The sequence below is a fragment of the Bufo bufo genome, chromosome 7 (genome assembly GCF_905171765.1).
Source record: "Bufo bufo chromosome 7, aBufBuf1.1, whole genome shotgun sequence".
Lineage (NCBI taxonomy): Eukaryota > Metazoa > Chordata > Amphibia > Anura > Bufonidae > Bufo > Bufo bufo.
Genome location: NC_053395.1, coordinates 17122823 through 17194911, shown reverse-complemented (window position 1 = coordinate 17194911; position 72089 = coordinate 17122823). Strand labels below are relative to the sequence as shown.

Sequence of the window (72089 nt, the reverse complement as noted above, 5' to 3'; positions counted from 1 at the left end):
GATTATGACTAGAGTTGAGCAAACACCTGGATGTTCGGGTTCGAGAAGTTCGGCCGAACTTCCCGGAAATGTTCGGGTTCGGGATCCAAACCCGACCCGAACTTTGTCCCGAACCCGAACCCCATTGAAGTCAATGGGGACCCGAACTTTTGGGCACTAAAAAGGCTGTAAAACAGCCCAGGAAAGAGCTAGAGGGCTGCAAAAGGCAGCAACATGTAGGTAAATCCCCTGCAAACAAATGTGGATAGGGAAATGAATTAAAATTAAAATTAAAAAAATAAAAATGAACCAATATCAATTGGACAGAGGTCCCATAGCAGAGAATCTGGCTTCACGTCAGCAGAGAATCAGTCTCTTCATGCCATAGCAAAGAATCTGGCTTCATGTCAGCAGAGAATCAGTCTCTTCATGCCATAGCAGAGAATCTGGCTTCATGTCAGCGCAGAATCAGTCTTCATGTCATAGCAGAGAATCAGGCTTCACGTCACCCACCACTGGAACAGGCCACTGTCACACATTTAGGCCCCGGCACCCAGACAGAGGAGAGCGGTCCCGTAACAGAGAATCTGGCCTTATGTCAGCGCAGAATCTGTCTTCATGTCATAGCAGAGAATCAAGCTTCACGTCACCCACCACTGGAACAGGCCACTGTCACACATTTAGGTCCAGGCACCCAGGCAGAGGAGAGAGGTCCCGTAACAGAGAATCTGGCCTTATGTCAGCACAGAATCTGTCTTAATGTCATAGCAGAGAATCAGGCTTCACGTCAAACACCACTGGAACAGGCCACTGTCACACATTTAGGCCCAGGCACCCAGGCAGAGGAGAGAGGTCCCGTAACAGAGAATCTGGCCTTATGTCAGCGCAGAATCAGTCTTCATGTCATAGCAGAGAATCAGGCTTCACGTCACCCACCACTGGAACAGGCCACTGTCACACATTTAGGCCCAGGCACCCAGGCAGAGGAGAGAGGTCCCGTAACAGAGAATCTGGCCTTATGTCAGCGCAGAATCAGTCTTCATGTCATAGCAGAGAATCAGGCTTCACGTCACCCACCACTGGAACAGGCCACTGTCACACATTTAGGCCCAGGCACCCAGGCAGAGGAGAGAGGTCCCGTAACAGAGAATCTGGCCTTATGTCAGCGCAGAATCTGTATTCATGTCATAGCAGAGAATCAGGCTTCACGTCACCCACCACTGGAACAGGCCACTGTCACACATTTAGGCCCAGGCACCCAGGCAGAGGAGAGAGGTCCCGTAACAGAGAATCTGGCCTTATGTCAGCGCAGAATCTGTATTCATGTCATAGCAGAGAATCAGGCTTCACGTCACCCACCACTGGAACAGGCCACTGTCACACATTTAGGCCCCGGCACCCAGACAGAGGAGAGGTTCATTCAACTTTGGGTTGCCCCACAATATAATGGTAAAATGAAATTAAAAATAGTATTGAATGAGGAAGTGCCCTGGAGTAGAATAATATATTGTTAAGGGGAGGTAGTTAATATCTAATCTGCACAAGGGATGGACAGGTCCTGCCTGTGGGATCCATGCCTGGTTCATTTTTATGAACGTCAGCTTGTCCACATTGGCTGTAGACAGGCGGCTGCGTTTGTCTGTAATGACGCCCCCTGCCGTGCTGAATACACGTTCAGACAAAACGCTGGCCGCCAGGCAGGCCAGCACCTCCAAGGCATAAAAGGCTAGCTCTGGCCACGTGGACAATTTGGAGACCCAGAAGTTGAATGGGGCCGAACCATCAGTCAGTACGTGGAGGGGTGTGCACAGGTACTGTTCCACCATGTTAGTGAAATGTTGCCTCCTGCTAACACGTTCCGTATCAGGAGGTGGTGCAGTTAGCTGTGGCGTGGTGACAAAACTTTTCCACATCTCTGCCATGCTAACCCTGCCCTCAGAGGAGCTGGCCGTGACACAGCTGCGTTGGCGACCTCTTGCTCCTCCTCTGCCTTCGCCTTGGGCTTCCACTGGTTCCCCTGTGACATTTAGGAATGCTCTCAGTAGCGCGTCTACCAACGTGCGCTTGTACTCGCGCATCTTCCTATCACGCTCCAGTGTAGGAAGTAAGGTGGGCACATTGTCTTTGTACCGGGGATCCAGCAGGGTGGCAACCCAGTAGTCTGCACACGTTAAAATGTGGGCAACTCTGCTGTCGTTGCGCACGCACTGCAGCATGTAGTCGCTCATGTGTGCCAGGCTGCCCAGAGGTAAGGACAAGCTGTCCTCTGTGGGAGGCGTATCGTCATCGTCCTGTGTTTCCCCCCAGCCACGCACCAGTGATGGGCCCGAGCTGCTTTGGGTGCCACCCCGCTGTGAACATGCTTCATCCTCATCCTCCTCCACCTCCTCCTCATCCTCGTCCTCCTCGTCCTCCAGTAGTGGGCCCTGTCTGGCCACATTTGTACCTGGCCTCTGGTGTTGCAAAAAACCTCCCTCCGAGTCACTTTGAAGAGACTGGCCTGAAAGTGCTAAAAATGACCCCTCTTCCTCCTCTTCCTCCTGGGCCACCTCCTCTTCCATCATCGCCCTAAGTGTTTTCTCAAGGAGACATAGAAGTGGTATTGTCACGCTGATAACGGCGTCATCGCCACTGGCCATGTTGGTGGAGTACTCGAAACAGCGCAACAGGCACACAGGTCTCGCATGGAGGCCCAGTCATTGGTGGTGAAGTGGGTCTGATCCGCAGCGCGACTGACCCGTGCGTGCTGCAGCTGAAACTCCACTATGGCCTGCTGCTGCTCGCACAGTCTGTCCAGCATATGCAAGGTGGAGTTCCACCTGGTGGGCACGTCGCATATGAGGCGGTGAGCGGGAAGGCCGAAGTTACGCTGTAGCGCAGACAGGCGAGCAGCGGCACGGTGTGAACGCCGGAAGCGCGAACAGACGGCCCGCACTTTATGCAGCAGCTCTGACATGTCGGGGTAGTTGCGTATGAACTTCTGCACCACCAAATTCAGCACATGCGCCAGGCAAGGGATGTGCGTCAAACCGGCTAGTCCCAGAGCTGCAACGAGATTTCGCCCATTATCGCACACCACCAGGCCGGGCTTGAGGCTCACCGGCAGCAACCACTCGTCGGTCTGTTGTTCTATACCCCGCCACAACTGCTGTGCGGTGTGGGGCCTGTCCCCCAAACATATGAGTTTCAGAATGGCCTGCTGACGTTTACCCCGTGCTGTGCTGAAGTTGGTGGTGAAGGTGTGTGGCTGACTGGATGAGCAGGTGGAAGAAGAGGAGGAGGAAGCTGAGTAGGAGGAGGAAGAGACAGGAGGCAAAGAATGTTGCCCTGCGATCCTTGGCGGCGGAAGGACGTGCGCCAAACAGCTCTCCGCCTGGGGCCCAGCCGCCACTACATTTACCCAGTGTGCAGTTAGGGAGATATAGCGTCCCTGGCCGTGCTTACTGGTCCACGTATCTGTGGTTAGGTGGACCTTGCCACAGATGGCGTTGCGCAGTGCACACTTGATTTTATCGGACACTTGTTTGTGCAGGGAAGGCACGGCTCTCTTAGAGAAGTAGTGGCGGCTGGGAACAACATACTGTGGGACAGCAAGTGACATGAGCTGTTTGAAGCTGTGTGTGTCCACCAGCCTAAATGACAGCATTTCATAGGCCAGTAGTTTAAAAATGCTGGCATTCAGGGCCAGGGATCGAGTGTGGCTAGGTGGGAATTTACGCTTTCTCTCAAATGTTTGTGAGATGGAGAGCTGAACGCTGCCGTGTGACATGGTTGAGATGCTTGGTGACGCAGATGGTGGTGTTGATGGTACATCCCATGTTTGCTGGGCGGCAGGTGCCAACGTTCCTCCAGAGGCGGAGGAAGAGGCCGAGGCGGCGGCAGCAGCAGCAGAAGAGGCCGAGGCGGCAGCAGCAGAAGATGTAGCAGGGGGAGCCTGAGTGACTTCCTTGTTTTTAAGGTGTTTACTCCACTGCAGTTCATGCTTTGCATGCAGGTGCCTGGTCATGCAGGTTGTGCTAAGGTTCAGAACGTTAATGCCTCGCTTCAGGCTCTGATGGCACAGCGTGCAAACCACTCGGGTCTTGTCGTCAGCACATTGTTTGAAGAAGTGCCATGCCAGGGAACTCCTTGAAGCTGCCTTTGGGGTGCTCGGTCCCAGATGGCGGCGGTCAGTAGCAGGCGGAGTCTCTTGGCGGCGGGTGTTCTGATTTTTCCCACTGCTCCCCCTTTTGCTAAGCTTTTGGCTCGGTCTCACCACTGCCTCTTCCTCCGAACTGTGAAAGTCAGTGGCACGACCTTCATTCCATGTGGGGTCTAGGACCTCATCGTCCCCTGCATCGTCTTCCACCCAGTCTTGATCCTTGACCTCCTGTTCAGTCTGCACACTGCAGAAAGACGCAGCAGTTGGCACCTGTGTTTCGTCATCATCAGAGACGTGCTGAGGTGGTATTCCCATGTCCTCATCATCAGGAAAAATAAGTGGTTGTGCGTTAGTGCATTCTATCTCTTCCACCCCTGGGGAAGGGCTAGGTGGATGCCCTTGGGAAACCCTGGCAGCAGAGTCTTCAAACAGCATAAGAGACTGCTGCATAACTTGAGGCTCAGACAGTTTCCCTGATATGCATGGGGGTGATGTGACAGACCGATGGGCTTGGTTTTCATGCGCCATCTGTGCGCTTTCTGCAGAAGACTGGGTGGGAGATAATGTGAACGTGCTGGATCCACTGTCGGCCACCCAATTGACTAATGCCTGTACCTGCTCAGGCCTTACCATCCTTAGAACGGCATTGGGCCCCACCAAATATCGCTGTAAATTCTGCTGGCTACTGGGACCTGAGGTAGTTGGTTCACTAGGACGTGTGGCTGTGGCAGAACGGCCACGTCCTCTCCCAGCACCAGAGGGTCCACTAACACCACCACGACCATGTCCACGTCCGCGTCCCTTATTAGATGTTTTCCTCATTGTTCCCATTCACCACAATTTTGAGAATGGCAAATTTGGGAATGCTTTTTCAACCCAGAACAAAAAGTCTGCTTTTACGGTCACTACAAATAACTTGACCAGCTAAAACTGTGCAGATTTGGTTGAATAGAGATGTGAGACCTGTTTTTTTTTTGCGCTGTGTGACAGTTATAGGTTTAATCACAGAATGACACTTCTATCAGCACGCTAGCGTGTGTCTTAGGTTTTTCTGAATGATACTATCAATAACTTCAATGTAAGATTTTCTTTTTGGGATAGATTTCAAGTAGGCCTGAAATACCACAAACTAGTTATTTTCAGAATGGCAAATTTGGGAATGCTTTTTCAACCCAGAACAAAAAGTCTGCTTTGACGGTCACTACAAATAACTTGACCAGCTAAAACTGTGCAGATTTGGTTGAATAGAGATGTGAGACCTGTTTTTTTTTGCGCTGTGTGACAGTTATAGGTTTAATCACAGAATGACACTTCTATCAGCACGCTAGCGTGTGTCTTAGGTTTTTCTGAATGATACTATCAATAACTTCCATGTAAGATTTTCTTTTTGGGATAGATTTCAAGTAGGCCTGAAATACCACAAACTAATTATTTTCAGAATGGCAAATTTGGGAATGCTTTTTCAACCCAGAACAAAAAGTCTGCTTTGACGGTCACTACAAATAACTTGACCAGCTAAAACTGTGCAGATTTGGTTGAATAGAGATGTGAGACCTGTTTTTTTTTTGCGCTGTGTGACAGTTATAGGTTTAATCACAGAATGACACTTCTATCAGCACGCTAGCGTGTGTCTTAGGTTTTTCTGAATGATACTATCAATAACTTCCATGTAAGATTTTCTTTTTGGGATAGATTTCAAGTAGGCCTGAAATACCACAAACTAATTATTTTCAGAATGGCAAATTTGGGAATGCTTTTTCAACCCAGAACAAAAAGTCTGCTTTGACGGTCACTACAAATAACTTGACCAGCTAAAACTGTGCAGATTTGGTTGAATAGAAATGTCAGGTCTATTTTTTAGGCGCTGGGTGACAGGCTCAACTTGCCCCTGATGTAATATATGGCCAAAAAATAACCAGACTGTTGATGGTTAAATGCACTTCGGTGACACAGGCTCAGCCTGCAGCTGATGTAGTATATGGCCAAAAAATAATCAGACTGTTGATGGTTAAATGCACTTGGGTGAAACAGGCTCAGCCTGCAGCTGATGTAGTATATGGCCAAAAAATAACCAGACTGTTGATGGTTAAATGCACTTCGGTGACACAGGCTCAGCCTGCAGCTGATGTAGGATATAGCACAAAATAACCACACTATCGATGGTTAAATACACTTGGCGATAGCTCGTGCTGGCGCACCACAAGTCACAAAATGGCCGCCGATCACCCCAGAAAAAAAGTGATCTAAAAACGCTCTGGGCAGCCTCAAAAAAGTGAGCAAGTCAATAATAGCACTTCAATGATCCACAGCTGCAGATCGATCACAGAATGAAGTCTTTTGGAGGAGTTAATCTGCCTAATCTCGCCCTAACGTCGCAGCTGCAACCTCTCCCTATACTGATCATAGCAGAGTGACGTGCGGCGCTACGTGACTCCAGCTTAAATAGAGGCTGGGTCACATGCTGCACTGGCCAATCACAGCCATGCCAATAGTAGGCAAGGCTGTGATGGCCTCTTGGGGCAAGTAGTATGACGCTTGTTGATTGGCTGCTTTGCAGCCTTTCAAAAAGCGCCAAGAAAGCGCCGAACACCGAACCCGAACCCGGACTATACAGTTCGGGTTCGCTCATCCCTAATTATGACGCCAGATTTTTCTCTCCTGAAGGAGTCACTTTTGACATTTTTTTGTCGAACTAAGACCCAGATTCGCTCCGTTTCTTTTCCTTGTTTTCCGGCGGTTCCCGCTCTCTGTCCGGTATCTTGTTTACGGGAATATGAGTCTCGAACCTTATCTCATCGTTCCAACGAGGTCCCTCAATTGTTCCTTTCTTATCGCCATCCGTTCGCCCCGGTCTCCACCACGACTTTGGCCAGGTGGGTGAAATGGCTTATGTCTTTGGCAGGCGTTGACACTTCCGTATTTACTGCTCATTCTACTCGGAGCGCGTCTTCCACTTCTATGATGGCAGCAGGTGCTCGTCTGGAAGACGTTATGAAAATTGCAGACTGGTCCAGGGTATCAACTTTCAGAGAATTTAACTTTCGTCCTACTCAACATGTATTTTCTTCTGTTATTGGACAGCTTTAAACTCGCAATAGGAGCCTCCGTGGCTTGAAATAAAATTGGATGATTTTACTAATTTATGACGTAAAGTCATGATTTTATTAAAGACACGGAGGCGAGTATTGCCCCCCCTCATTTTCTTATTTCCCTCCCTTGTCACATTAATTAATATATTTATCTTACTATTTTGCTTTTGTATTGATTACTTTATGCTTACTATTTATCATGTTGTTTACTGCTTTGCATACATATTTTATTTTAAAGGAGACTAGTATCCCCTCTATGTGATTTCCTGTTTCTGTTCTTTCTTCCAGTGTGACTTAATCATCTTTATTGGCTGGATTACATATGATCTACGTTCCTAGTTTCCAGTTACAGCATTGCAGTTCCAGTTCCTCCGGTTTCTCGAATTCTGTTTTCCAAGGTTCCTAAAGAGTTGGAGTGGCATCCGCCAAGAAAGAGGAGGGTTTCCTGTGACAAAGACTATATATAGGGGACCATGTGGGAGGGGTTTGTTACCATGGAGATATGCTAATCTCTAAAGTTTTTTCTTTGCTGCTGTGGTTTTGTAGTAAAGGAAGATATAGAAATACTCGCCTCCGTGTCTTTAATAAAATCATGACTTTACGTCATAAATTAGTAAAATCATCCAATTAAAATTCGCGATTCGAATATTCGTGCTCAACACTATTTCCAACATATGTAATATATATATAGAGAGAGCACACAAAATATCAATGGGTCTGCAAAGAGGTAAGCGGACACTTGGTCTGAGGTCATCATTTATTATAGATTAGGTTTCAGTGCTTCACTGCTTCTTTAGTAGATATTTGATATACAGGGTGGGCCATTTATATGAATACACCTTAATAAAATGGGAATGGTTGGTAATATTAACTTCCTGTTTGTGGCACATTAGTATATGTGAGAGGGGAAACTTTTCAAGATGGGTGGTAACCATGGCGGCCATTTTGAAGTCGGCCATTTTGAATGCAACTTTTGTTTTTTCAATAGGAAGAGGGTCATGTGACACATCAAACTTATTGGGAATTTCACAAGAAAAACAATTGGTTTTATTGTAACTTTATTCTTTCATGAGTTATTTACAAGTTTCTGACCACTTATAAAATGTGTTCAATGTGCTGGCCATTGTGTTGGATTGTCAATGCAACCCTCTTCTCCCACTCTTCACACACTGATAGCAACACCGCAGGAGAAATGCTAGCAGAGGCTTCCAGTATCTGTAGTTTTTAGGTGCTGCACATCTCGTATCATCTGAAGGCAATCGTCTATGCTGTGAAGATACGAGATGTGCAGGACCTGAAACTATGGATACTGGAAGCCTGTGCTAGCATTTCTCCTGCGGTGTTGCTATCAGTGTGTGAAGAGTGGGAGAAGAGGGTTGCAATGACAATCCAACACAATGGGCAGCACATTGAACACATTTTATAAGTGGTCAGAAACTTGTAAATAACTCATGAAAGAATAAAGTTACGTTAAAACCAAGCACATCATTGTTTTTCTTGTGAAATTCCCAATAAGTTTGATGTGTCACATGACCCTCTTCCTATTGAAAAAACAAAAGTTTGATTCAAAATGGCCGACTTCAAAATGGCCGCCATGGTCACCACCCATCTTGAAAAGTTTCCCCCCTCACATATACTAATGTGCCACAAACAGGAAGTTAATATCACCAACTATTCCCATTTTATTAAGGTGTATCCATATAAATGGCCCACCCTGTAGTATGTGCTGAAATATCTGATACAATTTGTGCTTTATTTTCTAGAACATTAATTAAACCCTAATGGAGAATGAGACTTCTATTCAATACTTTAACATTTTGCCATTTTCTGGAGGTACAATCAATAAACCGCTTATTACCACTTTCTTCTTCTTGATATATCTGGTCGGAGTCCTTATCAATTCCTCCATTATCACAGTCATATGTCTGGAGGTTCAGTTACATGAACCAATGTATCTCTTTATCTGTAATTTGTCCATTGTAGACATATTTTATACATCGGTCACGGTTCCTAAATTACTGTACATGTTATTGTCTGGAAATCATATCGTCTCCATCTCACAATGTTATACTCAGTTTTACTTTCTAATTACAGTTGCAGTCGAGGAGGATATTCTTTTCTTCATTATGGCTTATGATCGATATGTCGCTATCTGCCTCCCTTTACATTATCATCGGATCCTGAGTCGGAGAAATTGCATCCTGATAACTATGGGGATTTGGGCAGCCGCCTTTTTAAACTCTTTAATGTTTGTAACTTCAGCTTTATACATGTCCTCCTGTCACTCCAACATCATTCATCAGTTCTACTGTGATATTAAGTCACTAACAAAGACCACTTGTACAAGCAGGAAAATGTTTTTTGTAGTATCCAGTATTGAAATGTTTTTATTTGGATTCATCCCATTGATGTGCACTTTTATCTCTTATGTTAAAATTTTCTCCATCATCTTCAAGTTGAAGTCAAAAGAAAGTCGAAATAAAGCCTTCTCCACCTGCTCATCCCACCTCACTGTCATTTACCTTTACTATGGAACAAGCATAATAGATTACCTGATACCACCTTATTCTGATGTATTGGATTTAGTCTTCAATACAGTATATACAACCATCATCCCCATGATTAATCCTATCATATACAGTCTACAGAATTCCAATGTTAAAACTGCCCTGCTGGGAATCATAAAAGGAATGTCCATTTTAAAGAGAAAATCTAATTAAAATTGATGAATAGCAAAGTAAAGTATCAAATTCTAACATTTATTTAAATGTTGATGAATTTTTCTTTATATGATAATTGAGCATTATTTATATAAAATATTTCTGATGATTAACCCCTTCCTGATGCAACAATTTTCTGTTTACCCCTTTTCATTTTTTACTCACTGCCTTCCCGGAGACATCCATTTTTTTTAATAGGCTGTGCTTTATAATGAATTTATTTCTTATTGCATACAATGTTATGGGAAGCTGGACAAAAATTCCAAATGGGGTGGAATTGGAAAGAAGTGCAAGTGCCATAGTTTTATGGCTTACATTTACACGATGTGTTACATTCATTCTGTGAGTCAGCATTATTAAAGATTTTTATATACTGTACAGTCAAGTCCCATTATTCTGACACCAGCTAATCTCTAGATTAACAACTGTGTGATGTAAGGACAGCAGCTAGACGGGTTGGGGTGACTCAATATGGTTCTGCTAGGTTGTCACAGGTATGTGAAGCCATGCTGACTGCAGTGAATCCCACATCTGCTGAAGGGGGCGTGGAGGAGGATCCATAGAGTGGACACGACCATTGAGGTGGTCCCAAAGATGCTCAATTGGATTCAAGTCTGGGGAATTAGGGGGCTAGGTTAGTGCTTAGAAGTTTTGGTTATGCACTTCCAACCAATGTCTGACATTTATAGTTGTATAAAATGCCACACGGTCTTGCTGGAAGATCCCATCCACCCCATGGAACACAATCTGCATGTATGGAAGCATATGATCTGTGAGGATGGATTCAAACCTGAATTGGTTAAGAGTGTCTTTCACATGGATGAGTGGGCCCACAGACTGCAAGGCATTTAACCTAGACAATAACACTACCACCCCCAGCTTGTGTTCAGTGACCATCCATCTGCTGTGGTGCCCCATACGTAGTAGGGTTTTGTGAACTGTTGCTCCACGGTAGTGTGTCAGTCTGCCCTTGTGCACCTTTCGCCTCTCATATCAATGGCACACGGTGCGTCATATAGAAGAAACCGCAGCACTCACTTGTCTTCAATTCTGTGGAATTTATTTCACCAGCAAAAAATGTGACGTTTCGACCGTAATGGTCTTTCTCAAGCAACATATAATGTGGGTAGTAGCAGACATATATACACATCCAACCCCTCCCAGTAAGTCACATGTCCTAATTAAACATGCAAATAATATGAAAATTACACCAATAGTGTGGATCCTCTATCATCCACCCACCTGTGATTTAGTCCAATAGTATTAAACCTATACTACATTCCCCATCTCTATTAACACAGTGTCATAATTGTATACCATTAAGATGGTGTTTACTCACAAAAAATCTTTGTAAAAGTCTGGTCGGCACATCATGGAGGGGACCTGCCTCATCTTCCTGTGTTGTATGGAAAACGCGCGCATCCCACCGTCTCCATGGCAGAGGTGCGCATGCGCTATGAACACGTGCAGGCTCATGGAGGACGCGAACTGTCCAGCGCTCCAGCATGGTTAGTGCGCCTGCGCATCGAGTAAAGAGCTGGATTCTCTATGCTGACGTGTTCTTCTCGTTGCTATAGTGGCGCTTCTATTCAAATCAGATAGGGGTGTCACATCGAGACTCCGGAGTAGCGATTCAGCACCTCTATGTGTATCCAGTATTGCCTTTGTGTAGCGATTGTCTCTGCCATGTAGAGAGTGATTCAGCATTAACCCTGTCTAGTCTATGTCGCTACCTATTGGCACCCGGTGCTCCACAGTTTCCACATCGCTTATTCACAGTGGTGCCATTTTTCCACTCATGATACATTTTCATCACAGCAGCTTTCATACCTTTCACAAGCTGCGCAGTTTCAGAAATACTGCCACCCTCGGCCCAAAAGCTAATAATTCTCCCTTTTTTTCCCATGACAGCAATGAGGGATTTCTGTGCTGATAGTCTACGACATATCAATACCCACCAAGCCAGTTCAAGACACATGACTTACTTCATGAGCCACGACATTGAAATTAGGATGTAGTCATAATAATGTGACTGGGCTTTGTTTTTTTTCTTGTGTTTTAATACTTTAAAGCAGCGGTTCTCAACCTAGGGGTCGCGACCCCTTTGGGGGTCGATCGGCCCTTTCCGGGGGGTCGCCTGAGGCTTCCTATTGTGGGTCTCCCGCACAACGGCAGCGGCCCCTTATCCTCACGCACAGGAAGTGATGTCCTATCACTGCCTGTGCTTGAAGGAGCCTGACGTCTGGACGGGTAAGTCGGGCCGCCTGTCTGCTGAGCAGTGGCGTAGCTATAGGGGTCGCAGCGGTCGCAATTGCCCACGGGGCCCCCCAGGAGATAATGAGTAAAGCCCTGGCCCGGGTAGTTTACAATACTTGTGCGCTGCAGGCGGCGCCGGCCCTAACCCCCAGGCGTTCCCATGGTGACGGGGGCGCTTGCCTGTGGGTTAGAATATACCATTGAATCTGAGTTTTACGAGCTCAGTGAGATCGTAAAAACTCAAATCCGATGGTATATTCTAACCCCCAGGCGTTCCCATGGTGACAGGGACGCTTGCCTGGGGGTTAGAATATACAGGGCCACGCCGCTCACAGCAGTATATTTATAAACTAATCAGTAACTACTTTAACTTTAATCATTGCTCATTGCTGAGCTCTTTACTTGGATTATTTGGATATCTTATTTTGTCTTAGCTCCGGTAATAGCAGGCAGTGCGGGGGGCGGCGCTCACTCACTGACGTCACGCGCCTGCGCCGCCTAGTGGGAGGAGCAGGCGCGTGACGTCAGTGAGTGAGCGCCGCCCCCCGCACTGCCTGCTATTACTGGAGCTAAGACAAAGCAAGATATCCAAATAATCCAAGTAAAGAGCTCAGCAATGAGCAATGATTAAAGTTAAAGTAGTTACTGATTAGTTTATAAATATACTGCTGTGAGCGTCGGGGAGGGGGATCTGTGGATGGCACTGTAGGGGGATCTGTAGATGGCAGTGCCATCCACAGATTCCCCTACAGTGCCATCCACAGATCCCCCCTCCCCTAAACAGTGCCATCCACAGATCTCCCCCCTAAACAGTGCCATCCACAGATCCCCCACAAACAGTGCCATCCACAGATCCCCCCTCCCCTAAACAGTGCCATCATGGCACTGTTTAGGGGAGGGGGGGATCTGTGGATGGCACTGTTTAGGGGGGATCTGTGGATGGCACTGTTTAGGGGGGATCTGTGGATGGCACTGTTTAGGGGGGATCTGTGGATGGCACTGTTTAGGGGGGGAACTGTGGATGGCACTGTTTAGGGGGGGATCTGTGGATGGCACTGTTTAGGGGGGATCTGTGGAGGGCACTGTTTAGGGGGGGATCTGTGGAGGGCACTGTTTAGGGGGGGATCTGTGGATGGCACTGTTTAGAGGGGGATCTGTGGATGGCACTGTTTAGGGGGGAGATCTGTGGATAGCACTGTTTAGGGGAGGGAGATCTGTGGATGGCACTGTTTAGGGGAGGGGGGGATCTGTGGATGGTACTGTTTAGGGGGGGATCTGTGGATGGCACTGTTTAGGGGGATCTGTGGATGGCACTGTTTAGGGGGGAGATCTGTGGATGGCACTGTTTAGGGGAGGGGGATCTGTGGATGGCACGGGGGGGGCCCATAAACTTTTTTTGCTATGGGGCCCATGCATTTCTAACTACGCCCCTGCTGCTGAGGTCCGAGTTTTTTCGTTAATGACACCGCCGCTGAGTACTACTGCCACCAATGATTTAATTGAGCCTGGCTGAGCCTGGCTAATTTTATTTTAATTATTTGGCTGAGCAAGGCTTAATTTATTTGGGGGGACATGAAGCACCGCTGATTTATTTATTTGGGGGACCCTGAGCACTTCTGATTTATTTATTTGGGGGACCCTGAGCACTTCTGATTTATTTATTTGGGGGACCCTGATGCACCACTGATTTATTTATTTGGGGGTACCCTGAGCACCGCTGATTTATTTATTTGGGGGAGACCTGAAGCCCCGCTGATTTATTTATTTGGGGGACCCTGAGCACTTCTGATTTATTTATTTGGGGGACCCTGAGCACCATTGATTTATTTATTTGGGGGGGGGGACCTGAAGCACCGCTGATTTATTTATTTGGGGGACCCTGAGCACTTCTGATTTATTTATTTGGGGGGGACTTGAAGCACCACTGATTTATACACCATGCTTCAATACAAAATTTCATTTATTTGTAATTAGAAATAAATATTTGACAATATATAACATTTTGCATATCAGATATTTACATTACAATTCATAACAGTAGCAAAATTAGTTATGACGTAGCAAGGAAAAAAATGTAATGGTTGGGGGTCACCACAACATGAGGAACTGTATTAAGGGGTCACGGCTTTAGAAAGGTTGAGAACCACTGCTTTAAAGGGAGTCTTTCACCAATATAACAACATTGTCCCACAAAAGATTGTAAACGCTTTCCAAACATACCTGTGTGTATTTTGTATCTTTATTCCAGGTCCAAAAAATTAGCACTTTTATTCTGCTGAACAATTGCTCCCAAGTGCCCAGCTTGGTAAGATTTGCTCTGCTTTGAGCACTTGGAACAGTAAATCCTGTCCAGCCAGGCAATTGGGAGCCGTTTTTCAGCAGAATAAAAATGCTTTTCCTTTACATAGAATAAAGATACAACATGCACACATGTATGTTTGGAATGCGTTTGCATCACCATACTGTGACCCCTTAACTTTTCCATCATTGTATATGTGTACAGAGCTGCAAGGTGGTTCATTTTTGCAGAAGGATCTGTTATTTTTTTTATACTATTTTGAATTGTGTATGAGTTTTGGGGGGGCGGTGAATTTGCCAAAAAGTGATGAATTGTCCAATTTTTTTACATTTCTATGTTTTCATACATAACAATATAATAACTAAGTTACACAACCAAGTGAGCAAGCACAATGGAAAATGGGCTAATAATTACAGGTACTAGAAAGTACTTCAAGATATGAAAAGTATATTAATTTTCAATAAGTGAACCTCAAAGAGTAAGGCCAATTAGGAAGTATGCAATAAAATAACCTATGTCTCAGAGTCCAGAAATGAACGAACCAAAAGGGAGAGGAAGTTCACACTTGCCAATGGTATTTAAATGGCGTAACGGAACCTAGTCTACATGTAACAGCTTTTCTAGTAGGTAGAAGTCCACATGTGTTAAAACTTCCTAGCAATCATCAACCAAGTGACTACAAAAAAGTGGCCTAACAGTATGGAATGCCTTTAATGTCCAAGAAACATAGGTCAAGTCCAGGATCCGGACAAAATTCCAAGCTGGAAAAACTTTGAAATTCCTTACAGTATCCCACAATGGTATGGTAAATGGACACTCTCACCAAGGTTGGAGGTATGTACAATGACATCCACAGCCCAACCAGCCATAATCAGAAGCAGTAAGTTGAATCATGAGGTCTTACTTCCACCTGGTGCTATAGGGAGGCTTGGAATCTTGAATACAATTAGCAAAAATATCATAAAATAAAGAAAATAACATTTTACATTGTAGATTTATGCAGAAAATATGTATAAGTCTCTACTAGATACAGTAAAATGCTCTGAAAGATCTTGAGCACACAATACCAGCCATAAACAGGTTCCCTATGGTAGAGATCACCGCCTGCATCCAACTTTCCACATTGATATTATCTAATCTTGTGTGAACAAAGTCTAGTGGAAACAAGTTCAAGGATATGAGTGTAATAAGTGTAATAATATTACAGGCTATAGCTACTAGAGAGGGGTCGTTGATCCAGGGAGATATTCTGATTGCCTGATTGGAGTCGGGAAGGAATTTTTTATTCCCCTAAAGTGAGGAAAATTGGCTTCTACCTCACAGGTTTTTTTTGCCTTCCTCTGGATCAACTTGCAGGATAGCAGGCCGAACTGGATGGACAAATGTCTTTTTTCGGCCTTATGTACTGTTACTATGTTTCTATGATATTGTGTCCATCCCAGTTGAGTTTTTCATCAGGTAGGACCAGGCAGAAATAGAATGTGTCATACTGTATAAAAGGTTTGGAGAGTTTCTCGGGGCACACTTGTTTAGAGTAAAGAGTAAGAGCAAAAAACCTCTGGCTAGCTGTTGGTCAATTCCCACCCATTTCATAGGGAAAGAACAGGTCCACCAGTATTTCAACTGGCCTAAATAAGTTAAAATGTTATACTAATAACTGTGGGTGCACCTGGTATAGAACTATCGATATCCAATCTATGCTTATGTACCTGGATCAATACAATACGGGGATTTACTATTTTCCGATACTATGCTGCGCTACTGCACAGCCTAGTGTCACTTACAGAACATGGCACGAACTTCCCTGGGCACGCACCATGTTCTCCTGAGCCAGCACAATGGGAAAGAGGGAGTCCCTCCCCATTGTGAAGCGGCTGCCACTGGCCACCAATGAAATGAGCAGGGAGGAGGGGGGGGGGGACTGTGAAGCTGCCGCAGCCACCAATGTATATAATTAACATGATTTTATAATACTGAGGAGTAAGGCTACTGCACCACCAATGCATATGATTAACCCTTAAATACAAATGTAGGCTGCAGGTGCCAGCCGTATCACATACCAAGCACCCGGCCTCTATGACAGGGCGCGGCGATCCCTATCAATTATCCCCTCAGGTGGCACATCTAAGGGGTTAATTGATGCGGTTTGGCTGATCGCTACACCCTGACATAGAGGCAACCTACAATTGTATTTAAGGATTAATCATATGCATTGGTGGTGCAGTGGCCTCCCCCCTCAGTATTATAAAAATCATGTTAATTGTATGCAATGGTTCCACAGTTCCCCCCCCCAGTATTACAATCGTTGGTGGCAATGGCAACAGCCCCCGCCTCAGTATTCTCATTGGTGGCATTGGCAGATTCCGGTCTGAGCCCCAGCAGTGAAATTGCGGGGCTCCGATTGGTTACCATGGCAGCCAAAACGCTACTGAAGCCTTCAATGGCTGCCATGGTAAGCTCCCTGCTGCTATGTGCACAAAGTACAGGGCAGCAGGGAGAGTGAAGTCCTATTCACTCTAATAAATCTCTATTAGGGTGAATAGGACAAGGGATTAAAAGATCGCAGGTTCTAGCCCCTTAAGAGGGCTAATAGTTATTTTTAAAAAAGCATGATTTGTCATTTTTATAGTCACCTTGCCCCCCGCCAAAAAAAAAATATGATAGGACTGTTCTATTATGGGCCGGACATCCATAAAATATGGATTGCATGGGGCTTTTGTGTTGTTCAATTTTTTTCGAGTGGTATTGAATGGTATCGAGTATCTCAATACTTTTTTATGGTTTTAAAATGTAATCAAAATTTTGGTATTGTGACAACACTACAAATAACATCAGGGACATCAATCCCACCACTAGGCCAGGAGCACATAATCTAGATGTATAGACATTTGGCAGCCTTTTAACCCAAATAAAAGAGAAAAATAATCTTTGCATTTTGGAAAAAAAAATGGCCAGAAGTTACTGACCGTGTGGAAGGTGTATAATCCAAAAATTAAATGACCCAAAAATACGGTCCAGGGTATATACAAATAAGGATTAATAAATAGCCTGTGACTATACAGACCATTTTTAAAACCATTTGAAAAATAAAACTTAACCTTTACATTGTATTCAAGTAAAAATAACAATTTTAAATGCTCTAATTGTGATTTTTAAAATAACAAACCAACTCCACTGCCGTATAGCTACAGGTGAAACTTGAAAAATTAGAATATCGTGCAAAAGTCCATTTACAGGGAGTGCAGAATTATTAGGCAAGTTGTATTTTTGAGGATTAATTTTATTATTGAACAGCAACCATGTTCTCAATGAACCAAAAAAACTCATTAATATCAAAGCTGAATATTTTTGGAAGTAGTTTTAGTTTGTTTTTAGTTTTAGCTATTTTAGGGGGATATCTGTGTGTGCAGTGACTATTACTGTGCATAATTATTAGGCAACTTAACAAAAAAACAAATATATACCCATTTCAATTATTTATTTTTACCAGTGAAACCAATATAACATCTCAACATTCACAAATATACATTTCTGACATTCAAAAACAAAACAAAAACAAATCAGTGACCAATATAGCCACCTTTCTTTGCAAAGGACACTCAAAAGCCTGCCATCCATGGATTCTGTCAGTGTTTTGATCTGTTCACCATCAACATTGCGTGCAGCAGCAAACCACAGCCTCCCAGACACTGTTCAGAGAGGTGTACTGTTTTCCCTCCTTGTAAATCTCACCTTTGATGATGGACCACAGGTTCTCAATGGGGTTCAGATCAGGTGAACAAGGAGGCCATGTCATTAGATTTTCTTCTTCTATACCCTTTCTTGCCAGCCACGCTGTGTAGTACTTGGACGCGTGTGATGGAGCATTGTCCTGCATGAAAATCATGTTTTTCTTGAAGGATGCAGACTTCTTCCTGTACCACTGCTTGAAGAAGGTGTCTTCCAGAAACTGGCAGTAGGACTGGGAGTTGAGCTTGACTCCATCCTCAACCCGAAAAGGCCCCACAAGCTCATCTTTGATGATACCAGCCCAAACCAGTACTCCACCTCCACCTTGCTGGCGTCTGAGTCGGACTGGAGCTCTCTGCCCTTTACCAATCCAGCCACGGGCCCATCCATCTGGCCCATCAAGACTCACTCTCATTTCATCAGTCCATAAAACCTTAGAAAAATCAGTCTTGAGATATTTCTTGGCCCAGTCTTGACGTTTCAGCTTGTGTGTCTTGTTCAGTGGTGGTCGTCTTTCAGCCTTTCTTACCTTGGCCATGTCTCTGAGTATTGCACACCTTGTGCTTTTGGGCACTCCAGTGATGTTGCAGCTCTGAAATATGGCCAAACTGGTGGCAAGTGGCATCTTGGCAGCTGCACGCTTGACTTTTCTCAGTTCATGGGCAGTTATTTTGCGCCTTGGTTTTTCCACACGCTTCTTGCGACCCTGTTGACTATTTTGAATGAAACGCTTGATTGTTCGATGATCACGCTTCAGAAGCTTTGCAATTTTTAAGAGTGCTGCATCCCTCTGCAAGATATCTCACTATTTTTGACTTTTCTGAGCCTGTCAAGTGCTTCTTTTGAACCATTTTGCCAAAGGAAAGGAAGTTGCCTAATAATTATGCACACCTAATATAGGGTGTTGATGTCATTAGACCACACCCCTTCTCATTACAGAGATGCACATCACCTAATATGCTTAATTGGTAGTAGGCTTTCGAGCCTATACAGCTTGAAGTAAGACAACATGCATAAAGAGGATGATGTGGTCAAAATACTCATTTGCCTAATAATTCTGCACGCAGTGTATTTCAGTAATGCAAATTAAAAGGAATTGCGTTAAAGGGTTAAATTTTGAATTTTGTTAAAAGGTTCAATATTCTAGGCTCAAAGTATCACACTCTAGTCAGCTAATTAATCCAAACCCTCTGAGCAAAGGGTACCTTAAAAATTGTGACTTTGGGGTTTCATAAGCTGTGAGCCATAATCATCCAAATTATAACAAAAGGCTTGAAATATCTCGCTTTGCATGTAATGAGTCTCATATGTTAGTTTCACCTTTTAAGTTGCATTACTGAAATAAATGAACTTTGCACAATATTCAAATTTTTCGAGTTTCACCTGTATATTATTATTTTTAAATTAACTTATTAGAGATATTATGGCAGGTCTGGTACTGGATTTTTAAACCCACTGATGTACTGTATAAACTTCATACACCTGGTCACATGCTGGAGGTTACTGGGAGATTGCTTTGAGTCGGACCTTGCGCTCCTGAAATTCGCCCACTGGCTCCTGGTATTGCCCACATGGCCCAGGTAGGTTTAGCGTTAGGTCCCGAGCTACTTGAGAAACTTGGCACGGTGCTCGGGCTCAGACATGTCCTCACGTAGGATATGTTGGCTAATCTCTAAATTTTAACACCAGTTTGAGGGCTTAGTAAGATCGCAGAGTGCATCTGTCTTTGTCTTTGTTATATTGCGATCAGCATCATCATCGAGTTCTGTCTGCACGTCACTGAGTCAGGAACCTGCTCGCAACACCAGCTCCCACGCCACTCTCCTCATCACTATTTGCCCACCTACCGGAGGAAGCGGCGGATGTCTCCTCCAGATCTTCGCTGGGCAGTAGCTGCTGACTGTCCTCTAGTAGATCCTCCTCACTGAAAAGTGGAGCCAAGCCTACGGCATATAATACTTCTCGCGGTAAGAGAACTGAAAATGACAGAGGAAGGTTCAGGACAGGTGGGGGCACAAGGCCTGCTCCCGTGCCATGCCAACTAAGCGTCTTATCAAGGAACCCACCGACTCTTGGCTGGGGGTGTCTGATATCACTTGGGACAAAGTGGATGACCAAGTGAACCATTCAAGTACAGCTGGGTTTGCTAGTCAAGACACGACCACTAGATGACACCGAGAGCTCAGTCCTCGCGCTGCGACCCCTTCTGCCATGCCCCCTTACTCTGCTGCGAACTCTGCCTGCGCCAGAAACATTTAGGCCTCTGCCACTTCCCTGTGCAGGGCCTGGCATTCTCTATCTGACATACTGTTAGATCAAATAATCAAATGTTAGATCAAATATTTTTTATTTCGCCACTAATACACAGCAAACTGGGCTTTAAAATATTTCACTGCAATGCTGACCGGCAATTAGGCCATATTTTTTTTCTACTTTTACACAACACAAAAGGCTTTAAAACAGATAAGTGCAACGATGAATGGCGAATGTATTTTTATTTCGCCAATAATACAGAGCATAACTGGGCTTTAGAATATATCACTGCACCGCAGAACGGCAATTAGGCCCTAGTTTTTTCTACTTTTACACAACACAAAAGGCTTTAAAACAGATAAGTGCAATGATGAACAGAGATTGCATTTTTATTTTGCAAATAATAAACGGAAAACTGGGCTTCAGAGTATATTACTGCGCCGCAGAACGGCAATTAGGCCCTCGTTTTTTCTACCTTTACACAACACAAAAGGTTTTAAAACAGATAAGTGCAACAATGAACTGCAAATGTGTTTTTATTTTGCAACTAATACACGTCAAACAGGGCTTCAGAATATGTATATCAGTGCGCCGCAGAATGGCAATTAAGCCCTGATTTTTTCTACTTTTACACAACACAGAAGGCTTTAAAACAGATAAGTGCAATGATGAATTTCGAATATATTTTTATTTCACCAATAATACATGACAAACTGGGCTTCAGAATATATCACTGAGACGCAGAACGGCAATTAGGCCCAATTTTTTTTCTACTTTTACACAACATAAAAGGTTTTAAAACAGATAAGTGCAACGATGAACGGCGAATATATTTTTATTTTGCCAATTATATACGGCAAACTGGGTTTTAGAATATATCACTGCACCGCAGAACGGCAATTAGGCCCTAATTTTTTTCTACGTTTACACAAAAGGCTTTAAAACAGATAAGTGCAACGATGAACGGTGGATATATTTTTATTTCACCACTAATACACGGCAAACTGGGCTTTAGAATATATTACTGCACTGCAGAACGGCAATTAGCCCGTAATTTTTTTCAACTTTTACACAACACAAAAGGCTTTTCAACAGATAAGCGCAACGGCAGAGAACGGCGAATATATTTTTATTTCGCCACTAATACACAGCAAACTGGGATTTTGATATATTACTGCACCGCACAAAGGCAAATATATTTTTCTTTTGCCACTAGTAGTGATAATCGAGCATGCTCGGCCGAACACCTGTTCGGCTCGAGCATCTTGGTGCTCTGCACATGGCGGTACTCGGCCGAGTACGGCATGTGCTAGAGCGCCATGCTCGAGTCTCCTCCCCGCACGTTTCTTGGCTGCTACGCAGCCGATAAACGTGCATGTAAGTACTGCCCTCACTGTAATGCCAGTAGCCATGTTGGCTACTGGCATTACAGTGATTGGCTGGCCAGAACGCATCATCGGGTGCTATATAGTACCCAATGACGCGTGTTCGGCTCGTTCGAAATCAGGGAGAGCTGAGCGTAGGAAGGGTCAGAGAGTGTAGGGAGTGTAAATGAATATTTTGTTTGTACAAAAACGTTTCAGAGACCCAAAAGGCCTTGTAAGGACTATTGTGTGTGACAGCAGCAATATATGTTTGTAGCGCATCCAGCACTAAATTGCTTAGTGTTAGGGAGAGCTGTACATAGGAAGGGACAGACAGTGTAGGGAGTGTAATAGGAAGATTTTTATAGAAAAACTTTTCAGAGACCCGAAAGCCCTTTTAAGGACTATTGTGTGTGACGGCAGCAATATATATTTTTAGCGCATCCTGCGCTAAATACCTTGTAATAGGCCACTGCTGACAGTTAAATTATTTGCGCCACATCTCCTGTTTAAAGTATGCGCATCCCTAAAATATCAGTGACATCCAGTGCACTTTTTCTGTAGATGGTGTCTGCTGCGGACAGTTAATTTATCCGTGCCACATCTTCTGTTTAAAGTGTGCACATCCCTAAAATATCAATTACATCCAGTGCACTTTTTCCGTAGACACTGCGAACAGTGACATTACCTGTGGTATCTGTCCTGTATAATGTTTCCTCATCACAAATACCTTTGTAGATTTTTTTGCGCATACACTTCCAAATCCTATGCTACTGTATGTGTGACATACTTTCAAGCATATATCACATTTAAAATGAAGCAGGCAAGCAGTAAGGGACGGGGAAGTGGCCATGCTGCTGATGGTGCACGCAGAAGTCATGGCCCTGGGCACGGAGAAACTGTGCCTGCTGCCAGAGCACAAGAAATACAATCATCCAAGATACCTAGCTTCATGTCCTAGTTTGCAGGGCGGCGCAGGACACCACTCTTGAAGTCAGACCAGTGCGACCAGGTGGTCGGTTGGATTGCAGCAGATAATGCTTCCAGTCAGTTAAGCACCACCCTGTCTTCCACCGAGTCCAGTCTCAGTAGCCAGGAGCCTGGTCAACAGAATCCTCACTAGAGATGGCCTATCATATTTTTTTACATTGTGAAGGACCCATGACACATTCATCAGGTGGTACAGGACAGCCAATTGAGATGTTTCAGCACATGGACACACCCCCTACCTTATAAATAAACCCGATCTGGCCGCCATTTTACATTAAGTCTTTTGCCAGTGTAGGGAGAGGTTGCTGTGTGGAGCAGGGACAGGCTGTTAGGGACACCAAACTCTAGCTAATAGGGCCACAAAAGTCCTTTTAAGGACTGGTATAGGTGTGCTATTGATAGGTGTGACATACTGAGAGAAAGATAACATAGAAAGTATATTATAGTGCATTTGTATTGTGCAGCAGCTGTGTGCAGTTCTGCTGAGATCCCGCAGCTATATAGAGAAACAAATGCTATTGGAACAGCTAATTTCCACTGGTGTGATATATTTACCTAGAATATAATTCCCATATAGAGCATTTTCATTGTGCAGCAATGTGTGTGGTTCTGCAGATATGCCGCTGCTCTATAGAGGTACAAAAGCTTTTTGAAACAACTAATCTACCTCCAGCCACATAATTCCTTGTTCTTTTCTGTCCATTGAATGTCTAATATTTTGGGCCCTATAGTACACTGGCCTGCAGTAAAATAGTTATCCAATGAGCGTCTAATCTACCTCCAACCATAAAATTACGTGTTCTTTTCTGTCCGGTGAATGCCTAATGTTTTGGGCCCTGTAATACACTGGCCTGCAGCAAAATAGTTATCCAATCAGCGTCTAATCTACCTCCAACCACAAAATTACGTGTTCTTTTCAGTCCGGTGAATGCCTAATGTTTTGGCCCCGTAGTACACTGGCCTGCAGTAAAATTGTTATCCATTGACCGCATAATGTATCTCGAGCCACATAATCCAAAGTTTTTTTATGTCAGGTGAATGCCTAATTTTTAAGGCCCGTACTCCTGTGGCCTAAAGTAACATTTTTCTAGGCTCCAACAGGGCACATTTCTGAGAACTTCCTTTTAAGACACATAAAAATGTCCCCTGATAAAGATACATACTTTTTGTGAGAATTTTTGTCATTGATCCCCCTCTAGTATATCACTGTCTATGTTGTGGGACTTTTTGTGCACGTCTACTAAGTATTTCATGGCTGCAAATATGACCTGAAGGTTTTTCTGGTTCGCCTGCCATTAAAGGGAACCTGTCACCTCCTAAAAACATCCCAAGCTGGCAGCAGTACCTGAGCGTAGCCAGCAGCATGTTTGAAATGATTATTTTCTTCCTGCGGGTAGTTAAAGTAAAAGCTGTAAAAACGATCTTTATTCCCCTGCCTGGCGTGCTTCTCTAATCAGGCTTGAAGTCACGGAGGCAGCGGCCTCCTTGCTTCAAGTCATGGTAACCACACCTCCTTGCCTGCCCCTTCGCTGTGATTTACAGCGCTTATGCACGACAGTTCGGCTGGCTTTGCCGAACTGACGGCTGTCAGTCACAGCAAAGGGACAGGGAAGGGGGCCTGGTAACCAAGACTTGAAGCAAGGAGGCTGCTGCCTCCATGATTTCAAGCCTGATTAGAGAAGCACGCTGGGCAATGGATTAAAGATAGTTTTTACAGTTTTTGCTTCAACTACCTGCAGGAAAAAAATGATCGTTACAACATGCTGCTGGCTACTCTCAGGTACTGCTGCCAGCTTGGGATGTTTTTAGGAGGGTGACAGGTTCCCTTTAAAGTAACTGGGCCCGCCGCTAACTTGCAGTTCGCGAACATTTGATTGCCTTTGCACGATCGCGTTCACAAACCGTCCCTGCCAAGGGATTTATCTTGCTCTGCCTTAACCGTGAAAGTGCCTTACACGAAAACACAGAAAAGAAGTACCCACAGTAGAGCAAATTTTCCTTCTCAGTCTAAGGTTCTAGGGACTCAATATTTCAACATCCGCCGAAGCTGCTACTCACATCGTGTAACCATCATCCAGCAGAACAGACAGCCGTGACTTAACGAAACAAAGCAACGAGAATCAGGCAAGATAAACAAGTTTTCTTAGCTTCTCTTGGGGCTGCGGTCCCCTCCTCAAGTGCCTTTTGTTAGGTCTCAGAGGTCATCTACGTCGGCTATCAAAGTTACGTTCTCTCGAGCCCCACGTTGGGCGCCAAACTGTTAAAGCTGCTCACAATCAGAGACAAATGTATTTGCTCTACTGCTCCAAATTGGTTTAATCCTAGTATTTTACATGCATGGAAGAAACCACACTGACACCAGGCAGGGTCAAAGCAGTTCTCATTTATTAAAGGACGTTAAGCAGTTTTAATATCATCAGAGAGGGTGTTCCTCTACTGAGGCTCATGCCATTGTTTCATTGGCTGAAAAGAGATAACACTTGTCATCTGCGCATTGTGCATTATTTTACAAACTTTGGTATGTAAACTATGTAGACACCTAGGTGCCAGCGCCATGTTGTAATGGCTTCACATTAATATCATGAGATCCTCAACACTGATCAAGAATGATATCCACATCTCTATCACTATGGATGGAACATAACTTCTTCTGTGGAAGAAGACATAGCATTTCTTCCCCTGGTGTATGTGCAGATGAGGTGGTTTCAGGAGCTTGCACATATGCCAAAGAGAGGAATAGTTCTGACCCTGTCCACAGAGGAAGTGACATATCTTCCATAGCCCATGTTGGAAACCTGGAAAATGAGGTGATCAACAGAAGCTGAATTTTAAAAAGAGAAACATCCATTACAAGGTTCCTGGCAGGCTGATCTATGCACCTTCAGAATGGTACTGCGAGTATAATACAGACTTTCTTTTACAGATGGGTCATGTGTAATTATAGTGGCTTTGCAATACCCATTGGGTCACAGAAAACTGCTTTAAAATATAATCAACACCAATGTTAGCCTCTGTGTTGATAATTGTGTCCAAAGTACACTACTAGTTCAGCTTGGCACATGTCATATATTTTGTAGGGGTTAATGTGAATCCAACATCGGGCTTGAGAGTTAAATCTTCCCTGGAAACTCCTGGTGGTGGATAGAAAGTAAATGCTTGAAGAAGTCCAGTGAAGAACAGGAAAAGTTCCATTTTGGCCAAGCTTTCTCCAGCACAAACTCTTTTTCCTGTAGAAAAAGAATATAATGTGTAAAGAATTAAAGGTGCTGAAATGATCATTTGTCCAAAATAGTACTGTCTTGCAGTAATTGAGTATATTAGATAAAATGTTAAGATGAAAACAAATTTTATAGAGTATTACAAAAAATGCTGCCGATTCCAGGACTAGCTGTTTAAGGGGTTCTGCACTTTGTTTAAACTGATGATCTATCCTCTGGATAGATCATCAGCATCTGATTGGCGGGGGTCCAACACCCGGGATCCCCACCGATCTGCTGTTTGAGAAGGCAGCGGCGCTCCATGCAGCGCCACGGCCTTCTCACTGTTTACCGCAGGCCCAGTGACGTCACGACTTGTATCACTGGCCTGGGCGGGGCTCAGCTCTGTTCCCTTGAATGGAGCTTAGCCCCGCCCAGGCCAGTTGATACAAGTCGTGACATCACTCGGCCAGCGGTAAACAGTGAGAAGGCCGCGGCGCTGCTGCCTTCTCAAACAGCTGATCGGCGAGGGTCCTGGGTGTCGGACCCCCGCCGATCAGATGCTGATGATCTATCCAGAGGATAGATCATCAGTTTAAACAAAGTGCAGAACCCCTTTAAGTAGGAAGGCATGGTAACCAAAATTCCTTTTCACCAAATATGGCTGAGCCATATTTCCATTGCTGATGATGATCTTCAAGAGTAGGAGTGCATAAGGGTGTGAGCCCACAGCATTTGAAGGTATTTTGAACTATGGATTTGTCATTGGAAAGTGAAATATCGGTAAAAGGTTAAGGAAACCACTTGGGCTGGCTTGGTCAGGGTATTTACCCAGGCGGAAAACTTTTACCCCGAGACATATACTCTAGACTCAGAGACATATACTGTAGGCCATGTTACATCGCTGAATAATGTTATGGTGTGCCTGAATAAGATCAATTGGTTAAGTATCTCTATAGGACCATAACACAAAGTTTGTGAAGTTTAGGGGAGGTTGTAACATCAGCAATGCACATTGAATATATTATTTCCTGGGTGATTATAATCAACTGCTCAGGGAGAGTTAATTAACATGTAAAATCATATGCTTTAGTATTTTAGGTGTTCTTAATACCAACCTGCTGAGAAAGGCATAAATGCATCATTCGGACAAATTTCTCCCATCTTTATCCAAAAAGTGATTGGGATTGAAATCATATGGTGTTTTCCATTGAGTCTTGTCATTGAGAACTGATGTCAGGAATGGAATAACCTCTGTACCCTGTGAACAATAAATCATCAGATATATTTTTTTACTTTATACATTTCAACATTCTGTATGTAATTATTGGGTTGGAAACAGACCCAATTGCGTTGCCTTTCATACGGATGTTGCAGGTTAATACACATGCTTTATGAGACAGTTTGTCTAAACTAAATGCAACTAAATGCGGTTAAGCATTGCTTTTCAATGGCTTTTGTTAATGCGATGAGTTAAGAAATTTGAGTTAAGAGTGTGAGTGGTTACCCCTGCTACATCTGTACATACTTGCTTAGAAAAGTATGTTACTTAAAACTAAGTTTGCTTAACTCACTTTTGGGATGAAGTATCCTCGAAAATACACATCAGTTGGAGGGGCATGTGACACATTCAGTGGAACAATATTGCCAAATCTCTGTAGTTCATGTATTACTGCATCAGTATAGGCATTTTTTTCCTATCTTCTACTGCTGGCAATTGTCCTGGTTTAATATGCATTTTAATTTCATCTTGTATTTTCTCTGTAAAGCAAAAGAAAAACAATATTTTATTACAGATAATCTAACTCAAACATGCCCATACAACTCAATTGACAGAAAAAATAATTCACTCCGACTTGTATGTTCTATAACATGGGGATTGCTTTATTAAGGGATAGGCTTTCACTTTATTTAGTTCCTTCACATGTAGACATTCTTGTTATTCTATTTTACTTGTTAAACATATTTTAATGAATGCCCATAAAGTTATATAATCATCTTTTATCTATACAAAGGTCTAAAAAAAATAGTCTGCAGGAATTTAAATAATTAAAGGCAGTATGTCACCAGTTAAAACATAGCCCTATCTGAGGGCAGCATAAACTGATGTCAGAGACCCTAATTCAAATGCTGTGTCACTGGCTGAGTTGACCCACTCATTTTGCTGAAATTACTAGTGACCAGTTCAGCATGTACTCCGCTTAATACAAAGGAGTCCTTGTGTTCATGAACATGTGACTTCATCTGGCACCGATGATTGACAGCTTTCTTCCTTCGTACTATTCAAAAAAGTTGAAAAAGGTGCCTGGATGCCTTTCATCGGTTTAGCATAGCATTTCAAGTTATGGATACTAGACATCTGGAGAGTGGCTGTTAATTTATATTTATTGTAATGCTCCACCAAAAAACAGACATATCTCCATTGTATACAGCGATGACCTGGGACATTTGAAATACAAAAAAAAATGGGGAAAATCTACACTTGAATGTCCCTCTTTCCAAACAGTCATTTCTTTGGAATAGACATAAAAATAGTCATTGATATGACCACTCAGAAATTAATTGAAAATGTCTCCTAGAGGGATGGTTCTCACAAGGAAGATAAACAATCTCGTTACAAAGAATATTATGGAACTTAAGTCTAGAAAAGGGGTGCTCTTCTAAAGGTTGTCATTTGGAGAGTGTTCAGTGTCCTTCATTTACAGTCTAATTACAGTGTTAGAAATAAAAATGGGGACAATTGCTGCACCTACATGTAATAACAATTATCAACAATTACTAGCTAGCAACAATTACTTTGAATTTCCGGATACTTCATCATCAACAAAATTCCCCAACGGATTGTTGTAGATGTAGTTTCAGTGCCAGCATCGAAGAGATCCAGGACTGAATGGTACAGATTTGTATCACTAAAATAGGTATTAGGTTTTGTTGACTCCTGAAATCACATAACATTAAAAATTCCACAGGTTACTCACAATGCATTGCCAGTTCGCCTCATCACAATTACCAGTAATCCTATTTCTGCTTTTATAGGAACTTTCCATCTTGTTTCTGGATATGTTTCACATAACAGCAAGTTTTTTTTTGTGTAATCTTAAAAATTCTAGTGGTCTAGAGTGCGAAGGATTAAAGGCGGCTTAGTATGTGACATCTATTGATCTGCTTATTTGTCACTGATTTCAGTCAAGTTTGACCATCATGGTCAGTTGTCATATCATCAGTAGTTAATACGTCACAGCAACTTGGTGTAAATGGTAGAACCCATAACAAATGGCACAAGTAACTGCCTGACGGGTAATAGGAATATAGCTGGCCACAAATTATGTCTTTTATCCAACCTTTTGTGGGTTCACCAGATAATTCACATATAAAAAGAGAAAAATGCCATTCCATGAGGCAGGATTCGATGAGTAAAATTTGGATAGACCGGCACTCAAACAATTCGGAATACACGTAGGAATCAAATAAAATAATTTTATTAGGACAATCAACATATGTCCTGTGTGCACCAGGATAAAATACATAAAATAACATAAAATATATATAGCTTATGTGTAAGCCAGAGAGATAGGTGTCTCTAATCTATCAAGTTCTGACCGCCAACCGCAGCAGACTGCATCCGTGTCCCTCCTGTTAGATAGGGCTATTGATCACAGTCATCTGAGAAGCAGGCAGGAGCCGACAAATATTGTACTTCAAATAGGTTTCAATGACAGTATCTGATGCGTTCACCACTTCATAATCTCACAGTCCTAAATACATGGTAATTGAGGTCTTATATCATCGTCTGAAGAGTCTAAGATGAAGACAATATTTTAGACCGAGATCGATTGTCCGTTATATATAGCGCTATCAGGGTCTCAGTATATTAGATGAACAAAGTCAATTGTCTAGCACTTTAGTAACTCAGTGCTGATACCGCTTGTAGCGGTTCAGTATATTTCCACTTGTGTTGTTACTCACTGCGTCCTCTGTGGGCTCACTCACTCCGGTCTGCGGAAGGACTTCTGCCGTGGCGTCCCACGCTTCAGCCTTTCTCCGCTCCGCTTGTCTCGGGTCCGGTCTTTGCTTGGGTCCCGTCTCAACTCTCGTGAGAAATCTGAATTGCCCACTGCGCTTACGTGAGTCTTCCAACACTTCGTTTTGTCTTGCGTGGATAAAGTGGATATCGTCTCCGTCCTTTAGTACATGGCCATGTACCGCTAATATAATTTTTCACAGGTAATACGTCCAGACGCGTTTCGAGATACCTTATCTCTTCCTCAGTGGGTATAACCTGTGAATGTTAGTCACGTATCCTATATAGTCTCTTCTCGATTAGTTAATTAAGTACACCTGTTTCAGAGTTTCTGTGGGAGAATGAACCCTTTGCTTTTCATTAACCTATTCTTTGCCATGTTGTATTTATATTTCAAAAGTCCTCTTTTGAAGAAGCTTGTAATACTTCTAGATATCTTGCAATACATGTATATACACATATATAGCCATAATTCGAATATTTAAAATAAATAAATAATTACACAAATTTAGTTACACAGATATAAAACATATTTAAAACATACAAATGGTAATGTGTCGGTCCCGACACACACCATTAATATTATAGAAAATTTTACCAGACATTTGACATCCTATAATGCAGGGAAATATCTTTCTATCAATCTTTTAAAGTAGGGTAATCTACGTGTTCTAATATATATATACACCAGGTCTCTACTTATCCACAGTCATCTCAGTGTTGTGGGTTTGTATCGTTCACTATCCTCCTGAGGGGCTGATTGCCTCAAATAAAATTTGGACAATATAAAAATTTGGATAATATAAAAATAGATATATAAAAGAAAAAATATTCACAAATTGAAAGGAGACAAGATAACTAATGAAATAATTATTTTGATCATTCCTTGAGAGATTTTTTCAAAAAATTTTTTTCCAAAAAAACGCATCTTAAAAAACCGCAAATATAAAAAAACCGCAAGAAAAAAACCGCAATGAAAACGCAATGTGCATACAGATTGCGGACTAGTTGCATATACAAATTATATAGAAATTAATAACAAGCGATACGGCAAAGAAATAAAAGAAATATATAAGGCTGTCACAGCAGTTTTAGATTGAGGCAATCAGCCCTCAGGAGGATAGTGAACGATACAAACCCACAACACTGAGATGACTGTGGATAAGTAGAGACCTGGTGTATATATATATTAGATAACGTAGATTACCCTACTTTAAAAGATTGATAGAAAGATATTTCCCTGCATTATAGGATGTCAAATGTCTGGTAAAATTTTCTAGAATATTAATGGTGTGTGTCGGGACCGACACATTACCATTTGTATGTTTTAAATATGTTTTATATCTGTGTAATAAATTTGTGTAATTATTTATTTATTTTAAATATTCGAATATATGGCATTATATGTGTATATACATGTATTGCAAGATATCTAGAAGTATTACAAGCTTCTTCAAAAGAGGACTTTTGAAATATAAATACAACATGGCAAAGAATAGGTTAATGAAAAGCAAAGGGTTCATTCTCCCACAGAAACTCTGAAACAGGTGTACTTAATTAACTAATCGAGAAGAGACTATATAGGATACGTGACTAACATTCACAGGTTATACCCACTGAGAAGAGATAAGGTATCTCGAAACGCGTCTGGACGGATTACCTGTGAAAAATTATATTAGCGGTACATGGGCCATGTACTAAAGGACGGAGACGATATCCACTTATCCACGCAAGACAAAACGAAGTGTTGGAAGACTCACGTAAGCGCAGTGGGCAATTCAGATTTTCACGAGAGTTGAGACGGGACCCAAGCAAAGACCGGACCCGAGACAAGCGGAGCGGAGAAAGGCTGAAGCGTGGGACGCCACGGCAGAAGTCCTTCCGCAGACCGGAGTGAGTGAGCCCACAGAGGACGCAGTGAGTAACAACACAAGTGGAAATATACTGAACCGCTACAAGCGGTATCAGCACTGAGTTAACTAAAGTGCTAGACAATTGACTTTGTTCATCTAATATACTGAGACCCTGATAGCGCTATATATAACGGACAATCGATCTCGGTCTAAAATATTTCCTTCATCTTAGACTCTTCAGACGATGATATAAGACCCTCAATTACCATGTATTTAGGACTGTAGAATATGAAGTGGTGAACGCATCAGATAACTGTCATTGAACCTATTTGAAGTACAAATATTTGTCGGCTCCTGCCTGCTTCTCAGATGACTGTGATCCAATAGCCCTATCTAACAGGAGGGACACGGATGCAGTCTGCTGCGGTTGGCGGTCAGAACTTGATAGATTAGAGACACCTATCTCTCTGGCTTACACATAAGCTATATATATTTTATGTTATTTTATGTATTTTATCCTGGTGCACACAGGACATATGTTGATTGTCTAATAAAATTATTTTATTTGATTCCTACGTGTATTCCGAATTGTTTGAGTGCCGGTTCTATCCAAATTTTACTATATCCACTAGAACCAAAGGGGTGATTCTTTGAACCTGGTGCACATATCGTGACAAATCAGAGTGAGCCATCTGCTTATCACTTTTCTGTATAGGATTCGATGAGTGCTCTCCTTTTTAGATTTTTGTATTAACCTCACCTTGTATTTATAGAATACCGGTTGCACCTTCATTATATGCAGGCAGAGCATTCACCTCCTAACTTCTACTAACAGGAATCCTTTGATCCTTTCCAATGTTGTCACTCAATCCACTGATTTACAGGACTGCAAGTTTGCCACAATTTACCGGCCACTTGTTTGCACCCAGAGTTGACGAGTTCACATAGTCCACACTGGTGTCACTATGGCTTCCAAAAGAGCTGATGATATCACACAGCTAACATAATTCTTTCAGGTATACAAAGTCTTTACAAATACTTGGGCTCTCACAGGATTGAAGGTCTCACAAAACCTAGCACTATCACATAACTTTCCTCAGCCAGATCACGACTCTTTTTCCATAATGCTATTTGGCCCTTACCACTCTGCATCTTTGTCAAACTTTAGCTGACTCACTCACAGTTGATACTTAGACCATGCTCCCAACTATTCTGATTAGCAGTGGGACAATCCTATGTTCTGTCCGCTGTCCAGCACTGTCAGGATGGCTGTTTCATGGTCCTGACTTCAACCAAATCTGCAGGGAGCCATCAGCTCCCGGTTCCTTCATTACCTTGCCATTGGTGGTTTTGTGCAGACAGACACAAAGTAGTGTGACAATAAACTTTGGAATTTTATTGAGTGCTGAAGGAGAAACTATATTTATTCCTGCTGTAGATCCAAGATTTATTTTCTCAAGACCATTTGGATTGGTGAGATGACTCTACTTTCTTGCTTGTTCATTAGGAGGTATGTACCCTCTCTACTACTACTTTATTGGGAAAGAGGTTAAAGAATTTGTCATGGAATTTAATGGAAAGTAAGTAAATATTCTCTTCTCTCCTGGATGGCAAATTGTATGGCAAATATTATCAATAAAGAATAACAAAAAAATTATACTTTATCCTTCTCCATCCACCGACATGGACAGCACTCTTCCTCCTTATTCCTCCTGCCTTTGGACACTCCGCTCGGCCTAGCTGTGGCATTACGAGCAGCAGCCAAGCTTTATCTCAATATAAGCCTGCAGAGTGTTGTGCCTCCAGCACAACCAAGCAAGGTGAGCATATCTCCTCTAGGACTACACAGATCTAGCCGAGCAGTACTCCCTATGTACACTCTCTCTCTCTCCTATTGCAAATCATGGAATTCTAAAATGGATACCATAAAAAGTTCTAAATGCTTTTTGTATGATTTACTAGGCCAGAAGTATGGCCTAGATTATCCCAATATTAATAACTCCTCTTCAAGAACATGTTGCATCTCTCACCTGTTAAAGACACTCACCTGTTCCTGTTTCAAAAGATATGCATCAATATATCCGGTAAGGTCATTGGCATTAAACTCCAGTCTTCGTTTCTTCACACATTTTACGATTAAAATCTTTTAGATTTTCAATGTTCTGCATTACTGCTTATGTAGACCCAAGAGTTTTCAATAAAGGATAATAAGTAACAGCTGTTGAATAAATAACTCCAATTTAACCACCTCAGCCCCCTATGGCTTAAACACCCTGAAAGACCAGGCCACTTTTTACACTTCTGACCTACACTACTTTCACCGTTTATTGCTCGGTCATGCAACTTACCACCCAAATGAATTTTACCTCCTTTTCTTCTCACTAATAGAGCTTTCATTTGGTTGGTAATTCATTGCTGCTGACATTTTTACTTTTTTTTGTATTATCGAAATTTAACGATTTTTTTGCAAAAAAATGACATTTTTCACTTTCAGTTGTAAAATTTAGCAAAAAAAACAACATCCATATATAAATTTTGCTCTAAATTTATTGTTATACATGTCTTTGTTAAAAAAAAAATGTTTGGGTAAAAAAAAATGGTTTGGGTAAAAGTTATAGCGTTTACAAACTATGGTACAAAAATGTGAATTTCCGCTTTTTGAAGGAGCTCTGACTTTCTGAGCACCTGTCATGTTTCCTGAGGTTCTACAATGGCCAGACAGTATAAACACCCCACAAATGACCCATTTCGGAAAGTAGACACCTAAGGTATTCGCTGATGGGCATAGTGAGTTCATAGAACTTTTTATTTTTTGTCACAAGTTAGCGGAAAATGATGATTTTTTATTTTTTTTTTCTTACAAAGTTCATATTCCACTAATTTGTGACAAAAAATAAAAAGTCTCAATGAACTCACTATGCCCATCAGTGAATACCTTGGGGGTGTCTTCTTTCCAAAATGGGGTCCTTGTGGGGTAGTTATCTGCCCTGGCATTCTAGGGGCCCAAATGTTGGTAAGGAGTTTGAATCAATTCTGTAAAAATGACCAGTGAAATCCGAAAGGTGCTCTTTGGAATGTGGGCCCCTTTGCCCACCTAGGCTGCAAAAAAGTGTCACACATGTGGTATCTCTGTATTCAGGCGAGTTGGGAATGTGTTTTGGGGTGTCATTTTACATATACCATGCTGGGTGAGATAAATATCTTGGTCAAATGCCAACTTTGTATAAAAACATGGGGAAAAACGTTGTCTTTTGCCAAGATATTTCTCTCACCCAGCATGGGTATATGTAAAATGACACCCCAAAACACATTCCCCAACTTCTCCTGAATACGGGGAGATACCAGATGTGTACACTTTTTTGCAGCTAGTGGCAACGGGGCCCACATTCCAAAGAGCACCTTTCGGATTTCACGGTCATTTTTTACAGAATTTGATTTCAAACTCCTTACCACACATTTGGGCCCCCTAGAATGCCAGGGCAGTACTAACTACCCACAAGTGACCCCATTTTGGAAAGAAGACACCCCAAGGTATTCGCTGATGGGATAGTGAGTTCATGGAAGTTTTTATTATTTTGTCACAAGTTAGTGGAATATTAGACTTTGTAAGAAAAAATAATAAAAAAATCATTATTTCCACTAACTTGTGACAAAAAATAAAAAATTCTAGGACTCGCCATGCCCCTCACGAATACCTTGGGGTGTCTTCTTTCCAAAATGGGGTCACTTGTGGGTAGTTATACTGCCCTGGCATTTTCCAGGGGCCCTAATGTGTGGTAAAGTAGGTAAATGACCTGTGAAATCCGAAAGGTCGCTCTTTGGAATGTGGGCCCCTTTGCCCACTAGGCTGTAAAAAAGTGCCACACATGTGGTATCGGCCGTACTCAGGAGAAGTTGGGGAATGTGTTTTGGGGTGTCATTTTACATATCCCATGCTGGGTGAGATAAATATCTTGGTCAAATGCCAACTTTGTATAAAAAAAATGGGAAAAAGTTGTCTTTTGCCAATATATTTCTCTCACCCAGCATGGGTATATGTTAAAATGACACCCCAAAACACATTCCCCAACTTCTCCTGAATACGGCGATACCAGATGTGTGACACTTTTTTGCAGCCTAGATGCGCAAAGGGGCCCACATTCCTTTTATGAGGGCATTTTTAGACATTTGGATCCCAGACTTCTTCTCACGCTTTAGGGCCCCTAGAATGCCAGGGCAATATAACTACCCACATGTGACCCCATTTTGGAAAGAAGACACCCCAAGGTATTCAATGAGGGGCATGGCGAGTTCATAGAAATTTTATTTTTTTGGCACAAGTTAGCGGAATTGATTTTATTTATTTTTTTCTCACAAAGTCTCCCTTTCCGCTAACTTGGGACAAAAATTTCAATCTTTCATGGACTCAATATGCCCCTCATGGAATACCTTGGGGTGTCTTCTTTCCGAAATGGGGTCACATGTGGGGTATTTATACTGCCCTGGCATTCTAGGGGCCCTAAAGCGTGAGAAGAAGTCTGGAATATAAATGTCTAAAAAATTTTACGCATTTGGATTCCGTGAGGGGTATGGTGAGTTCATGTGAGATTTTATTTTTTGACACAAGTTAGTGAAATATGAGACTTTGTAAGAAAAAAAATGGAGCTTTACAGGGGGTGATCAATGACAGAGGGGTAATCAATGACAGGGGGGTGATCAGGGAGTCTATATGGGGTGATCACCACAGTCATTGATCACGCCCCTGTAAGGCTCCATTCAGACGTCCGTATGCGTTTTGCGGATCCGAACAGTCTATCAGTGGATCCGTAAAAATCATGCTGACATCTGAATGGAGCTTTACAGGGGGTGATCAATGACAGGGGGGTAATCAATGACAGGGGGGTTATCAGGGAGTCTATATGGGGTGATCAGGGGTGATCAAGGGTGATCAAGGGTGAATAAGGGGTTAATAAGTGACAGGGGGGGGTGTAGTGTAGTGGTGCTTGGTGCAACATATTACTGAGCTATCTGTGTCCTCTGGTGGTCGATCCAAACAAAGGGGACCACCAGAGGACCAGGTAGCAGGTATATTAGACGCTGTTATCAAAACAGCGTCTAATATACCTGTTAGGGGTTAAAAAAAACACATCTCCAGCCTGCCAGCGAACGATCGCCGCTGGCAGGCTGGAGATCCACTCGCTTACCTTCCGATCCTGTGAACGCGCGCGCCTGTGTGCGCGCGTTCACAGGAAATCTCGCGTCTCGTGAGATGACGCATATATGCGTGACTGTGCGCAGGGCTGCCACCTCCGGAACGCGAATCTGCGTTAAGCGGTCCGGAGGCGGTTAAATTGTCTTGAAAAAAAAATGCAGATATGTTTAATGTCTGTGGGAGCAAGCACTAGGATATTTCCCCTCACACTCCAAAAAGCATGTATAAGTTGATCTATGACCTATGAAATTGGTCCTAGTTGTGAAGTAAGAAAATCATATGAATATTAGACCTTTGTACAGTGCTACAGTGCATGGTGGTGCTAGATAGGAAAAATAAAACCGGTTGTCTGGCTGTTTTTCTTTTCCAAACAAAGTCAGAATGATGAAAAGAAAAGTGATACCTCCCACTGCCCTTTTTTTATATTCCTTCCAGGATCCTCCTGGTCTCCCTCAACAACAGGAGGGTAAAGATAAAGAGATCTTTTTGTTTAAATGAAGTGCAAAAATCTTCAGGGTTTGTCGTGGCTGTTGGGAATAACTAAAGGCTTTCTTTGAGAGTGTTCTGTTCAGGAGAGTCATTGTTTCCAATGGATTTAGTGTTTACAGTGAAGGTCATGATTGTATGTGACATTGGTCTACACAGAAGTGCCTGGACAGGTGATTTTCCCTCCACATTCCAAATCTACAACTGACGTCATTAAAACAAAATTACATAATCAACCAATGAGCATGTATGTTTAGTTTTAAAAATACCAGTGGACGTGCATGTTTAGGTTTAAAATTTTGTACTATCTAATTAGATAGTCTCCATATGTCAATAAGTAAATATGGTATAAAAAAAAAGAAAAAAATGACTGTAGAAGAGTTAAAAAAGAGATGAAATAAGAGACAGGAAAGAAATGTTGGTCTCATGGTTACTCCGACCACAGCTGCTTCCATGTGGCAGCAGCATCCGGTTGCCAGTGGAACGAGGGCTGCTGATTGGTCTCTACTGACTTCGGAGCCATGGGTTAATGAGGAGGTGTGGCTGGGCTACCGAGCATCAGGGCTCACTGCCGGCAACTCCACCCGGCATGCAGGCATGCCAGCGTAAATTGCCTTCCTTCTGATTTAAAAGGCAGACACCTAAAGACTCCTTTGACTTTGGATTTCTGTATCAGTACTGCAACTATGTTTTTGGGCTTTGATGATTTGGTATTGTATTTGATCTCCTGGTTTTAAAATTTGGTGTTTGGATTTTCCGTTTGCCATTGTTTTTTTTGTACGTCTTGGTCCTACTGACTTTTGACCTTTTTTCTCTATGACTACTCTACTAGTATTTGTCCGGCTTGTTTTTTTCCCTGTCTGTGTGTTGCCCTCACATGTTGTTCAGTGTAGGGACTGTCACCCAGTTGTGGGGTCACATCTAAGGATGACCATGCAAATAGATAGGGATAGTGGGTCCAGGCAGTTTAAGGCTGCACTATCCCTGTTTGTGTGTGACGGTAGTTGCTATCCTGACAGCTTGGGGAAGTTATGAATGAATGAATGAATCAATCAATTGAGGTAACATCATCCTTGATATTAGTAGGTTCACTCATCAAAAGAAGAGCTATAATATTTTCTGGGTCTGGTAATATGCATGAAGCTTCATCTCTGGATCTGAAACAAGGATATATATTATTTATATAACACTTGGTGCCTTGGCAAGTGACCAGAAGAAGTTGTTAAGATTTGCAATCCAGAAGTGCTGTGACCCAAAGCCTGGTGGTGACATAGAGGAATCTGTGCCTGTTTCAGCAAGAGATGACCCAGAAGGATGTTTTGCACCCCCGCAACCCCAACATTGTAAACATTAGAGGACTCTGGTGCCAGAAAGGCTTGTGAGTAAATTTTATTTCTTTTTTTTATTGTTGCTTGTCGGTGCACTTATCTTTTAGTACAGCTAGTGGGAAAGGTATTATAAAAAAAGTTGTTGTTAATGATTGGTTAATTAAATATATAAAAAGTCATGGTTGACCTTATGAGATCCAACGGAATATAGACATTCATGCGATAAAATGAAATGTTTTCCTGATAGGAAGGCATTTGTTAAGAAAATTAAAGAGAAAATGAATGGTAGTGAAGGGTTCGTTGTCCTGTTAAATTGATAGAGATAGTCACGCAAAAAGATGAGGAACTTAAAACAACAGACAGAAATATATGAAATTGCCCAGAAAGAGTGGAATGATAAAATGGCTGAACTTAGATTACATGCAGTTGTAGTGCCCCGGTGAGGGGTGCTTTGAAGTTAACTTGCATTGGCTTATATGTATTGTTTACTGTGTAATTGCATTTTATGTGTATTTTGTGATCTGGATTAGCTGTTATTATGTCTGAAAACCTGTTTTTGTCTGGAAAAACTGCTGTGTCATTTCCATTGAATATCATTGAAGCTTTAATGCAAGGCTGTGAGAGACGGGAGTTGCAACATTGTATTTGTTTGTGCTGAGCTTCTCCACTCTACTTCTCCAACTAGAAGGTTCTAGTTTAGCCAGATGGCAGTCAGAGCCCCTAGTGTTCTGCAGTTAGGGAACAGTGTTTAGAAGAGGAGACTCTGCCAGACTATTGAGTGACCAGAAGAAGACACTGAGAGAGGGATACTCTGTCAGACTAATTGAGTGACCAGAAGAAGATGCTGAGATGGGGATACTTTTCCACAGATGCTGGTCACCAGTCTTTGGCCAGGGTACCAGCCTTCTGAGAGAGAGAATGACAGCTTGCTCAGGCCTTTCCTCAGCATCAAACCCTTCTTCTGCAAGGGAGGAGACTGGAGAAGCCAGCCCTATGCCTTGTTTGTATTCTTTTGTACCTGAATTCATCCAGCAAAGAAGCATACTGGTTTACTGCAGACCCTGACTCTCTGGACTTATTTCCCATTGGGGTGCACCACGCCATACCATCCTTTCCGGAGAGCAGTAACATGTGGTGACACCTCGCAGTGTCCGGGGGACCCCAAACCCGGCCACTGCACAGTAATAGCTAATGAGAAAGCTAAACTTTGTGAGCATTTATCTAATGCTAATGAGAAATTGTCAGTAAAAATACAGAATGTAGAGAAGGAGTTGGTGGAATATCAACATTCACTAATATTGAATTTACTAAATTGGCTGAAAAATATGTTGTGAATAATGTAGATCAAGATGTAACATCAAAACATGTTGATCACAATACCATTTAACCTTGGGATGATCTACATATTATTAACAATATTCCAGCAGCTCCTACTACTACTATAGTTGTATTCAATTCTGATAATACTGGGGAAGTGAAGCTTATCACAGAGCAGTTAAAACCACAAGAGATGGATGTTATTGGTAAAGAAATTGGTCAGGTCCCACAGCATGATGTCAGATGATTCATTAAATGGTTTGTGATTTGCACATAGTTATTGAGACTTATAACTTGAATGTGGAGGATATGGATAAAGTTTTGCAAAGAGTGGTCGGAAATGGATTGTAAATTAGAGTTATGCAAAATTGTGAACAGCTAAGGCTACTTTCACACTTGCGTTCGGAGCGGATCCGTCTGGTGTCTGTACAGACGGATCCGCTCCTATAATGCAAACGCTTGCATCCGTTCAGAACGGATCCGTCTGCATAACAGTTTTTTTCAGATCTGATTTTTCACTTCGTGAAAACTCTGATCCGACAGTATATTCTAACACAGAGGCGTTCCGATGGTGATGGGGACGCTTCAAGTTAGAATATACTAAAAGAACTGTGTACATGACTGCCCCCCTCCCTCCCCTGTATTTAACTCATTGGTGGCCAGTGCAGCCGCCCCCCCCTCCCTCCCCTGTATTTGACTCATTGGTGGCCAGTGAGGCCGGCCCCCCCTCCCTCCCTTGTATTTAACTCATTGGTGGCCAGTGCGGCCCGCCCCCCTCCCTCCCCTGTATTTAACTTATTGGTGGCCAGTGCGGCCCGCCCCCTCCCTCCCCTGTATTTAACTTATTGGTGGCCAGTGCGGCCGGGCCCCCCTCCCTCCCCTGTATTTAACTCATTGGTGGCCAGTGCGGCCGGCCCCCCCTCCCTCCCCTGTATTTAACTCATTGGTGGCCAGTGCGGCCCGCCCCCCTCCCTCCCCTGTATTTAACTTATTGGTGGCCAGTGCGGCCGGGCCCCCCTCCCTCCCCTGTATTTAACTCATTGGTGGCCAGTGCGGCCGGCCCCCCCTCCCTCCCCCCTAATTAAAATGACCGACCCCCCATAATTGGTGGCAGCGGAGAGTTCCGATCGGAGTCCCAGTTTAATCGCTGGGACTCCGATCGGTAACCATGGCAACCAGGATGCTACTGCAGTCCTGGCTGCCATGGTTACTTAGCAATTTTAGAAGCATTATACTTACCTGCGATGTCGATGACCGGCCGGTCGCTCCTCCTACTGGTAAGTGACAGGTCTGTGCTATAAGTAATGCGCCGCACAGACCTTTCACTTACCAGTAGGAGGAGCGCCCGGCCGGTCACAGACATCGCAGGTAAGTATAATGCTTCTAAAATTGCTAAGTAACCATGGCAGCCAGGACTGCAGTAGCGTCCTGGTTGCCATGGTTACCGATCGGAATCCCAGCGATTAAACTGGGACTCTGATCGGAACTCTCCGCTGCCACCAATGATGGGGAGGTCGGTCATTTTAATTAGGGGGGGAGGGAGGGGGAGCCGGCCGCACTGGCCACCAATGAGTTAAATACGGGGGGAGGGAGGGGGGGCCGTCGCACTGGCCACCAATGAGTTAAATACAGGGGAGGGAGGTAGGGGGGCCGGCCGCACTGGCCACCAATGAGTTAAATACAGGGGAGGGAGGGGGAGGGCGGCCACCAATGAGTTAAATACAGGGGAGGGAGGGAGGGGGGCCGTACTGGCCACCAATAGTTAAATACAGGGGGGGAGGGGGTCTGCCCCCTGCTGCCTGGCAGCACCTGCCAGACAGCAGGGCGCAGTCATGTACACAGTTATTTTAGTATATTCTAACTTGAAGCGTCCCCATCACCATGGGAACGCCTCTGTGTTAGAATATACTGTCGGATCTGAGTTTCACGATCTAACTCAAATCCGATGGTATATTCTTACATAGAGGCGTTCCCATGGTGATGGGGACGCTTCAAGTTAAAATATATTATCGGATTGGAGAAAACTCAGATCTGATGGTATATTAATAGGAACTCCTGACTTTACATAAAAAGTCAATGGGGGATGGATCCGTTTGCAATTGCACCATATTGTGTCAACGTCAAACGGATCCGTCCCCATTGACTTGCATTGTAAGTCTGGACGGATCCGTTTGGCTCCGCACGGCCAGGCGGACACCAAAACACTGCAAGCTGCGTTCGGGTGTCCGCCTGCTGAGCGGAACGGAGGCCAAACGGAGCCAGACTGAGGCATTCTGAGCGGATCCGCATCCACTCAGAATGCATTGGGGCTGTACGGATCCGTTCAGGGCCGCTTGTGAGAGCCTTCAAACGGAACTTACAAGCGGAACCCCAAACGCAAGTGTGAAAGTAGCCTAAGGAAAGTAGAGGACATTCTTAGAGAAATGTTAATGGTTTGTATGGTGGTGCCTCAAATACAGTACGTATATATTTATGTGGGAAAGTTAAGCAAAGAAAGCAATAGTATCCATATGAGTTGTCTAATAGAATTGCTATTGATGTGCTTAGTGGCAATCCTGGTTTTGAATATGGTGGTTTGGTTCATAGGGTGATGTTGTAAGAGGCTTTTGATGAATATGTGGAAGATGGAATTCGGTCTGTAACTCCAGATCCCACGATATTAAATGATTTTTTGTTAGAGGATAATTTGTCCAACGAAAAAATCCCAGCAACCGTTCTGGTCTTCAATATGTTATACTCTTTATTTCCACTAGAAAATTTACAGGACGCGTTTTGGCCTGTCCAGCCTTTCTCAACTGCAAGGCGGTTGAGAAAGGCTGGACGGGCCGAAACGCGTCCTGTAAATTTTGTAGTTGAAATAAAGAGTATAACATATTGAAGACCAGAACGCTTGCTGGGATTTTTTTCGTTGGATTTGATATGGGGATTGTCCCTTCCCGTGCAGCGTGAACAAGGATTGTGAGCTGTTGATTTTCCTTTCAGAGGATAATTTGTGGCAAAGGAAGAATAGAGATGGTAGTTTTAATGTTGATGCAGCCAGACTATTCAGAGTTGAGGGGCAGAACAGGAACACAAATGTTGACTTCCACAGACTCCGGATGGGAAATGTTGCTCAGATAATCACCGCACCCACCTCAGCCAGAGATTAGTTGAGAGGTCATTTCGTGTGCATATGGAGGGACCAATAACTAGAGAACAGGAGACCCAGAAACATTGAAATAGGAGCAGCGGGTAAGTGGTGAGACATGACTAAATTTGTCAAAATTGCTTACCTTTTACCATTATTTATGAGCCAGACAACCCCTTTAAATATACATAATGTTTGATAATAGATTCAATCTCTTGCATGGAAAAAGAATGTCATATGTGGGCGGATGCTGGAGGGTCTGTCACAGGATAATACTGTAGAGAAGAGGTGGAGCATGGAGAAGGCACTGTATCTGGCTATAATTTGTGGTAATGTGGATGGTTTTAGCTAGGTGCATTATGGACTGTTCTGGCTCTGGGAATAAGGGCTACAACTGGCTGGAAGTGCTCTTGAAGGCAATCTAGCAGCTGCTTTTTGCATATGAAACTAAGCGCAGTGACTGGTAAGGCTTTCAAACACACTTCAAACAGTGCATCTTGTGAGCCAGAGCCCCTTTGCCCCACTGCAAAGTTTATCATCTTTCAACTTGTGATTTACAGGGTCAGGCTCTTCATGCCCGGACCAGTGATATTGCTCAAGAGGCACGTGACAGAATTCTGGTGCATGCACAGTACAGCACCAGAACATGAAACCATACTGTACATGTGCCAGAGTCCTAGTATGTGGAGCTAGTGTAAAATGATAGGGCCAGGTGTGGGCTGCATTCAGAAAAAGGGCCCTGACAATCACAAGGCAAAAGGAGTGGCTAACTTTGCAGAGGGACGACAGAGGGGATGTGCATCAAACTGATAATTTGCATATCTAAACAAATATGGTTTTCTCCCAGTCCTGTAACAGATTGCCAAACAATCTTTTTTTTAAATGTTTCTGAAAGCCCTACCAGCCCCTACGTGGGGGCACTGTGGCATAATCGAAAGAATCATTGCAGAATGGTTTCTACAGCATCTTGGGTGTAGTACTGTATCCAGATCCTAGTAGTATTAGCAACTATTACTTCAGAGAGAGAAATGGCCAATGGACAAGAGCAGCACCATTTCTAGAGTACTCTTCATAGCTGTGAATTATAAGGTAATCATTTCCTCTAAGCTACATAATTAAAGGAGTCCTTCGGGTTAACCCTACACATGGCCTGACTTGCGGAGAGAAGCATATTACCTACTCCCTTACACTGGGTTATGGCACCTTTGCTCCCCACTGCAGTTACAGAGCTCTGGTCCCTACACATCAACATCAGTGATGAGCAGCAGGGGCAATATTTAAATTTGCGATATTTCGCGAATATTTGGGCGAATATTCGTCATATATTCGCAAATTCGTGATCTCCGGTCATTATTTTCTTGATTGCAAAACTCGGCAATCGGAAAAATTGTGCTAAATTTAAAAGATTTGCAATGCGAAAATTTGCGATCAACACTACTCCTAAAGTCAAGATATTGCAGCCTTTTCATTGGCCCACAAGCAAGAAGCAGTGAGGGATCATGTGTACTGATGAAAAAAATCCAGAATATTCGCGATTACGAAGATATAGCACTATATTCTAGATATTCGCGAATTCTCGAAGTACCAATATTTGCGATAAAAATTTGCGATTAGAATATTCGCGATCAACACTAATCAACATGTGGTTTGATGGCTGCTGCAAGCAATCACTGTCCTGAACAATGACATTTGCCCTTGGCTCATGTGACCCACTGACATGATGAAAGAAGATGCGTCACCACTGTGACCCATAATTGGCTGCATTGGCCGTCAAACCAGATGTTAACATGTTGGGATCAGAACTGTATGGTGGCAGTGGGGAAGTGAAGGAGCAGAAACTCAGTGTTGGTGAGCAGGGAAGCATGCTCCATGCTCCCCTCTACAGGTCTGGCCAAATGGGGGGGGGGGGGGGGTCTGCCTGAAAGGCCAATGAAGATGGAAAACCCCTATAGGTAAATGACAAAGCTCCTCATACTGTTGTTCTATGACCTACAAGGAATTTCCACAAGGTACTTTAGAGTACAATGACCATTATTCCATATGTAAAGAGCCTATACTAATGAAACTCACTAAGAGACTGAATGCATAACATTGGGAAGTTTTCTCACCAGTGCTTTGGGTTCACCCGCGATTTTAGCATTTTCATCTAACATTCTGATTAATTTTTGAAATGTTGGGTCATCATACTCAAACCTGTTCCCAAAGATAATGGAGCAGATGACATTGGATACAGCACTGTTTACTATTAGGTGTGGAGTGAATGGTTTGCCTAGAAGATAAGAAATAATATAGAAATTATAACAATTAAACAAAAGTACAAGAGTAAAAAAAAAATATACAATACAAAAGATCATGTCTAGGCACACTTGAGTCAGACAACACTACTTAATGAAGCTGAAGACAGAAGAGCACTGCTACAACTTCCATAGCTAATCTGCAGCAAATGTTTGGTGGTATATGTTTGTTAGTTTAGTCTATAGTTCTAGCTAAGGATGAGCGAACCAGTTCAGACCAAACCCGGTTTGGTCCGAACTTTGGTATTTTTCAGATGTTCATTTCGGATGAATCCACTACTGGTAATTTTCTGATTTTCAGATAAGTCAGGTTTGTTTTGGATGAATCCACTAAAACGGTAGATAACGCCATTTTGGTGCACATTTTGGAGGGAAAAAAGCAATATACAGGCTAGGGTAACAATTTACCTGTGAGTGTAACAGCCGGTTCAGACCTGAGCGTTTTACAGCGCGTTCCTACACTCTGTAAAACACTCAACAAGGAGAAACCAATGCTTCCCTATCGGCATGGTTCTCACCTGGGCGTTTTACAGCGCGTACGATCGCGCTGTAAAACGCCCAACGCCCCAAGAAGTTCAGGAGCTTCTTTGGGGCGTAGTGTCTCGCGTTCCCGTACATAGACTTCCGGGAACGCGCGACAATGGGCGTTCGCTTGTCTCCGTGGCGCGATTGTAAACGCCCGTACAATCGCGCATACAGAGCGTACGTTCAGTACGCTCTGGTGTGAACCCAGCGTTAATGCGATATTAAGGGTCAGGCCTCAATCATCCATTTCTGTATGTTGAGTTTCTATACAGTTGGAATTATATATATATTTTTGGGGGACTATATATATATTTTTGGGGTTCAGTTTAATTAAACCAGCATATAGGGGCTCAGTACACTAATACACAGGCTAGGGCAACTACTTTCCTGTGAGTGATAAAGTGAAATTGAGCAATAGGCCTCAATCATCTGTTTCGATGAATTCTATTTCCACATGGTTCAAATTTAAATTTTTGGGGACTTCTTTAATATCATTAAATCAGCATATAGGTGATCATTACACCAATACACAGGCTATGGCAACTACTTTCCTGTGAGTGATAATATGAAATTGAGCATCAAGCCTCAGTCGTCTGTTTCCATGAATTCTATTTCTACACAGCTAGAATTTAAACATTTTGGAACTTTTTTTAATTTAATTAAACAGCATATAGGTGATCAGTACACCAATACACAGGCTAGGGAAACTACTTTTATGTAATTGATATTGTGAAATTGAGTGTCAAGCGTCAATTCTCTGTTTCTGTGAAATCTATTTCAACACAGTTGAAATGTAAAAATTGCAGAACTTGTTAAATTTAATTAAACCAGCATATAGGTGATTAGTACACCAATACACAGGCCTAAATCCGTTTCCCTTAATTTCTATCTCCACACTGTGTCTATTTTTTTGAGGGGCTCTTAAATATATTCAAACCAGCATATACGTAATTACTACACCAATACACAGGGTAGCACACAATATTATCTGAGAGGCACAAATATGTCCAGGCTAGGGAAGGGTTCCAAACGAAAAACCAATAGCCAGTAGCATCACTAGTTATCCGGCCAAAATAAGTAGTAGTAGTAGGCCGCAGTTCTCCCTGCTGGCTTTGAAAGGAGCAACATTATCCTTGAGCAGAAAGAGGATGAGATTGTGTATTGGACGACTTAGTCCTCTTAGTTTTCACTGTCTCTTCCTAGTGGGGTGCCTTTCTTTTTTCCTAAGAAGTGGCAAGAAAACCTCACCACGTCCTATGAAAGATAGACAAGAGAGTCTCTCTGTTGATGATTTGTGTGAGAGCAGTCAGCGTTTGTATTGCTCTGAAATGGAGGTAGGAGAGGAAGCTGCAGACCCCAGGCATAGCTGTGTTGGTGGTGATAGTAGTGGCACCTGTAACCAGTCTATTGGTGTTGAGGGCAATGACAGTGGCAGTCGGGGCCGATCAGGGAAGGAGTGCCAAAGAACCAACCATGATATACCACAGTATGATAGAAGTGGCAAGGATGGTGAGGACCCCAATGACAATTGTGTGCTGGACAGAACCTTAGAGCTAGATTGGGGTGCTGAGGAGGAGGAGGCAACATATGAGGAGGAGGGTGATGGCTGCAGCAACAAGGAGCAGAGGCCGCGTACACAGGAGTGTTAACTCTACTCCATCCGTACATCCCAGAAAACAGTCAGGACCACATCTGGATAAGGAGCTGGTGATGGCACTGACGCTGTTGGTGGGTTAGGCCCAAAATGTGCCAGATCTAAGCTGAGCTTGGCTGCCTCTACCTCTGCTGCGCAAGTATCTCCTGTCTGGCAGTTTTTCTCCACGGTGCCAGAAGATAAAAGCATTGCCTTGTGTAAGCTGGGCAAGAGAAAAATAAGATGTGTACAGGCAAACACATAGGCACCACAGCTCTATTGCACCATGAAAAGGCATTACCCTATGCCATGTGTAAACAGAGGCGGCAGCCAGGAACTGCAGCAAGAGTTCCCTCTTTCTTCTGGTCTACTTTGAGCCAGGCAGGTCGCATACATGGGCAGTACAGTGTCTTTCACAACCCCATCATCTCTTTCTGCTTCTCCCACTCAGACTCCTCCGCTCCATCATCAGCCATCGACAACGGAATGTGTTGCCAGGAAGCAAGGCTATGTGCCTAGTTTGGAAGCTTAATTCCCACCTGGCCAAGTTATTGGCAGGGGAGTTGCTGCCATTCTATTTAGTTGAGTCTGCTGCCTGCTAGCTGTCATTATTTCTCCCAAATATACATTCCTGCCTTGTACTCTCACATGGTGGACAATGTGGGGTGCTCCCAGAAATGCTTTCTGTTTGGAAAGATTCATGCCACAGTGGACACCAGGAGCAGCTCTTTGGGGTATGGACAATACATGTCTTTCACTGCTCAGTAGGTCAATGTTTTTACAGGAAGCCGCGAGGCAGCATGCCAGCAATGAGGTCAGGTCCTTTTGATTGTGTCGGCCTAGCTTCCACACCAGGCATTTATCCGCCTCCTCCTCCGAGGGCACACTCCTGTCCCCAACAGCAGTAGGGCACTAGGTTGCTCACACTACCTCTCCTTACTACCACATTTGTCAAGTCAGAGTATCAACACAGAAGAGCAGTTGCTCAACTACATTAAACAGCAATCATCACACTGGCTTTTACCACGCCGACTCCAACTGGGCAACATGTTCAACGACAATGGGTGCAACATCCTGGTTGCTCTGAACCTGGGCACACATCATCAGCATAATGGATGTTCTGCCACAGGGCACCACAGCAGAAGAAGAGCAGCTGATTATCTTGCTGTTTGCCTTATAGCTGCAGTGGAATCTGCCTCGGAGGAGGAAAGCAGACGCCTGTGGCCAGTGTGTCTGAAAGGGAGACCTTTCTTCCCCTCCCCCCCAGAGTCATCCCCCCTCCTACCACCACAAGCAGCAGAAGCCACAACAGCAGTAGTAGCAGCCATTTTAGTCTCCTTAACATGACGGAGAAGTTTTTCCACATGCCGTGCCAGGCTGAGGCCGTTCAGCAAGCCGACAGCTCCCGCCTCAGCACCAAGGTTTAGGTCTACCTAAACTCTTAATGCTCTCTGGCGCATACTATGTTCCCTGACTCCATGGATTTCTGGGCAGGAAGCCTGGAACAGTAGCCTGAACTGGCACAACATGCTCTCTTTCTTACCCAGAGGGTTTTCGGGGCGGTTTTTCTCCCAAATGGACCAAGTTGTCTTCCACCAATGTCCAAAACATCACTTTTGTCAAAATGAGCAGAGCCTGCATTCTGAAGAGTTTTCACACTCTTCAGGCTGAGGCCAATAAATAGATCTGCCCCATCTTGTCACTGTTGCTGTCTGCCTGCCCCCATCATGCCACTACTGCATCCTGCCTACCATCACGTTCTGTGCTGCTGTTGCTGCCGCCATCATGCTGCTGATGGGACCTGCCTACATTTATGCTCTGTATGGCTACTGCTGCCTCCAGCATGCCACCAACTCCATCCTGCCACTGATACAATTTGTTTACAATCATGTTCTGTACGGCTGCTGTTGCCTTCATCATGCGACTGCTTCAACCTGCCTACCATCATGTTCTGTACAGCTGCTGCCACCTCTTCCTTCATGCCACTGCCACCATCATGCCAGTGCTGCCACCTGCTGACCATCCATAAGGATGCTGCTGCCTTCATCATGCTGTGTCCTGACTTCCTGTCATTAAGTACCATATGGCTGCTGCTGCAGCCGCTGCTTCCTCAGCTGCTGCTACTCCTCGCTGCTAGTCCCCTACCGTCACCACCATTAATGCAAAGCATCTACCACTTCTACTATTACTACTACTACTACCCATAGACAGCCTTGTATGTTCCATGTAATACTGCTCCTGCTGCAGCTACTACTGGGGCCACATGCCACTATATCCATACCGTATATTTTCCACATCCACACTGCACTGCTGCTGCTCCCAATTAAAAGAGTTTTTTTTTTTTAGGCTCGTTCACAACAAGACACTTTTTCTTCTGACAATCAATGTGTGTGCATGTCATATGTGCAGGCATTCTGATACTGTCAAGGGCTAATTTTTGGATGTCGCCCCCCAAGTCAATTTTTTTTATATCCCATAACACCATGTGTGTTCAAACATCATTTGCCCCTGATAAGGGACAATATTTTTTTAAGTTTTGAAATATGAAAAAGGATAACACATGTGGCAGCATGGTGTGCTTTTAGACACACTATATGTTAATGCCTGCAAACATGTGTTTCCCCATAGTTAGGTAAAATTCTAGGAGTCTAGAGAGTGTTATCTAGGAGTCTAGAGAGGGTTATTTACCAATTTTCAGGGCAATTTGGAGCAACTTCGGTTCGGTCCGAATCGATTCAGGTCCGAACCGAACTTTTTCACAAATCTCGAGTGGTTCGCTCATCTCTTGTCCTAGCGAAACTCTCTTCATGGCTTTCAATTTAGAAAGTGTAGCCAAAGGAAAAGATTAACCAAAAGCTAGAAATAAAGATGTCAGCTATAGGGTTCTTGGTAAATGTAGAAAATGTTTTACCATTATGAAATTTAAAGTTTTCTATAAGGGCAATTATTTCATCTTGAATTTTGCCTTCTAGAGATTTTTTCCCCATTCCAAAGTCTCGAAGTGTTGACAGTATGAACCTCCTCATAGTTTTCCATTCTTCTCCATTGGAAAATACTATACCTGAAATACAGTGAACATGGAGATATATGAGATGATCGATTACTCATACTGGACAGAAAGTAGCCTTGTAGGAACACAGATAGAAGAATAAGATAAAATATTCCTTCATAAAATTGTTTAATTTTATGTTTTTGTTTAAATGTGTGGAATAAAGTAGACTTAAAATGACCTACAAACAAGAAATCACATGTAAGTTAAAAGTGTTATCCTAGACTAAATTACACATGGCTGACCGGCAGTAGTGATCATTAGTGTTGAGTTTTAAAACTTGAAACCAAACTCGGTTCCGACTAGTACCTCAGAACCGAAGCTGAGTTTGGTTTCAAGTTTTAAAGTGGTTTTCCACTTTAAAAGTCAATTACCAAAGATATTCAACGAAGGCACGTTCAACTTCGCGAATACCTTACTTTGGCTCATCGGAGCCCTTACACTCTAATACTGTACGTAGACTAATCTCCGTACAGTATTATTCTGATGTTGAAGCATCCAAAGCTCGCTTCCCTCAACACTAGTGATGATACTTACCTGGTCCCCCTTCTCGAGGATATACTTACCTGGCCCCCCTTCCCCCTTCTCGATGCACTTCCGCTCCCTTTTGCACTGATATAAACATCTGTTGACGAGGGGGACACATGACACTGCAACCAATCACAAGCCGCAGCGGTGACCTTGTGTCAGATATCACAGACTCATTTTTACAAACCATTTTGGGGTTCATGACATTTTGATTGCTGAATATTGGGCTTTTTGTGAGACCAGGAGATTAAAAATGACTGCTTTGGTACTGTTTTGTAAATTTTTTTATTACATTGTTCACCTAATGGGGTAGACCATGTGATATTTTTATAGAGCTGGTCATTAGCGATACCTAATATATCTATTTTTTTTTAACTTGAAACCATTTTAACTTGTGTAACCATTTTCAGAAAGCCATAGCCATTTTTTTTTTTCTGCCGATGGTCTTGTTTGGGGGCTCATTTTTTGAAGGATGAGGTGACATTTTAACTGGTACCATTTTGGGGTGATCTCCACTGGGGACAGCAAGTGATGATAATGTCAGTGAAGCATGGCGGTATATAAATGTGGAATATAAGTAAATAAAAATAAATGTACGGTAAATTGTTTCAGGTGTTTGGAGTTTTCAGTTTCCGTTTAGGTTGGCTGTATTTGAAGCTAGTGTGCACCATGGCTAGTTCCAGCTCAGAACTATGGCCGTTAGTGTACAAGGATTACAACATGTAACCTACTATACATCTGGGGATGTTTCCGTTTAGGTGAATTAATTGTGTGTGACTCTTCAATTAGCTGATGCAGCAACAGTCCCTACAGTCTCTATAGGTGGACTTTACTGTAAAGTACTTTACCCCACTAGCAAGCTTGCTCAGAAAAACTGTAGGATTCATAGGAAGTCCAATATACTTACCCTGGTTGCTTGAGATTAAGTCCAGGAGTGGAGATCTTGGCCTGTCTACAAAAGCATCCACTTGGGTGACAAGAGCTTCTTTCACAGCCTTGTATCCGCTAATAACCACTACTTTCCTGGGTCCAAAATGCAGAGTAAAAACGTCCCCGTACTTCTCAGACATCTGCAAAATATCATTTTTTTCAGCGAAATGGAAATTGATCACAATCGTTTTCTATTAAAGACGCAGTCCCATCATAAAGATATCTCTACAAGTTCTTCCTGTTGCTTCATCCCTGCTACAAATCTTCTTCCTGCTTTTCCTCTGCTGGTCCGCCATCTTTATCTGCCTTTTCTCTCTACTATATTCATTAAAAATGTCTGCTGCTCTTTCAAAATCCCTTCCCTATGAGTCGCATAATACTGCGGTCCTAACGGGGAGAGTGTAAATGAGGCGGGAGGTTTCCACCCTCAATCCTTCTCCTGGCAGTTTGTATTCTTATTGCCCTGAAAGGACCTTATGATGTCACTTGGTCATGTGACCCCTGATTTCAGACTTACGAACATCAAAACACGTATTTTATTAAATGATTATGTTTAATTTCCTAATATATAGAGGCTTATAGAATAGGCAACCTAGATCTATGGATTTGCTGGTAAGTGTAACCCATGTGACTTGATCTGGTCACATGACCTTGCAGCTTAGTGATTCTAAGCCTTTTATGCTGGTGTGGAGGAGGAGGCCGTGGGGGGCCATAGTGGGAGGATTGAAGAACTGCTCAGGGGTGGAGATACGGCACATGACAAGTTTCCTTCGGACTCTGCTTGTAGTATGGATCTGCACAGGAAGGGGAGAAGCCGGCTTCCTAGGGAAGGCATAAGTGTAAGGACAGAATGGTTTGTCCTATCTAAGGTACATGATGCAGTAACTGAAAATGATGATGGAAATTTCTGCATAAACTAAGCATCTGAAAATGTAACTTTATCAGTAAAGGAGGTTTAATATCTATTTGAAATGCAAAACAAAACAAAACATGGGAGTGATTCTTTAAGAGGAAAAATCCAGTGGCTCTAAAACAAGGCCAATAAGGATGCACTTACACCATTATGCAGTACATGCGAAAAACTGTTATATAGTCCAACTATTTCCTTCACATAAGTTTCTATGGCCTGCAGTGCTCTCTGTTCTGCACTGCTGAGTGGATTTTTACCAAAAAATTGCTTATTTACTATTCAAGTCATGTCTAAAGACTGGTATAAGTAGTCGAACAATGACTTATAGGATGGCTGCCTTACATCTGGTGGCATTAGAGGCAGCGCTTGTTAAGAGCTCATTTGCATCCCTTATTCCCAGAATTGCACAGGAGCATGTATGGCCTATAAGTCTCCTCAAGCTGATTAAGGCACTCTCTCCAAGGAGAGATAGTACCCCACAAAATCCTGACCGAGGCCTCTCACCCAGTTAAGCTGGACCTCTCTGCTCTGCACTGCTGAGGGGCAATTACCCCAAAACAGCTGTTTGCAGATGAGGTGCTGGCTTATTTATTATCCAAGTCATGTCTCAAGGCCTAACATTGACTTGTAGGATAGTTACCTTACATTTGATGGCATCAGAGGCAGAGCTTGCTAAGAGTTAATTTGTATCTCTTCTTTATAGCCTACAGTAGCAGACTTAAATGGTTATTCCAGGATTTTGCTAGCTTTTTTAATGGCTTTTTGTTCAAACACCCAGCCTATTAGCTCTGGCCCTGGAACTCTACGGTTCTGTTCACTGTATAGTGGATGGAGCTGGTTGCAGTGAAGTGAATGGGAGAAGCGCTGCAGTAACCAGCTCCGTCCACTGCACAATACACCAAACTGTGTAACTCCAGCGCCAACTTTTCATAGATGGCGGCAAGAAGCTGGTGACAGTTTCCCTTTAATTTGTAGTTTGCTGTCACTCACCAATTGTCACGCTGGGTAGGATACAAGATACAATAGAAACACAGAAAACCATGAAACAAGTGTCTAGGCCAGAAGCTGTGGATAAAGGTCACCTCCTAGCAAATCCCTACCAACTCTCCCTGGACTTTTGTGCCCATGTTCAGACCCTGAAGGTGGGAATAAACGTGCCCCCGTGCCTAAGACTGAAGAAACCCTAAGATCCCTAAGATAGTGGAAAAGGGGAAAAGAGACAGCCTGCTTCCTCAAGCAAGGAGGGAGCAGGTGTCTCCCTAACAGCCTAGAAAGAACACAAGAGAGAAACAAAACCAACTTATCTACAGAGCAAGATAGAAGCTATAACCCGCACAGGACACTGGGAAAGGGAGTAATTTAAACTCATACAAACAACCCCACTCAGTGCACCTGGAAAGAGGCGGATACAGCTCAAATCCAAACCCAAAACAAAACAAACTACATATGTGCTGCTAGCCTGGCAGACCTCCGCACATAACCTGAGCAGGGCATGACACCAATCCCATACAGGTGCAGAACTGTGAGTCAATAAGAAGTCTCCCCACTTCTACATCTCACAACATACAGTATCGTGGAAAAGGCAAGGGTGAATCTGCAGCTGCATCCCCCTCCTCCGTGTCTCCTATTTATTGTAATACATCAGGATACATTTTGTGAGGACACCGATGTAGAAAAACAGTACTGAAGCTGGGGGAAGGTGAGGAAATTCTAGGTCTAATGATTGCAAAGTTTCATCTAATCACATAAACTATTGATCCGTACTCCGTACCCCACAGGGTTCTTATCTACCTGTTCTCTCACCCAGTGCAAATATATCTTTATATTAACAAATAATTAACAGTCTGATGAAGCTCACTAAAGCTTGTGAGGATAGTTTAATATGAATCAGCAGAGTTTCTGAGGTTTTGGCTTCAGATCAATTTTTGTAGAGTTAAATTCAGTTCACGAGTGTAAACAGGGATGATGATGAAGGATTATGGATTCTTATCCAACATCTGTGTTCTTTGCTTTGGCAACCTTTCAGATGTTAACTGTTAATAAATCTCCAATGTACACAATCTTTTCTAGACTGAGGGTCACATTGCCAGATAGAACTAACTCCATGGTCCACAATAAAACTTAAAATGGTATTACCATCTGAGATATTTATGCCATATCAAGATAGTGTATATGTCTGATAGGTGCCAGTCCACATCCAGGACTCCCAGCTATAAGGAGAAGGGGCCTCTATTTCCTCTCTTCACACTCCAGAAAGGAGAGACTCTGCTTGCATGTGCTCTCTCCATTGTATTTTAAGTAAATTAAAGGGGTCCTCTCGCTTCAGCAGATAGCATTTATCATGTAGACAAAGGTAATACAAGGCACTAACTAATGTATTGTGATTGTATTGGGGTTGAGCAAGTCGGGTTCAGATTGCTGTATCCAAACCCAATTATTTTTAAAACGTTGTTAATAATATGGGCTCCTTCCTACTGTAAAATGTATTGCCTCCGCGGAGGTCTTTCTGAAGTTTCAGCAAATATTGTGAGGTTTACTTTGTCTCGCCTCTATCACGTGTCACTTTGATTATTCACATAAATTACTGTACTGTAAGCTGAACTCGGCTTCGGGCCTCATTAATAGTGTTGAGCGCGAATATTCGAATAGCGAATTTTTGTGCGAATATCGGCACTCCGCTAATTCGTGAATATTTCGAATATAATGCTATAAATTCGCTATTTCGAATATTCGTTTTTTTTATTTTTTTATTATTGTTATATTTTTTTCTTTCCCACTTCCCAAAAGTAGTTCTTACCTGTCCTGAGGATTCCTGGCTTCCTGGCTGCTCCAGTCAGTGCCCGTTGCCGCTTCTGCTGACTTCCGTGCTCAAGGAGCGTCCTCATCACCATGGGAACACCTCCATACTAGAATGTACTGTCGGATGTGAGAATTAAGTTGAAATCGCAATGTGATTAATATAACTTGAAGTAATCGCATTGCGATTTCAACTTAGCACTGCTATATTCCATATTCGTTAACTTCGTTAATTCTAGCCTAGAACATAGCAGTGCTAAGTTGAAATAGCAATGCGATTAATATAACTTGAAGTAATCGCATAGCGATTTCAACTTAGACCTGGTTTACCATGGTTGGCTTGGTAGAACTAGCGAAGATGACAAATATGACGAATGTATTAGTCACATTCCTCAAAACGAAGTTTACGAAATATTCTCCATCTTCGTTTTAGCTCCATATTCGTCAACTTCGCTAATTCTAGCAATCAAATAGGAAAGTTGACTATAGAGACAGCTGTGTTTAATTTGCTATGCGATTATATTACTTTGCTTTTTTTTTATAAATAGAATAATTATAATAATTATCAAGTATTATAATTATTCTATTTATTTTAAAAAAAGGTAAAGTAATATTATCGCATAGCGAATTAAAAACTTAGCTGTCTCTACTAGTCAACTTTCCTATTTGATTGCTAGAATTAGCGAGGTTGACGAATATGGAGCTAAAACGAAGATGGAGAATATTTTGTTAACTTCGTTTTGAGGAATATGACGAATACATTCGTCATATTCGTCATCTTCGCTAATTCCAGATATCAAACCAATAGGAAAGTTACCTTAAGTTAAAATGGCAATACGCAATTATTTAAATCGTATATTAATCGCGATAACTAGAATAATGATGAATATTCGATTTCGACGAATATGAGACGAATATTCTAGCGAATATTCGCTAATTTCGTCGAAATCGAATATGGCACCTGCCGCTCATCACTACTCATTAACAAAGCAGTGTTCAGCTTCGTATTTTGATACATAATTTATGAGAATAAAGGACGTGACACGTTATAGAAGCGAGACAATATTTGCTGAAACTTCGAAAAGACCTCCATGGAGGCCATACATTTTACAGTAGGACGGAGCCGATATTCTGAACATAGTTTTTAAAAGATTAGGGTGCTTGCAGACTATAGAAAAAAGCACCAGCCTATGTGCGCTCCCACAGTCCCGGCCACCAGAAAGGCCAGCGCTTTTCCCTATACTGTGCAAGCTCAACCACCACTCATGAATTGCAGGCTGGTCGTAACCAGGGAAACGAGCCATGTATAATGTGATGGACCATGTGATGAGCGCAGTGACGTCATTAAAGGTCTTTTAGCCAGGTCCTGAAGAAAGTAGAAAGAAGAGGAGATCGGCTACGCGATAAAGTGGATGAAGTGAGTTAAATTTGTTTATTATTTTTAACCCCTCAATGGACATTTTACTAAGCATTCTGTATAAAGAATGCTATTATTTTCCCTTATAACCATGTTATAAGGGAAAAAAATAAAATCTATACAACACCGATCCCAAACCCGAACTCCTGTAAAGAAGTCAGGGTTCGGGTCTGGGTACCAAACATGCCGATTTTTCTCACGCGCGTGCAAAACGCATTAAAACGCTTTGCACTCTTGTGGACAAATTGCGCATTTTCCTGCAACGCACCCGCATATTTTTCGGCCCTCACACGTGACGCCCTTGTGAAAGAGGCCTTAGTGTTAGAGTAGATGGATAAAAACAGCCTTAACTTGAAACCTTGTGGTTGGAGTGAGAGTCAGAGTCTGAGACAGGGAGGCACATGAGCAGAGGCATAGAGTGATTTGAAAGATGTTGACAGTGGTGGGAGAGAAAACTAGCATGATTCCCATAGGTGGCTAGCTAGCAGTAGAGGTGAGTGGCAGTAGCCATAAATGCGCAGCTCTAACACATTGAGATTCAGCGGCACTTGCTGTACATGAGGTGATGTGTATAGAGTTGAGCGAACACCTGGATGTTCGTGTTCGGCAGGTTCGGCCGAACTTAAAAAAAAAGTTCGGGTTCGAGACCTGAACTTGACCCCCGAACCCGAACCCCATTGAAGTCAATGGGGACCCGAACTTTTGGCCACTAAAATGGCTCTACAATAGCTCTGGAATCAGCTAGAGGGCTGCAAAAGGCAGCAAAATGTGCTTAAGAGCATGGCAAATGCTCTGCAAACAAATGTGGATAGGGAAATGAATAAAAAAAAACATAAAAGACCTTAAAAAAAATTAAATTAGGAATGATGTAGGAAGAAGAGGTTGAGGAGGCGGTGAATGGGTGGATGTGGCCGTGTAAGCTCACAGGTACTGTTCCACCATGTTGTTCAAATGCTGCCTCCTGCTAACATGCTCCATATCAGCAGTTGGGGCCGGTTGTTGCGGCGAGGTGACAAAGCTTTTCCACATGTCGGCAATGCTAATCATGCCTTCTGAGGTGCTGGCGCTGACACAGCTGCATTGGCGACCTCTTCCTCCTTCCCTGCCTTCGCCTTGTACTTCCACTTGTCCACCGGCGTCAGTCGGGAATGCTCTCAGGAGCGCATCTACCAGCGTGCGCCTGTAGTCGCGCATCTTCCGATCATGCTCCAGTGAGGGAATTAAGGACGGCACATTGTCTTTGTAACGGGGATCCAGCAGGGTGGTCACCCAGTAGTCAGCACACGTTAAAATGGGGGCAACTCTGCTGTCGTCGCGCAGGCACTGCAGCATGTAGTCGCTCATGTGTGCCAGGCTGCCCAGAGGTAAGGACAAGCTGTCCTCCGTGGGAGGCGTATCGTCTGCGTCCTCCGTATTCCCCCAGCCACGCACCAGTGATGGGCCTGAGCTGCGTTGGATGCCACCCCCTGTGAACTCGTTTCACCCCCATCCTCCTCCTCATCCTCCTCCTCTTTGTCCCCCAGTAGTGGGCCCTGGCTGGCCAAATTTGTACCTGGCCTCTGCTGTTGCAAAAATCCTCTTTCTGAGCAACTTCTAAAAGACTGGCCTGAAAGTGTTAGAGATGACCCCTCTTCCTCCTCCTCGTCCTGGGCCACATCCTCTTCCATCATCGCCCTAAGTGTTTTCTCAATGAGAAATAGAAATGGTATTGTAATGCTGATAACGGCGTCATCACCACTGGCCATGTTGGTGGAGTACTCGAAACAGCGCAACAGGGCACACAGGTCTCGCATGGAGGCCCAGTCATTGGTGGTGAAGTGGTGCTGTTCCGCAGTGCGACTCACTTGTGCGTCCTGAAACTCCACTATGGCCTGCTGCTGCTCGCACAGTCTCTCCAGCATGTGCAAGTGGAGTACCACTTGGTGGGCACGTCGCATATGAGGCGATGAGCGGGAAAGCCGAAGTTACGCTGTAGAGCAGACAGCCGAGCGGCGGCAGGATGAGAACGCTGGAAGCGCGCACAGACAGCCCACACTTTATGCAGCAGCTCTGACATGTCGGGGTAGTTGTGAATGAATTTCTGCACCACCAAATTAAGCACATGCGCCAGGCAAGGGATGTACATCAAACCGGCTAGTCCCAGAGCTGCAATGAGTTTTCGCACATTATCGCACACCACCAGGCCGGGCTTGAGGCTCACTGGCAGCAACCACTCATCGGTCTGTTGTTCTATACCCCGCCACAACTCCTGCGCGGTGTGGGGCCTGTCCCTCAAACACATCAGTTTCAGAACGGCCTGCTGACGTTTACCCCTGGCTGTGCTGAAGTTTGTGGTGAAGGTCTGTCGCTGACCAGATGAGGAGGTGGTAGAAGAGGAGGAGGAAGCCGAGTAGGAAGAGGAGGCAACAGGAGGCAAAGAATGATGCCCTGCGATCCTTGGCGGCAGAAGGACGTGCGTCAAACAGCTCTCCACCTTGGGCCCAGCCGCCACTACATTTACCCAGTGTGCAGTTAGGGAGATATAGCGTCCCTGGCCGTGCTTACTGGTCCACGTATTTGTGGTTAGGTGGACCTTGCCACAGATGGCGTTGCGCAGTGCACACTTGATTTTATCCGATACTTGGTTGTGCAGGGAGGGCATGGCTCTCCTGGAGAAGTAGTGGCGGCTGGGAACGACGTACTGTCGGACAGCAAGAGACATGAGCTGTTTGAAGCTGTCCGTCTCCACCAGCCTGAATGACAGCATTTCAAAGGCCAGTAGCTTAGAAATGCTGGCATTCAGGGCCAGGGATCGAGGGTGGCTAGTTGGGAATTTATGCTTTCTCTCAAAGGTTTGTGAGATGGAGAGCTGAACGCTTCCGTGTGACATGGTGGAGATGATTGATAAAGGAGGTGGTGTTGTTAGTGGCACATCCTCTGTTTGCTGGGCGGCAGGTGCCAACGTTCCTCCAGAGGCGGAGGAAGTGGCCGAGGCAGCAGCAGAAGAGGGAGCAGGAGGCCCTTTCTTGGTTTTGAAGGTGCTTACTCCACTGCAGCCCGTGTCTTGCATGTAGATGCTGGTCATGCATGTTGTACTAAGGTTCAGAACGTTAATGCTTCGCTTCAGGCTCTGATGGCACAACGTGCAAACCACTCAGGTCTTGTCGTCAGCACATTGTGTGAAGAAGTGCCATGCCAGGAAACTCCTTGAAGCTGCCTTTGGTGTGCTTGGTCCCTGGTGACAGTGGCCAGTAGCAGGCAAACTGTTTTGGCGACGGCTGCTCTGCTTTTGCACCATGCTACCTCTTTTGCTACGCTGTTGGCTCGGTCTCACCACTGCCTCTTCCTCCGAACTCTGAAAGTCAGTGGCACGACCTTCATTCCATGTGGGGTCTAGGACCTCATGGTCCCATGCATCGTCTTCCACCCAGTCTTCCTCCCTTACCTCCTTTTCGGTCTGCACACTGCAGAAAGACGAAGCAGTTGGCACCTGTGTTTCGTCATCATTAGAGACGTGCTGAAGTGGTATTCCCATGTCCTCATCAGGAAACATAAGTGGTTGTGCGTCAGTGCATTCTATGTCTTCCACCCCTGGGGAAGGGCTAGGTGGATGCCCTTGGGAAACCCTGCCAGCAGAGTCTTCAAACAGCATAAGAGACTGCTGCATGACTTGAGGCTCAGACAGGTTCCCCGATATGCACGGGGGTGATGTGATAGACTGATGGGCATGGGTTTTAGGCGCCATCTGTGCACTTTCTGCAGAAGACTGGGTGGGAGATTATGTGAACATGCTGGATCCACTGTCCGCCACTCATTTGACTAGCGCCTGTACTTTCTCAGGCCTTACCATCCTTAGAACGGCATTAGGCCCGACCAAATATCGCTGTAGATTCTGGCGGCTACTGGGACCTGAGGTAGTAGGTTCAGTAGGACGTGTAGCTGTGGCAGAACGGCCACGTCCTCTCCCTGCACCAGAGGCTCCACCAACACCACCACCACGACCATGAACGCGTCTCTTATTAGATGTTTGACTCATAGTTAGCATTCACCAAGCAAAGTAAAAAGTGGTTAAGTCTGTTAAAAATAATTAACCGCTAATAAAAACCCTGATGTAGGGTATTGCACTCAATTTTTTTTTTTTAAACTCTATATGACAGCTGTATTTCTGGCCTAAATGTGACACTCACTTATGCACGTCTAATCCCAGATGTGCAGTATATCAGAGGGTTTTTTCACCCCATTAACCAAAAAGCCGTATTTCTGGCCTAAATGTGACACTCACTTATGCATGTCTAATCCCAGATGTGCAGTATATCAGAGTGTATTTTCACCCCAGTAACCAAAAAGCCGTATTTCTGGCCTAAATGTGACACTCACTTATGCATGTCTAATCCCAGATGTGCAGTATATCAGAGGGTATTTTCACCCCAGTAAGGAAAAAGCTGTATTTCTGGCCTACATTTTGACACTCACTTATGCACGTCTAATCCTAAATGTGCACTATATGAAACAGATGTTTTTTTTTCACCCCAGTAAGCAAAAAGCTGTATTTCTAGCCAAAATGTGACACTCACTTATGCACGTCTAATCCCAGATGTGCACTATATGAAACAGATGGGTTTTTTTTCACCCCAGTAACCAAAAAGCTGTATTTCTGGCCAAAATGTGACACTCACTTATGCACGTCTAATCCCAGATGTGCACTATATGAAACAGATGGGTTTTTTTTCACCCCAGTAACCAAAAAGCTGTATTTGTGGCCAAAATGTGACAATTACTTATGCACGTCTCACCCCAGTAAGCAAATAGCTGTATTTCTGGACTTGCAGACATGCAGATATCCTGTGCTGGTGCACTATCGTTGCATAAAATGGCTGCCGATTATGTATTGATATTGACAAACTGAAGTAAAAAAAGTTAGTTTTAGCAGTAGTTGGCTCAGGGCAGGCTTAAAAAAATAGTGCACTGCACCCACAAAACACATTTGCTGTAGATCGCTGAGTAATGAAGCAGTTCTTCATAAGATTTCTCCCTAATCTCTCCCTCACAGCAGCTGCAGCCTATCCCTACACTAATCCGCGCAGAGTGACGGGCGGCGCTACGTGACTCCAGCTTAAATAGAGGCTGGGTCACATGCTGCAGTTGGCCAATCACAGCCATGCCAATAGTAGGCATGGCTGTGATGGCCTTTTGGGGCAAGTAGTATGATGTTTGTTGAATGGCTGCTGTGCAGCCTTTCAAAAAGCGCGAAGAAAGTGCCGAACACCGAACCCAAACTTTTACGTAAATGTTCGGGTTCGGGTGCCGAAAAACCTAAAGTTCGGTACGAACCCGAACATTACAGTTCGGGTTCGCTCAACTCTAGATGTGTACCTGCAATGTCAGGAGCAGGGACTGGAAGCAAAGTTTAGGAGAAGCTGCATGTGACACATGTGAGTCCTGTACACAGAAGCAGTATTATAAGGGTCTGCAGATAAGGCAACATCAACTGGTCACCAACTGTGTCCTGCTCAGTCTAGTGAGCAAGGCCAGTGTAGAAAGGAAGAACACAAGTTGTAGTTGCATTACAGAGCCTGACCACAACCTGATGATCAGCTGGATAACAGAGGAGATGGCTGCAAAGCTGATCAGTGTGCTATTAGCACAAGCACTGGCTGGAAACCTAGACTGAGTCTGAGCCAGTCAACTAAAAGATCATCTGATGTAGCTGCTGAATGACAATGCATAGGAATGTACTGTATGGACCGTCTTAGATTGTTGTGGTTGTCACTATCAACTGCTTATTATTTGCAGAATAAAAAACATCCACATTTTCTGCTGGCAGCAGTTGTCATTTTGTTTGTAGCTTTATATTGCTCTTAAAGGGGTTGTCCGGGATTAGGGATCATTGTTTAATAGCATTGCACATACACACACTTTACATACACCCATGTCCTACCTTTTCAGCATGTTTCTAAGTACCCTTTTTACCCAAAACCTTTATGGCAGGAAGTAACTGATTATTTTCAGTCAGTGACGTACCGGGTCCCTTGCAGAGGAGGAAAGCTTCCGCTTCCGCTGCTCTGGGAGCCCGGTGACGTCACTGACAGCCTAATTAATTATTCAAAAGTCTTGGAGGGGCAGTAACTCTCCTGGCCAAGATTGCGCTAAGCTCCGCCCCTCCAGTAAGCTCCGCCCCTCCAGTCCGGTGCCGATATTGATGGCAGCGGCTCAGGAACGGAGCCGCTGCCATCAGCAGAGAGCGTTAGCTGTAACTGTAACAGCTAACACCCGCGGCATCCAGATCCATGTGGTTGAGAAGGAGGGAGCTCCCTCTCTCTACCATCACGCCCCTGCCATGGCAACCGGACGCCTAACAAACTCAGACTTTGAATTTACAAATGGCGACAAGACTTTTTAGTCTTGTCGCCATTTGCGACTAGACCCGCCGCCGCAGCTCCGCTCAATACAGCGGCGGGGCACAGGACATGATAGTTCTCAGCAGCGCAGTGGAGGAGTCTCTCCCTCCCCCCTGTGCTGCTGCTGTCCCCGCCGCTGCCTCCGCCAATATGAAGAGACGGGAGGAGGAGAGGAGAGGAGGGGGGGGGGGGCGCACTGCGCCACCAACGAAGAAAAATTACCTGTAATACAAATACAGGAGGCGGGTGCCGGAATCAAATAGCCGGCACCCGACCTCTGTGACAGGGAGCTGCGATCAGCTGCAGTTGAGTTAACCCTTCAGGTGCAGTACCTAAGGGGTTAACTGCTGCTGATCGCAGCTCCCTGTCACAGAGGTCGGGTGCCGGCTATTTGATTCCGGCACCCGCCTCCTGTATTTGTATAAGAAACATTGGTGGCGCAGCCCCCCCCCCCCAGTATAATACATGTTGGTGGCACAGTGCGCCCCCCCCCCAGTATAATACAAGTTGGTGGCGCAGCCCCCCCCCCCCCCAGTATAATACATGTTGGTGGCACAGTGCGCCCCCCCCCCAGTATAATACATGTTGGTGGCGCAGCCCCCCCCCCCCAGTATAATACATGTTGGTGGCACAGTGCGCCCCCCCCCCAGTATAATAAACATTGGTGGCACAGTGCGCCCCCCCCTTCCCAGTATAATAAACGTTGGTGGCACAGTGCGCCCCCCCCCAGTATAATAAACATTGGTGGCTCAGTGGGAAGTGCCAATGAGGGTTAAAAATAATTTAAAAAATTAACTCACCTCCTCCAGTTGATCGCGTAGCTGCCGGTCTAGTGTTCTTTCTTCAGGACCTGTGGTGACGTCACTGACCTCATCACATGGTCCATTACCATGGTGATGGATCATGTGATGAGCACAGTGATGTCACCACAGGTCCTTTGACAGGTCATGAAGAAAGAACAGAAGAGGATCAATTGGAGGAGGTGAGTTAATTTTTTTTAATTTTTTTTAACCCTCATTGGCACTGCCCACTGCGCCACCAATGTCTATTATATTGAGGGGGGGCGCACTGCGCCACCAATGTCTATTATATTGAGGGGGGGCGCACTGCGCCACCAATGTCTATTATATTGAGGGGGGTGCACTGCACCACCAATGTTTATCATACTGGGTTGTTGGGGGGGCGCAGTGCGCCACCAATGTTTATTATATTGAGGGGGCGCACTGCGCCACCAATGTTTATTATATTGAGGGGGGCGCACTGCGCCACCAATGTCTATTATATTGGGGGTGCACTGCACCACCAATGTTTATCATACTGGGTTGTTGGGGGGGCGCACTGCGCCACCAATGTTTATTATATTGGGGGGGGCGCACTGCGCCACCAATGTCTATTATATTGAGGGGGGCGCACTGCGCCACCAATGTTTATTATATTGAGGGGGGGCGCACTGCACCACCAATGTTTATTATATTGAGGGGGGGTGCACTGCGCCACCAATGTTTATTATATTGAGGGGGGGGCGCACTGCGCCACCAATGTTTATTATATTGAGGGGGGGCGCACTGCGCCACCAATGTCTATTATATTGAGGGGGGTGCACTGCACCACCAATGTTTATCATACTGGGTTGTTGGGGGGGCGCAGTGCGCCACCAATGTTTATTATATTGAGGGGGGCGCACTGCGCCACCAATGTTTATTATATTGAGGGGGGCGCACTGCGCCACCAATGTCTATTATATTGAGGGGGGTGCACTGCACCACCAATGTTTATCATACTGGGTTGTTGGGGGGGGCGCACTGCGCCACCAATGTTTATTATATTGAGGGGGGGCGCACTGCGCCACCAATGTCTATTATATTGAGGGGGGCGCACTGCGCCACCAATGTTTATTATATTGGGGGGGGCGCACTGCACCACCAATGTTTATTATATTGAGGGGGGGTGCACTGCGCCACCAATGTTTATTATATTGAGGGGGGGGCGCACTGCGCCACCAATGTTTATTATATTGAGGGGGGGCGCACTGCGCCACCAATGTCTATTATATTGAGGGGGGTGCACTGCACCACCAATGTTTATCATACTGGGTTGTTGGGGGGGGCGCACTGCGCCACCAATGTTTATTATATTGAGGGGGGCGCACTGCGCCACCAATGTCTATTATATTGAGGGGGGTGCACTGCACCACCAATGTTTATCATACTGGGTTGTTGGGGGGGCGCACTGCGCCACCAATGTTTATTATATTGGGGGGGGCGCTGCGCCACCAATGTTTATTATATTGAGGGGGGCGCACTGCACCACCAATGTTTATTATATTGAGGGGGGCGCACTGCGCCACCAATGTTTATTATATTGGGGGGGCGCTGCGCCACCAATGTTTATTATATTGGGGGGGGCGCACTGCGCCACCAATGTTTATTATATTGACCTTCTACTATGCATTCTGTATTAAGAATGCTATTATTTTTCCTTATAACCATGTTATAAGGGAAAATAACACAGTGAATAGACTTTCATCCTAGCAACCATGCGTGAAAATCGCACCGCATCCGCACTTGCTTGCGATTTTCACGCAGCCCCATTAACTTCTATGGGGCCTGCGTTGCGTGAAAAACGCACAACATAGAGCATGCTGCGATTTTCACGCAACGCACAAGTGATGCGTGAAAATCACCGCTCATGTGCACAGCACTAATACATTCCTATGGGGAAAAATGCCGGATCCGGCATTCAGGCAAGTCTTCAGTTTTTTTCGCCGGAGATAAAACCGTAGCATGCTGCGGTTTTCTCTTTTACCTGATCAGTCAAAATGACTGAACTGAAGACGTCCTGATGCATCCTGAACGGATTACTCTCCATTCAGAATGCATGGGGATATACCTGATCAGTTCTTTTCCGGTATAGAGCCCCTGTGACGGAACTCTATGCCGGAAAAGATAAACGCTAGTGTGAAAGTACTCTAAAATATTAAGTTTAAATCCCCCCTTTCCCAATTTTACATATAAAAAATATAAACAATAAATAAACATATTACATAGCGCTGTCCAAACTATTAAATTATTAAAAAATATCTCCTATGCGGTGAGCATTCGCCATTTTTTAGTCACCTTATCACCCCAAAAAATAGGATAGGACTATTCTATTATGGGCCGAATGTTTCATAAAATGCGAAATGCACGCGGCTTTTTTTTGGTGTTTTTTTTTTTTTTTTTGCGCGGTATTGAGTATCGCAATACTTTTTTATGGTGACGAAAGCGAATCAAAATTTTGGTTTCAAAACAACCCTACGCCGATCTGATCGGCGTAGCGTTGTCACGATACCAAAATTTTGATTCGGTTTCGATTTGGCGACTAAAAATTTGATTTGGCTCCTAAATTTTGCAGTTCAGGAGCCAATGGCTACTAGGTTTTTTTTAGTCTGAAGCACTGTTAGTGCAAAAGTAGCACTGACAATACAGTGCATTGAAATAGATGACTATTGCAATGCACTGTATGAAAGTGAAAGTTTTAAAAAAGGGAATGAAAAAAAAGTAAAAGTGAAAAAAAGTGACAGTAAAAAAAGTGAAACTGAAAAAAAGGGAACGTGCAAACAAATTGAAAGTAAAAAAAAAAAAATTTGAATTAAAAATAAAATAAAAATTGTCTTTTATCCGTTCATTTATTACATAAAAAAAATTAAATGAATAAAAAAACCTACACATATTTGGTATTGCCTTGTCCGTAACAACCGGCTCCATAAATATATCACATTACACACCATGTCCGAAAAACACCTTAAAAAAATATCATAAAAACTGTTAAAAAAAAAAGCCTTTTTTTTAACCTAACATCACATAAAGTGCAACAACAAGCGTTCAAAAAGGCGCATGTCCCCCAAAATAGTACTAATCAAACCGTCACCTCAACCCTGCAAAAAATGAATCCCTAACTAAGACAATCGGTCAAAAAATTAAAAAATGGTGGCTCTCAGACTATGGAAACGCTAAAACAATATTTTTTTGTTTCAAAGCTGCTATAATTGTGTAAAGCTCTCAGTCATGTTTAGGGATCTTTATGGGAGCGTGGCCCTTATAGTGTGACGCTGTCAGCGATGTTTATGGATGTGGGAGCGTGGCCCTTATAGTGTGACGCTGTCAGCGATGTTTATGGATGTGGGAGCGTGGCCCTTATAGTGTGACGCTGTCAGTGATGTTTATGGAGATGTGGGAGCGTGGCCCTTATAGTGTGACGCTGTCAGTGATGTTTATGGATGTGGGAGCGTGGCCCTTATAGTGTGACGCTGTCAGCGATGTTTATGGATGTGGGAGCGTGGCCCTTATAGTGTGACGCTGTGATGTTTATGGATGTGGGAGCGTGGCCCTTATAGTGTGACGCTGTCAGCGATGTTTATGGATAGATGTGGGAGCGTGGCCCTTATAGTGTGACGCTGTCAGCGATGTTTATGGATAGATGTGGGAGCGTGGCCCTTATAGTGTGACGCTGTCAGCGATGATTATGGATAGATGTGGGAGCGTGGCCCTTATAGTGTGAGCTGTCAGCGATGATTATGGATAGATGTGGGAGCGTGGCCCTTATATTGTGACGCTGTCAGCGATGATTATGGATAGATGTGGGAGCGTGGCCCTTATAGTGTGACGCTGTCAGCGATGATTATGGATAGATGTGGGAGCGTGGCCCTTATAGTGTGAAGCTGTCAGCGATGATTATGGATAGATGTGGGAGCGTGGCCCTTATAGTGTGACGCTGTCAGCGATGTTTATGGATAGATGTGGAGCGTGGCCCTTATAGTGTGACGCTGTCAGCGATGATTATGGATAGATGTGGGAGCGTGGCCCTTATAGTGTGACGCTGTCAGCGATGATTATGGATAGATGTGGGAGCGTGGCCCTTATAGTGTGAAGCTGTCAGCGATGATTATGGATAGATGTGGGAGCGTGGCCCTTATAGTGTGACGCTGTCAGCGATGATTATGGATAGATGTGGGAGCGTGGCCCTTATAGTGTGACGCTGTCAGCGATGATTATGGATAGATGTGGGAGCGTGGCCCTTATAGTGTGAAGCTGTCAGCGATGATTATGGATAGATGTGGGAGCGTGGCCCTTATAGTGTGACGCTGTCAGCGATGTTATGGATAGATGTGGGAGCGTGGCCCTTATAGTGTGACGCTGTCAGCGATGTTTATAGATAGATGTGGGAGCGTGGCCCTTATAGTGTGACGCTGTCAGCGATGTTTATAGAGAGGTGTGGGAGCGTGGCCCTTATAGTGTGACGCTGTCAGCGATGTTATAGAGAGGTGTGGGAGCGTGGCCCTTATAGTGTGATGCTGTCAGCGATGATTATGGATAGATGTGGGAGCGGTGGAGGGCCCTTATAGTGTGACGCTGTCAGCGATGATTATGGATAGATGTGGGAGCGTGGCCCTTATAGTGTGACGCTGTCAGCGATGTTTATGGATAGATGTGGGAGTGGCCCTTTAGTGTGAGGTCGCATGTTTATGGGTATCTATAGAGCTGGTTTCATGTTATGTATCAGGATATATGTGGGAGCGTGGCCCTTATAGTGTGACGCTGTCAGCGATGGTTTATGGATAGATGTGGGAGCGTGGCCCTTATAGTGTGACGCTGTCAGCGATGTTTATAGAGAGGTGTGGGAGCGTGGCCCTTATAGTGTGATGCTGTCAGCGATGATTATGGATAGATGTGGGAGCGTGGCCCTTATAGTGTGATGCTGTCAGCGATGATTATGGATAGATGTGGGAGCGTGGCCCTTATAGTGTGACGCTGTCAGCGATGTTTATGGATAGATGTGGGAGCGTGGCCCTTATAGTGTGACGCTGTCAGCGATGTTTATGGATAGATGTGGGAGCGTGGCCCTTATAGTGTGACGCTGTCAGCGATGTTTATAGAGAGGTGTGAGCGTGGCCCTTATAGTGTGATGCTGTCAGCGATGATTATGGATAGATGTGGGAGCGTGGCCCTTATAGTGTGACGCTGTCAGCGATGTTTATAGAGAGGTGTGGGAGCGTGGCCCTTATAGTGTGACGCTGTCAGCGATGTTTATGGATAGATGTGGGAGCGTGGCCCTTATAGTGTGACGCTGTCAGCGATGTTTATAGAGAGGTGTGGGAGCGTGGCCCTTATAGTGTGACGCTGTCAGCGATGTTTATAGAGAGGTGTGGGAGCGTGGCCCTTATAGTGTGATGCTGTCAGCGATGATTATGGATAGATGTGGGAGCGTGGCCCTTATAGTGTGACGCTGTCAGCGATGTTTATGGATAGATGTGGGAGCGTGGCCCTTATAGTGTGATGCTGTCAGCGATGATTATGGATAGATGTGGGAGCGTGGCCCTTATAGTGTGACGCTGTCAGCGATGTTTATGGATAGATGTGGGAGCGTGGCCCTTATAGTGTGACGCTGTCAGCGATGTTTATGGATAGATGTGGGAGCGTGGCCCTTATAGTGTGATGCAGTCTGCTATCCCTAAGGGTGTATACCATGAGTAACTAGCACAAGCATAAAACTAAAAATGATCTACCATTGTGGAAAGATGGAGCTGCTCCCTGTGTGTTAGTTCACTGTCTGCAAACACTGAGCACATGACATGTGCAAGAGACAGAGGGGGGAGGAGATTATGGGGGAGGAATATGTAAGAGGGGGGCGGATCTATGGAGGAGGCTGAATATGTATGAGGGGGGCGGGTGCAGGGAGGTGACCTTACACTGTAGACACCAGGAGCTGCTGAGCTGCACTGGGAGCCACAATGCACTGCAGCAGGAAGTGATGGCACATAACAACATGCATGTAAACAGTCTGCTGGGGACTGTAGGAGCCGCAGTGCAAAAGCTACCTAAAAACATCTTAGGAAGATAGATTTGGCTACTAACAGTGAGTAAGCAGTTTTTTAAAAAAAAGTTTGATCCAGGACAACCCCTTTAAGTTGGTTCATTACACCACCTTCCCCTCACAGTTTTATTGTTTGCATTCATCAACATCACCATATATTATTTCAGGGCCAAGATAGGGTGTTACAAATAGTAGAATCCAATGCAGGGGAACCACCAGACCATTTCCCTGGAGCAGTCTCTGTTCAGTAGACTGCTGACCCATGGGGGTAAAGAGACACCTATCCAAAGCCCCGAGAGGTCAGGAAAAACTGTAGTCAGTGATAATTGTAGGTCAGGGCACAATTTATGCAATCAATAATCAGAGTGAGGGTCTGGGAAGGCGGCACAGGGTCAGTAAGAGGAACAGGCAGAGGTCAGGTTAGGCAGCAGAGGGTCAAATCCAGAAGTCAGGCATTGATCAGTACATGAACTAATGGAACAATGGTGCATCTTAGCAGGACACTACATTGCTAGAATCAGTTTCTTAGGCACTTTTCCATAGGAGAAGATGACTCAAATACCTTGGGATGGATAGCCATAGGCTGGGGAAGATGCCCAATTAAAGAGTAAGCCTTGTATGAGCTGATCAGAGTGCCCTTACAAAGCAAGTTACTAACAACTTCAGAATAAATTGTAACTTTACATCATTATTAGGACACATGTACATCACAGAGAGGGTGCCCCAACCAGGAACACCCTTCCACACACACATACACCTTTATGAGAACAGCAAAGAACTGATGCAAACAGCGGTTTGCACTCAGTGAAGCACAGACCCGTATTGTATTACATGCTAGAACATTTCATAAATCCAGATTTTAGCACTAAGTGCACTGGAACTTTCTTTTCTCTTGCCTATCTTCAATTATCAATTCATTACACCCTTATTTAATTCATCAACCCAACACCGCCACACATGTTCCCACTTGAAGAGGCCATTTTGACTATGTGGCAAATACAGAATCTTACCTCCATCAGTGATTGGTGGGTGTTTTTCAGGTCCAACTGGTGGAGGTTACCAATGAAGGGCAGAGGGGTAGGTCCGGGAGGCATCTTTGCTCTGCTCTTCTTTGATCCATTTAACCAGTAGATAAGCAAAACAATGCAAACTGCAAAATATTATCACATCGGCTCTAGTCAAAAAGTAGGTGAGAAAAGCCATAGTGAAGTCCTGAGTCTGTTCTGAACGCACTGCTGTCTGGATATATGAGCACCTGGATTTTATTCTCTGAACGTATTAATCTTTACCAGCACACAAATAACTTCGATTAACTGACTGGACTGCTGCCATTTCACATGCCTGTTTGCTTGTTTTCGACTGAGTTCTTCTACTCCTATTGTTGTTGCATTTCGCCTAATGACATTTTGGCAAAGGTCTTACAATAACATAAAGCTTT

At 44.0% G+C, this 72089-nt stretch overlaps 1 pseudogene; it reads right to left on the bottom strand.

The window, feature by feature from the left end:
- Positions 1–25183: 25183 nt before the first annotated feature.
- Positions 25184–71854, bottom strand: LOC121008307 (annotated as a pseudogene).
- Between the last annotated feature and the right edge of the window lie 235 nt (positions 71855–72089).